The sequence below is a fragment of the Triticum aestivum genome, chromosome 7B (genome assembly GCF_018294505.1).
Source record: "Triticum aestivum cultivar Chinese Spring chromosome 7B, IWGSC CS RefSeq v2.1, whole genome shotgun sequence".
In the NCBI taxonomy this organism is placed as follows: domain Eukaryota; kingdom Viridiplantae; phylum Streptophyta; class Magnoliopsida; order Poales; family Poaceae; genus Triticum; species Triticum aestivum.
The window spans coordinates 193,144,667-193,216,755 of record NC_057813.1 but is presented as its reverse complement, the minus strand read 5'-3'; the positions used below and the strand labels follow the sequence as shown (position 1 = coordinate 193,216,755).

Genomic DNA, 72,089 nt, shown 5'->3' with positions numbered 1-72,089 from the left:
GATTAAAGACCCATTGATTCTCCTAATAGTGACCTTACCATCATAAAAATCCTGGAATAATTGCAAAAAATCATCCTTAATGATGTGCCAGCACCTTCTGACAAACAATCCAGTAAAACCATCAGGGCCAGGAGCCCTATCAGTAGGCAGTGACTTAAGAACCTCATTTATTTCCTCCTCAGAAAAAAGAGCAGACAAATTTTCAAGACCATCCACTGAGTTAATTAAGGAGGGTAGATCAAACTGTTGCTGCCACTCCTTGACGGAGTCGTTGAAAGTACCCATCGGCCATATAACCTTGGGCATCCTGCTCACCATGGCACCGCCGCACTCGGCATGTTCGCCATTCACCACTTTGTGCGTCACGTTGAAGATCTTGAGCCATAGCCCGATGTGCGGCGAGATGCGGAGAAAGGCCTCGCACATGACGATAAACATCGAGATGTTGAGGAAGGAACTGGGGGATAGATCATGAAAATCAATCCTGTAGTAATACATGATGCTGCGAACAAAAGGGTGGAGGGGGAACCCGAGCCCGCGGACGAAATGGGGGAGGAAAATGACTCTCTCATGCGGCTCCGGAGTAGGGACGATCTGTCCCGCCGTTGGAAGACGGTGGCCGATTTTCTTGGCCAAATATTCGGCCGCCCGCAGTTTTTTAATATCCTTCTCCTGGACGGAGGAGGCCATCCACTTGCCTCCTGCTCTTGATCCGGACATTTTTGGAGGACCTTTTTTGTTGGGGAGGATGAATGCTTGGGCACTAGGGCTTGGGCGAAAGGAAAAGGGAGATCAGAGGTAAGAGAAGGCACGGGAAGAAGGGAGGAGCCTTTTTCCCCTTTTATCAAGGCGATGAAACTTTACGCCTCCCCGCTTGCCTAACGGAGCCCGCTCATTCCCCACTTACCGTAATTGATGGTACTGTTGAGTTACCCACGCCCGTATTGAAGGGGATCCCACATTAAGGGGACATGATCTCTGCTTTGACAGGATGTGCCAAAGAAACCGCCTCGCGATGTGTGCGAGGGCAGGTTGTAAAAACGGTCTGAATAAGTTACCGAGCCATGGCGTGATGTCACACAATGAAGAATTGTCAACAGATCAGATTCGTGGATTATTATTCTCTCTACGGCGATGTATGGAATTTATCTTGCAGAGACAGACACGGTCCTTGTGTTCAGAATTAATTTTGGAGTATCCGGAGGTGGAACCCGCCTCACAATGCCGAAGACAATCTATGCGCCGGACTCATCGTCATTGAAGCCTGGTTCAGGGGCTACTGAGGGAGTCCTGGATAAGGGGGTATCTGGACAGCCAGACTATATACTTTGGCCAGACTGTTGGACTATGAAGATACAAGACAGAAGACTTCATCACTTGTCCGAATGGGACTCTCCTTGGCGTGGAAGGCAAGCTTGGCGATTCGGATGTAGATCTCCTCCTCTGTAAACTGACTCTATGTAACCCTAACCCCCTCCGGTGTCTATATAAACCGGAGGGTTTAGTCCGTAGGACACAACAATAATCATACCATAGGCTAGCTTCTAGGGTTTAGCATCTCTGATCTCGTGGTAGATCAACTCTTGTAATACTCATATCATCAATATCAATCAAGCAGGAAGTAGGGTTTTATCTCCATCGAGAGGGCCCGAACCTAGGTAAACATTGTGTTCCCAGCCTCCGGTTACCATTAGTCTTAGACGCACAGTTCGGGACCCCCTACCCGAGATCCGCCGGTTTTGACACCGACAGTGTGTGGGGGTGGGAAACAGAATAACCGCACTACATCGAGGGGCATAGGTGTACTGACACATCTTCCTTGTATGGACTTGCCCCATTATCTATCTTAGGGGTGTGTGGGTGCGTAGGGGTGAGAAACAGAATAACCGCACTACATTGAGGGGCATAGTTGTATTGACACATCTTCCTTGTATGGACTTGCCCCATTATCTATCTTAAGGGGGGTGCATGGGGGTGGGTAACAGAATAACTGCACCGCGCCTGTCAAACGAGCACACTGCCGCGTTAGCGCGAGGCCGAGCCAGGGGGAGGGGGGTCGGGACCCCCCCTCCCACATCCCGACAAGGTCGAGCCAGGAACGAGCTGTAGCAGGCGACGACGCGGCGTGTCGCGGCGTCGCATGCGGAGGCGAGTCCGTAACATGACTTGCCCCATTACCTATCTTAGGGGGGTATGGGTGCGTGGGGGTGGGAAACAGAATAAGCGCACTACACCGAGGGGCATAGTAGTATTGACACTTCTTCCTTGTATGGACTTGCCCCCATTATCTCTCTTTGGTGGTGTGGGTGGGAAACAGAGTAACCGCACTGCACCAAGGAGCATAGTTGTACTGACACATCTTCCTTGTATGGACTTGCCCCCATTATCTATCCTAGGAGAGTGTGGGTGCGTGGGGGTGGGAAACAGAATAACCGCACTGCACCGAGGGGCATAGTTGTACTGACACATCTTCCTTGTATGGACTTGCCCCATTATCTATCTTAGGGGGTGTGGGTGCATGGGGGTGGGAAACAAAATAACTGCACTACTACTGTCAAACGAGCGCACTGCCGCGTTAGCGCGAGGCTGAGCCGGGGGGGAGGGGGTCGGGACCCCCCTCCCCCATCCCGACGAGGACGAGCCAGGAACGAGCCGTAGCAGGCGACGATGCGGCGTGCCGCGGCGTCGTATGCGGAGGCGAGTCCATAACATGACTTGCCCCATTATCTATCTTAGAGGGGTGTGGGTGCGTGGGGGTGGGAAAAATAATAACCGCACTGCACCGAGGGGCATAGTTGTACTGACACATCTTCCTTGTATGGACTTGTCCCCATTATCTATCTTAGGGGGGTGTGGGTGGGAAACAGAATAACCGCACTGCACCGAGGGGCCTAGTTGTACTGACACATCTTCCTTGTATGGACTTGCCCCCATTATCTATCTTAGGGGGGTGTGGGTGTGTGGGTGTGGGAAACAGAATAACCGCACTGCACCGAGGGGCATAGTTGTACTGACACATCTTCCTTGTCTGGACTTGCCCCATTATCTATCTTAGGGGGGTGTGGGTGCGTGGGAGTGGGAAGCAGAATAACCGCACTACACTGAGGGGCATAGTTGTACTGACACATCTTCCTTGTATGGACTTGCCCCATTATCTATCTTAGGGGGGGTGTGGGTGTGTGGGGGTGGGAAACAGAATAACCGCACTGCACCGAGGGGCATAGTTGTACTGACACATCTTCCTTGTATGGACTTGCTCCATTATCTATCTTAGGGGGGTGTGGGTGCATAAGGGTGGGAAACAGAATAGCCGCACTACACCGAGGGGCATAGTTGTACTGACACATCTTCCTTGTATGGACTTGCCGCATTATCTATCTTAGGGGGGGTGCATGGGGGTGGGAAACAGAATAACCACACTGCACCGTTCAAACGAGCGCACTGCTGTGTTAGCGCGAGGCCGAGCTAGGGGGAGGGGGTTGGGACCCCCCCATCCTGGTGAGGCCGAGCCAGGAACGAGCCGTAGCAGGCGACGATGCGGCGTGCCGCGGCGTCGCATGCGGAGGCGAGTCCGTAACATGACTTGCCCCATTATCTATCTTAGGGGGGTGTGGGTGCGTGGGGGTGGGAAACAGAATAACTGCACTGCACCGAGGGTCATAGTTGTACTAACACTTCTTCCTTGTATGGACTTGCCCACATTATCTATCTTAGGGGGTGTGGGTGGGAAACAGAATAACCGCACTACACCGAGGGGCATAGTTGTACTTACGCATCTTCCTTGTATGGACTTACCCCATTATCTATCTTAGGGGGGTGTGGGTGCGTGGGGGTGGGAAACAGAATAACGGCACCGCGCCTGTCAAGCGAGCACACTGCCGCGTTACCGCGAGGCCGAGCTGGGGGGGAAGGGGGGTCGGGACCCCCTCCCCCATCCTGGCGAGGCCGAGCCAGGAACGAGCCATAGCAGGCGACGGCGCGGCGTGCCGCGGCGTCGCATGCGGAGGCGAGTCCGTAACAAGACTTTGCCACATTATTTTATCTTTTTAGGGGGAAAACCAGCACCGGTATGAAGTATTATTTTTATTTATACTTTTTTGATAATTTTTGTTGTACTGTTGTGTGTTATTATTTGTACTTTAGTCATTTGTTTTCTTCCTCTATATTAACTTTTTATTGTATTTAATTTTTGCTATTATGTTTAGTAACTGCCCAGAGATAGTGGGCTTTGCCACGATTGTGGGCTTTGGCCGTCAGTTTTATCCCACTCACCTTGAACCTCCACTCTCCCCCGTTTCGCTCCCCTCCTCTCCACAAATTGATTCCTTCTGCATTCCCCTCCTCTCCTCTTCTCGCTTGGAAGTTTCTTCTCCTACTTCGCCGCAGGAGCGTTGGCCGGTGGGTTGAACTCCAGGGGTGAAGTTCTCTGTGCTCTGTTTGCTCTTTTTGCTCTGCCATCGACTCCCATTCCTCCCCCTTCTGTACAGATTTTTGCTGTATTTCTAAGTTATTGCTCTCCTGTTGTCTCAGGGTGGATTCGCTAGGATTCCTTTGCTCTTGAATGAACGGTTCGCGTTAGTGATACTGGATTCGGTGGTGGATTTTGTGTTTGCTTGTAAGAGTTTTGCTTTGTATGACGTGCTTCATTTTTGAAATAGGTAAGAGCCCTAATTTTTGTTCATGTGTGTTGCAGCTCTAGTTCGGCAGATTTTAGGTCTATAGATCTCAATGGGTATATCATCCAGTCCAGACAAGTTGAACACAAGTAATTTTTCCTGCAATTCTGATAATGTTTTATCAGATCTGGTGCTTAATAGGTTTTTATTTGTATAGGTGCTGTCGTATGGACTTTACAAGTTGTATGGATTTTGATTGTTGTTAATTTTTCCCCTGGAATGTGTGGTGTTTCTAGTTTTTAGGTTTCTGTGTACTGCAGACAGTTTGTAGTACTGATCAGCATGTGTAGTTTGAACTGTTGTCCTGGCATTTGAATAGATTGTATCAATCTGAGAAGAACTACTATGATGTTGAAAGCGTTGTCATTTTGAAGTTTGGTGTGCCAGTGGTGGGGTGATATTGTTTTATTGGGTGTACTTGTAGTGTTCATGTAGTTGAACTGATTGCTTGTTCATGTACTTTTTTTTACCTTTTATGTTGATTATGATGTTGTTGCAGATGTTGGAGTGCCGATGCCTCCTGATTCTGACATATCAGAACGCTTTCAAGATCTTGTGAATGTTATTTTTGAGATACCAAATCCTCTAGAAGAACTTGCGAGTGTTGCTGGTGTTTACCTTTATTTGCTTTTATTAACATCCTTGCATACATAAATTTGTTTAGTTATATCAGTATTTTCTATTGTTTACGTCTGACTATATGTTCCTTGTTTTACTTGTCTGTGCAATATTAATTGTTTTTAATTGTATATGTGTGTGCTTCTATTTTTGATTTATGCAGTTAATGATAGTCATGGTGCTGCTGAGGACATTACGGACATTCTAAAAGATATTAATGATAGTCATGGGAGCTTGCAGTTGTCAATTACTCAGTCACAAAGCGTTGATGGAACTGAGCCTGTTACTCAGGCTGAGGTTGTTCCTATGCAGCTACAGTTGGAGGACGAAAGGAAAAAGAAGAAGAAGTCTGAGTTCTAAGGAAAAAGGAGTTGGAACAGCGAAAATAGGCTGCTTGCGTGCAACGAAATGCTGAGGATGTTGCTCAAGGTGGAGATGATGAAGGTGGTGATGCGACCATTGCAACTGGTGATACTGTATCTCATGGAACTGACAGGCCTGTGAAGACAAATCTGTTGCAGACTCGCTTGACCCAAGTGTTTCCTCATGATGCAGTTAAGGAAAAGAAAGCTGTTTTGAAGAGGAAGATGGCATATCCAAATGCTGATGGCAGTCAGAGGCTTAGCCCCCGTGTGAAAGCCGCTTCACAACCCGGTAATAGCAAAGCTGATGCAGATAGTGTTGCTTCGAAGATTGGTCCAAGCACACTTGGTGGCTCTCCTATTCGTCGGAGTCCATGAGTTTTGACAAATAAGAAGCCTTCTTCGTCTCCTGTTCCAGAGCGCTCTTTGTTGAAGCAAAATAAGAAGCGTAAAGTTCCTCCAGCGAAGGTGAACAAAGGTGTGAAGAAGCGTGCTTGTGTCAAAGCTGAAGATCCTATATCTGAAGAAGATGATATCGAAGTTAACTCCGAAGATGAATATGCAGTGGTATGTGTTTGTACTGTATGTGACTTACTAGTTGTACTTGCAATGATTTAATTGTGATGTTGTTTTAAGAGCTGGGCAGGTTAGGGCTGGTCATTTTTTGCATCAATATAGGTTGTACTGATGTTGTTTTAAGAGTTGAACTTTTGCAAACTTTCTTTTTTCTTTCTGGCCTTCATATGCTTGTTTTGTTTTCTATATTCATTTAATTAAGTTGTGCCTTCTTTATTTTGATTTACAGCCTGTTAGCGTTATGGGTCCGGTGAAGCCGGTGAGAGGCAAAGCCAGAAAAGTTGCTTTGGATGAAGGTGACCTACGTCGATTGAACTTAACTGTGTGATGTTCGTTGAGAGAGATTGATGCATGTGCTAAATTTCGTGAGATTCGCCATGTGGCTAGGATCCACGCAGCTGGTTTTGGTTCTATCTTCAAGTGGAAGGTGAAGTCTAACATTTCCTGCCCTCTGATGGGAGTTCTGTATCTGAGGATAGATCCTGAGACGATGACTCTTGACATGGGTGAGGCTAATAAGAAGCTTCCATCACTAGCGATGGTATACAACAACTTTTTGGGTTCCCTCGTGGTATCGTTCTGCACGAAGGCCGTCAGAGGACAGATATGACGAAGCTCTGATGAACTTAAGAACGGAGCTTGACATTAGCAAGAACAAAGATATCAAGACAAATGATTTGAGGGATAGGCTCGCGGTGCTTGTCAAGGATCCTAGCAAAGATGACCTTGCTCTCAAAGTGTTCTTCATTATTGTGTTTATGAAGGTTGTGTTGCCTGGTGCCGCCCCGCGTGTTTCCAGAGAGGCAGCAATGTTTGAGCATCTTGTCATTGAGGACATGGATAATATGGATTATTGCCAGTTGATGGTTGATGACCTTAGAAGGGCTGTTCTCAGGTACCAAGATGGTCTTACCATGGGGAAAGCAATCACATGATGTGCTATAGGGCCTGTACTAATCTAGCTTGACTGCCTTATCCTTGGCAAGACTGCGGAACCTGACATGCGAGTCTCCCGCATATGCTTCGTGGATCCTGTCAAGCTTTCCGATCTGGCTGATGCAGATTTGATAAAAAAGGCAACGCAGATCCAAAGACTTAGGTGTTTGGGAAGCTTCTGGTGAGTTCTATTTCTGTTGTGTCTTGCAGACCCTTTTTAATTTAGGTATAGTTATTTTTGCTGTAGTGAACATGTGTACTGTAGAGTTTCCTGTTTAGTTTTTGTCATTTCTTATGCTTTGTGAGATTTAGGTACGATTTTTTAGTACTGTTGTGTTAAGTGTGGTTGAACTGAATCTCTTTGTTCCATTGACGTGTTTGTAAAAACTAACAAATTGGCACTGATAGTGAAAGATCGTTAGAGCTGTTGATTTGAATCTTTTAATATAATATTTATCTTTGCCTGCGTGTTGCATTGATTAATTTACTCTTTTTCGCCTTGTTTGTAGTGGAAAACTCACGAGGAGGTTGTATTTTTCCGAGTGTATAAACGGCCAGTCCTGGAGATGTCATCGTCTCAGGTCCCCAAGATTTCATCTATGCATGATGAGGTGAGAGATGACCGTGGTGTTGAAGATTCTGGTTTTGTTCCCCTGGCCCTAGTAAGTCTAGTACTTCACAGAGGCAGGGTTTTGGTATTGATGTAGCTGTTTCTGCTTTGGATCGCGCTGAGCATATTTGTAGTAATGTGTGTTCTGAGCTGAAAAAGGTCCCAACTACAGGTGGGTGTCTTAGCTTTATCAATGGTATCCTTCCTGAAGGTCATCAATTTAATGTTGAGGAAGTAGTGGAATATATTGAGATGGAGAGAATTTTAATTAGTGACATGCGTGATGGTGCTGCTCAACTAATTTAGAGCGGTGTTCGTCTGTTGAACATGAATCGTTTCAAAAGTATGCAAGACTCTCACTGCAAGCCATATGAAGAAAGTGCAAATGTTGTTATTACACAGATTGAGCAAGATGAGGCTGCTGCCACCGACAGCAGGGCTGGTGATGGTTCTGATACTAATGTTTCTGATCACCATACGAATGATGTTGGCTTGGAGCGTCCTATTGTTGATGTGAGTTAGTCCTTGATGTTTGCACTTTTGACTATGTTGCTCTGCTGTCAGTATTGTAGTTGAACTTACTCATCTTCATCTGATTATTAGTTTTTCTTTCATGCAGGATGAGGCTGCTGCCACTGATAGCAGAGCTGGTGATGGTACTGAGGCTAATGTTTTTGATCACCATATGAATGATGTTGGCTTGGAGCCTCCTGTTGTTGATGTGAGTCAGTCCTCGGTGTTTGGAGTTATTACTATGTTATTCTGCTGTTAGTATTATAGTTGACCTTACTCATCTTTATCTGTTTATTAATTTTTCTTTCATGCAGGATGAGGCTGCTGCCGCTGACAGCAGGGCTGGTGATGGTACTGAGGCTAATGTTTCTGATCACCATATGAATGATGTTGGCTTGGAGCCTCCTGTTGTTGATGTGAGTCAGTCCTCGATGTTTGGAATTATTACTATGTTGTTCTGCTGTCAGTATTGTAGTTGAACTTACTCATCTTCATCTGTTTATTAATTTTTCTTTCATGTAGGAGCCAATCATAATGTTGAGGCTCTTGTCGACCGTGGAATTAATGATCCATCTACTGATAAGTGCGAGGTTATTTTTATTTTATTTCATTTATATTTATTTTTGAATTTTTATGCGCACCAATGTGCCTTACATGTTCATTTTTCTATCCCACGCCGTTAGTGTGGTTTAATGCCTTGTGTTTATTGTTGCTAATAATAGCATTGTTTTTTGCTTCATTACTATGAGTCAGGATCTTGTTGTTGGCGACGAGCCTTGTTCAACCATTGGTGATGTTCCTTTGAATGTTTGTAGCAGCAAGATTGATGATGTTGCTGTGAATGCTGCTAAGGTTTGATTTTCTGTGCACCTCTTGCTAGCTTTTTTTATTGTTATTTTTTGCTCATATTATTCACTTATTCTATTTTTTTCAGATGACTGATGTTGGGCGTGAGGCTGCTACTGGTGGTGGAGATGATGCTTGTGGTTTTCCATTGAGTAGTGGGCGCGATGTTGGTACCAAAGTTGGTGATGAGGTTGTTGGTGCTGCCAGCATACTTGATGCCAAATCGTCTGGTGTTGGTATTGCTGGGAATGAAAATCTTTCTGATTGTGAAGATTTCCCGCTGGAAAATTTCCCGCCTGGAGGGCTTGATTACAGTGATGCATTGCAAGATGCCTCTATCATGGAGGAGGTACCATCCGAGGATGATGATTTACTTCTGCCGATTTCTTCTGGCCCCTTCACGCAGGAGGCGCTCGTGTCGTCCCAGGATTTTCTTTCTTCAGAGCCTGAAAGCGCAGCCATAATTCTGTCCTCGCAAGATCTTCCATCATTAAACCCTGAAACTGGAGGCATATTGGTGTCATCATAGGAACTCCCATCGTCAAACACTGATAGTGCAGGTAATGACTTGTAAATGAGGCATACTTCTCATTTATGGTATTTTGGACATGTTCACTTGTAGTGCTTGAACTTATTATTTTTATTCTTTTTCTGCAAGCAGAAGGTGCTAATGGGACCAAGGTTGACATGTTTTTCTTCGCTGTTACGAGGTTGCGCACGAACCGTGCAAAATGGTTAGTTTGGGATTTTGCTCGTATCATTTTCATCTTTTTTTCTCTCATATGACTATTGTTGTTATTGCAGTAGTTTTAATTCATGTCATATTTTGTGTTTTCCTAGTAACAAGCCAATGTTTCAAAATCACAAATGTGATGCCAATGTTGGTTCTATTGCTAAAGGGTTTGTCCCCACTGGCATGCTGAACTCAGACAGTGCTGACGTTGTTTTATATTCCTTACGTCAGAAGTACCGAAACACTGACAAGTTGATAGTTCCCAGATGGGTGACAGTCAGTATTTTGTTTTGTAGATAGGATGATAACTTACTTTGGCAATTTTCTAACTGTTGTTGTTCTTTTTGTACAATAGCCCAAGATCCGTGATGGAAATATTGATGGCAATGTGCTATAGTGGTTCACGAGATCAGGGGCTGATGGTTTTGACCAAGTAGGTGAACTTGAACTTATTGTACTCATGAAGTAGAACTGTCATGTTTTTTTCAAGTTTGGGAGGTGTGAACGAACTTGAGTAGGCTGCTTTTTATCCTTGTACTTATGAATGATTTGTGCTTCTTTTTTTAAAGCTGCACTTACTGTCGCAAGGAAATTGAACTGATATGTTTGTTGCAAGTTTGGGCGATGGATATAAACTTGAGTATCATTTATTTTTTGTAGTGGGTTGCTTACTCAATTTCCTTTTTTCAGCTTCTTTTCCCTACTTTTGATCCGCCGTCATTTGTAGCTACCATGAAGCCTAGTGAAGAATCTGGGCATTTGTGCTTGATTGTTCTGAATTTGAGGTTCCATCGTTTTGAGTGTGTTGATTCACTCTGTGATGAAACCTGGAGTGATGCAGTTAGTTTCTTATGGACTATGATAGATAACATAAAGAAGCTTTGGAGGGAGTCCAGCGTAGACAGGGCCAAACCGTTCTCACCGCCACATATTGATGGTTTGTCTTGCGAGTTTGTGCAGGTGCCGCAGCAGAGAAACACGTGAGTATCTATTTTTAATGATTTTTCTTAGTTGCTTTTGTTGCTGGGAGTATGGTGTTCCTATTTTTTCGAATTTGTGATGTACCCTTTTGTGTTTTGTTTTGTTAACAGGCATGATTGTGGCTTTTTTATGCTACAAAATTGCAAGACCTATCATTGCCGGGAGTATGGTGTGATTGAAATGTTGGATTACAACCATGAAGACATTCTTGACATTAGGAAGACTTTTCTGTATACCCGCGCAACTAGGGATGTGTTTGATGTTGACTTCTGGGGTTTGTTTGGCATTGAACCCTATACGTATGCATCACCTTTTGTAATTTTTTGCAGCTTGTACTTCTTGATTAGTATTGTCATGAATTATTTATTTGTACTTACCCTTGATGCGGTCCTTTCTTTTTTAATTTCTCAGGTGAGAGCATGACTACAGGATCTTTGGCAGCCAGTTCTCAGAGCTCGAGCTTGTACCTATTGATTTTAGCCAGGGGCGTTCTCCCTAAAAGACAAGATCTAGTGTTATGAAGGGGCGGTTGGGAGCTTTGAAAGGTTCTACGGCTGCTTGTGCAGATAGCCCTTATACACCCAAGAATCCCATTGAGGAATTGATAGACAGCGACGATGATGCGTTTGACAAGATTGCTGGCATTGGAAGAGTCACCAGGAGCGCTGCTGCCAAGGGTTTATCCCCACTTGCTGGAATAGTGGCCCGTAGAGCTGGTGCTACTAGGAAGGATCCTGCTATGGATTCTGGCAATGTTACAAGCACGAAGCGTGCACCGAGAGCTCAGATAAAGTTTTGCTCCCCTATGCAGCAGCTTCACCCTCATAATTTCTCTCACCTGGACAAGGCTCGCAAGTTGTACAATCTGTTTCTTAGTGATGAATGGCGTGAGAAGTATGCCGAGTGAGTATCTCTCATTATGCTTCTTATTCTTATCTTTTGTTGTTTCTAACTGCTAGATAAATATGACCTGAACTATTCCTTTTTATTCAACTTGAACTGCTATGAATTCCTTATCTTGCTTCCCCTGTTTTTTGTTCTTGTGCGTGCTGCAGGAATATGTTCTCAATGATACCTCAGCCTGATGAAAGCGTAACTAGCTTCACTTGGAAACGCATCTGGGAAGTTTTTTCACCTAGGCAAATGATGGCGGGTGATATAATGGACTTCCTCATTGATGATTGGAAGCAAGATCCCGAGAGAAATGCTGATTTCGCATCTGGGAAAAGGGTATTGTTGAGTCCATATTTCATCACGGTAATCAATCAGATCATTTCTTTCTGTTAAACAAGACTGCCTATTTTTTTACGAGTTTTAATAATACTTTGCTTGTTGATCCTTTCCTCCCGTATACACACACACACACACACACACACACACACACACACACACATATATATATATATATATATATTTATTTATATTTATATATATATATATATCTTTTTTGTCTATTTGCAGGTTGTGCTTGACTATACGTTTTATGGTGGTGAAGATAAAGAGTTTAATGTGGAGAGTGCAGCGAGAGATTTTAAGAGCCATGTTAAAGATAAGGAAGACTTTCTCAGTGCCAACCTTGTGAGTTCTACTAGCTGATTTTTTGTTTTATTTTGTTTTTTGGCATGCTGGTTTTTATTTTGAATATTTAATATGACTTTTTTGGTCATTTGTTTTTTAGATATTGATGCCTCTATTCAAACCTATGATTTTATCAAAGGATAGGAAAGTGAACCACTTTTCATTATATGTCATGAATCGGTACCAGAGTAGTATCGACATCCTTGACTCTTTACCTTATCCGAATAACCATCGTCCTTCAAAGAACCTATCATAAAGACTGCGAGAAGATTGTGAGTGACATTTATTTTCTGTACTGGATTAATTTTTCCGCATCTTTGTTTCTGCTTTTCTGAGACCTGAAAATGTGTGGTTTGTTTTCTTTTTTTTTACAGATTTCTAGATTGGTCCAGGTAATGAAGGCTGTGTATGGTGATGCTCAGTACAATGCGAGCAAGCAGCCCAAATGGGAGGTTTTTGTGAAGAAACCAACGTTTGTCAAGGTTCCACTTCAAGGGCCAAATGAATGTGGCCATTATACTCTGAAGTATGCGAGATCCTATGATGGTGAAAAGATCGTTGAGAACATTCGAAATAATTATGTGGGTTCTAGATGAGCTTTTTCACTTTTCGTGTTTGGCTTATTGTGTATTCTTTTTTTATGTGTCATGGTTTTTGATAACTTGTTTTATTGTTTTGCAGCCTCGTATTGTTGATTGAAATGTTGAGGATCTGTATAGAGTTGTGTTCAACCGGAATAACCATCTTCTGGTGATGGAGCTTCCCAAGGAGGTTCAGACTTTGGCTCCTGGTGCATAGAAGAAATGGTCATCATTTGCGTAGTGAATGGGATAGTTGTGTGATATATCTCTTGAAAGCATTGTAGGCTCTATTTGTAGTGTTTGATGTCTTGTCAAGTACTATCTAATAACTGGTATATTTTGTGTTGTGTTTAAGTGTTGCACAATGTTTAGCAAACTTTTTTTCATGATGATAGTGTGGTTGAATAGCTATTTCACTTGTGTATGTTTCATCAGGAATTTGTTTTGGTTAAGTTTTATTTTTTGTACTGAAGACTCATATACTAGTTGCACTGAAAACACCTTTTTTCAAGTGTATTACGAGTTGTTGCTGAGAAAGTGAGATTTATTTTATTTTTATCTGATTCCAACCTAAGTTGGACCTTTATAGTTTCTGTACCCTCGTTTTCTTGTACTTATGATATAGTTCTGTTAGTAATGAATTGTAATCTGATTCAGCGTAAGGCTTTTAAAATTTGGTGCCAAATTTTTTGTTTGAACTTCTTGAACTTTAGTAGTTGAACTTCATAGTAAAAGTTAAAGCACTGGTTTAAATTAGCTATGTTTAAGAGATAGCCCTATTAAGTTTAAAACTACTTCTTTCTCAAGGCATTAATTGGTATGATCATAGCACTTACCGAATAAACTAAGTTGTACTGAGATTTCAGTTGTGCTAGTACTTTGATTATTTATATTTTTTTTGTGTTGTTTGAAACTAGTACGTTGCTGGTCAATGTGGGCTGATGCTTTTGTTTGTATTTCTTGTGATTTTTCTCCTTGGTTGAACTGATATCTTTTTGATTTAGTTTTGGTATTGTTTTTTCTAGGCTATGTTTTTTTCTCAAGGCAATATTTGGTATCATCATAATGCTTGCCGTATAGACTAAGTTGTACTGATATTTCAATTTTACTATTACTGTTATTCTTTGTGTGTCAGTGTGTTAGGGAATGCGAACTGAAGCTTCCCATTCCTTTTTATTTTTGTAGATGAATGCACTGTGTGTTCAAGTGTACCGGTACTTTCAATCCTAGCATGCTAGTGACTAGGAAATACGTATTGATGGTTCTTTGCTTTTCCTGTTGCAGTACTTAGTAATATTCTAACTACTATTAGAATGATTCTGTTAGTGCTAAATGATGTCCTCGGCTGAAACTTAGTCTTTTTAGTGTTCTTCTGAAACTAAAAACTGATTTTTAGTGTGGTTGTACTACCGTACATGTGTAAGTTGTACTGAGGATCCAAGGCTACTATTTGCTGTTGTCCTTAGTTAGTCTGCCATTGTTTATTTTGTGAAAATATCCATGTGTGATTTGTTTGCTCCATGACTAGTGCTACATAGTAGCGCATAGTAGCCATCAAGTTTCATTCACAACCTACTTCAACATCAAATGATGGATAAACAAAATAGGAAGCTAGCAAACTTGTCAAACGATATAAGAAAACGATGTACTTGATGGACATAGGCAAACTTGTTCAAACCCTGACACACATAACATAAGGAAGCTGGTTCAACCTAACGAAAGCAAACGACAAATGTGGAACAACAAGATTAAGGACAAGCAGAAGCGCGAGCAACACGAAGGCAGACTTTCATGCCTCTTCATCCTGCAGAGTTGCAGTGGTAGTAGGGGTCAGCCTCCTGCTCTTGTGCAATATCCCAACCAGTCACGAGGTTGTCTATTATATTCCATGAGTTGTACGTGGCGTATGCATCTTTTGCTGCGTACTCGATGAGGTTGTCTGGCAGCGGGCTGGTCCCCCACTTTTTGTGGTCTTCCTCCTTGTCGAAGTTCTTCTTCATGCCTTTGTAGAATTGGTGGATCACGCTGGCTGTAACATCGACCAAGGAGTCATAGTATTTGCTTGTGGTTGGAAGTTTCCACTTGCGCTGCATGTCGATGAAGTAGTTGGGGTTGATCTCCAAACCAGACTTGTTTAGCATCTTCTTGTCACCTTCAATGCTGAAATCGACAAATGTGTACAATTTCTCCTCCTGTAGGAACTGTTTGAGGTGCTTGGGCCTGCAAGGGGGGAAACACATATTGAAGATTAGTGTTTTTTTGAAGATTTAGTTCTACTGTTTTTTTGTTTACAAGTGATAATCCATGAGGTAGATGCTTATATAGTACAAGTCATGGATGAATATAGTTCACAAACTAGTACACAAAGTCCTGTAATTAAATTCAACTACACCATGTTATTTTTCTTTTTTTGGTATCTTCAGTGCTTCACCAAATGCTTCACCAAGTTCAAGAACCTATTTACCAGAGTCGATGATATATGTGCTGCTTAGTTCAAGTTTAGTTTTCTTTTTTGTTCAATAAAAGACCTATACCAGTGCTTGATACATCTTTGATCATAAATTCTATATCAAGTTCAGAAATGAATTTGAGAAATATGTGCATCAAGATATGGACCTATATCACTTCACCAAACATCTTTTAATACATCAATTCTATAAACTATGCTAGTGCATCAAGATCAGAATCTATGCTAGTACATCAAGTTCAGAAATGAATTTGGTGAAACATTTTTCAGATGCTAATCTAGTGCATGAGTTTCAGATGCTAATCTGGTGAAACAATCAACTTCACAATTTTAGAAATGCATGAAACTTGATAAACATGTACTCCTGCATCCACTTCACGAACTATAGTAGTTCATTTAGTTTGCAAAAAAAGTTTAATGAAATTTTTAGGGAGTAGTACTAGTACAAGAGATGAATGAACAGTAGTATGGGTTACCATTTTGTGGCTGCTGCGATGTGGTACACCAAGCAGAGTTCCTCGACGCACAACTGCAGGACTGCTGCCATCTGGGGAGGTTCATCTTTGCTGGTGTACTCCACATCAACTCCGATGAAGCTCGGATACAAGCCGCCGCCCTTCATCCTGAGCCTGCTCATCATCTCATCGGCCTTGTCTGGTTCGCTGGTGCAGACGATCTCCAGTGTCTCCTTGCCGTGGAGCTCAACCCCTTTGAGAATTTTGGTGTACGCGCGCTTCTCGCCGGGGACGTGAACGTCCTCGAGGTTGCTGCTCTTGTCAAACGTCTCACCATGATGACGCTTGGCGGATGGTTCCTCCGCCATCGACCTCCTCCGGTGACTGTGGGCTTGGGAGAGAGAAGTTTGTGGTTTGTCTGCAGTGGAGATGGAAGCGGCGATAGTGGTTCTTGAAATGAGGCAGAGATGGAAGACAATGGGTTATTTCCAGGGCGTGGACGGGGATGTGTGTGAGGCGATTCGTCGGGGACGTGGGTGTAGTGGTCGTGGGTGTCGCGGTTTGCACTCCCTTGTGGCAACCGCCCACTGGCTGGCACGGGTTGTGGCCTGGAAGAACAAACCGTCCAAGTCAAGGGTCTCTATTGTCGCACTGATCCATCTTGTCAAGCTATACTTATCAGCTGCTTATCCCACTTGCACATGTCATGAGTGGTAATGATGGAATTTTGCACTATTTAAGTAACCTATGCTTTTTTATTATGTTTATCCGTGTGGAGGTCATGTCTTGTTTTTCTACTGAAGTCTTATACACTAGTTGATCTCAAAACAATTTTCATTGCCGTGGGAGTTGTTGCTAAAAACTGGGACTTATTTTATTTTCATCTGTTCGAACCTAAGTTAGGCCTTTTATAGTTTTAGAATTATGTTTTTAGTGCACTTATGGTTTAGTGTTGTGTGAAATGAATTTTAGTTTCATACAGCGTACGGTTTTGCAATTTGGTGTCACAGTGGTGTGAGTGGCCTGACTGTTCCTGCTTTTTTAGAACTGATGTCATATGTATGTTTGTACTGAGGGGTGGGGGGTTGAGATTATTTACGACAAAATCGTTCGTTGAGGTGTTGACACATTTTACATAAATAAGGAGTTTAGCAGAGCAAAAATGACAAAGAAAATGTATTTGAACTTCTTGCATTTTAGTAGTTCAACTTGTCAGATTTTACATAAACAAGGAGTTTAGCAGAGCAGAAATGACAAAGAAAATGTATTTGAACTTCTTGCATTTTAGTAGTTGAACTTGTCAGATTTTACATAAATAAGGAGTTCAGCAGAGGAGAAATGACAAAGAAAATGTAATTGAACTTCTTGCATTTTAGTAGTTGAACTTCAAAGTAATATTTTAATTCGGTGGTTTAAATTATGTACATTTAACAAATAGGCTATTAAGTTCTCTGCTTTTTAGAGTTTCGTTGTTTTTGTATCATATTGTTTCGTTTTTTTATCATCCGTGGTGCAGGGCTAAAATTATTTTTATTTCTATTTTTCGTATTTTAAAGTTATTGTCTACGAACTAGTAGTTGAACTTTTATATTTTCAGTTTTCAAACATTTTTTTTAGTTTATATTTCTTTGCACCGCGCTCTATTTTGTTTAACTGGCCTTATTAGTGTGGTGTTTGTAGATGATGGAGGCTATTGGGCCGTTTTAAGGCCCAACTAGCGCGCGCGTGCGTTTTGGGTACTACTGGATGTGCGTGTGCTCTGGGTTTAGTCCCACCTCACTAAGGGAGGAAGCTCTCGACCTATTTATAAGCACGGCCGAGTCCTACTGGTCGAACTCCTCTGAATACTTACCTAGACGCTTTACACGGCACTCACTCTCTCTCATGACCTGTTTGCCCTGGTTGGCTGGCCCTGCATTGTGCGGATTACTAGGGATTCGCCGACGGTTCCGTCGTGGGCTCGAGTTCAAGTATCTAGCAGCGTCAGGGCCTACCTGTCCTTGGGCGGTCAAACTTTTTTTTGGTTTGAACCTAGTACTTGACTCCACCAGTAACTTGGTCTGATCCATTTTTGTTCTAGTTCTGTGGAAGTGTTATTCTTCATTTGAAGTTTTTTGCCTTGTTTTTGTGTTTGTTTTTGTGATTATTCTCAAGTGTCTTCTGGTATCATTTTCAGCACTATGGTACTTCCGTGTAGACTAAGTTGTAATGTTAGTCCATTCATAGTAGCACTTACGTTCTTAGTCTGACATTTTTTTGGGGGATTACGAACTGATGCTTCTTTGTACTTTTTATTGTAGTAAGTATGTACTGTCCGATCAAGTGTACTAGTACTGTCAACCTAAGTCCCCAATCCGCAAGTGACCAACATAAGTGTGTGCTGATGCTTCTTAACTTTTTTTGTTTGTAGTACTTGTTAATTTTCTAGTAACTACATATGTATGAGATCAGTACATTAAGTACTTAGAATTTCTGCTTCAACTTTTTGAAGTGTTGTTAGTTAACTCAATTTGTACTGATTGTTTTCAACGTTATGTTTTCTTACAGTACTATACATTGAACAACGTTGTGTGATTAGTTGCTTCATAACTAGTACTTTAGAGCAGCCACAAAGTTCCATTTGAGAAGCTACTTTGAATTTTGAAATGATGGATTAACAAAATACGAAGCTACCAAACTTATATAATGAGATAAGCAAGACAATGTACATCATGACATAAGTAAACTTGTTCGACAATGACAAGCACGTCATAGTCATACTGGTTCAACCTAACAAGAGCAAACTACGAATTTGAAACAACAAGATAAAAGGCAAGCACAAGCGGAAGCAAAGCGAAGGCATGCTTTGATGTATCTTCATCCCTAAAAGGGGCAGAAGGGGCGATCGTAGTAGTGGTCAGCCTCCCACACTTTTGCAACTTCCCTACCATCTGTGATGTTGTCGATTATCTGCCATGACTTGAACATGACGTACGCATCTTTTGCTGCGTACTCGATGAGCTTGTCTGGCAGCGGGCTAGTCACCCACAGTTTGTGGTCTTCCTGTGTGTCGATGTTCTTGTTCATGTCTTTGTAGAACGGGTGGATGATGCTGGCTGCAACATCAGTCAAGGAGTCATACTCTTTTCCGCTGTATGGAACTCTCCAGAAGCGCTGAATGCCAACATACTTGTTGGGGTTGATCGTTGGAAGGCCAGACATCTTCATCTTCTCTTTGTCGCTTTCAATGCTGAAACCGGCAAATGTGAACAACTTCTCATGCTTCAGCATCTCATTGAGGCACTTGGGCCTGCAAGGGGAGAGACATTTTGAAGATTAGCATTACTTTGATGTTTGAATTCTTCATTTTTGTTTACATTCTACAAGCGATGAATGCATGAAGTGGATGCTTATATAGCATAATTAATGGATGAATGTACTTCAGAAATTAGTAAACAAAGTTATGAAATTTAATTCAAGTATGTCATGCTGTTTTTCTTTTTGGATTATACATAGTTTGAGCCAATGTTTTATGTGCTGCTTTAGTTCTAGTTTATTTACTTTTGTTGAATAGGACAACACATACCATTGCTTCAGAAGTTCTTAGTTTTTTGCTTATGAAAATGACATTAGACCAAATTCAGATACTACTTCACTACATCAAGTTCAGAAACATCTTTTTAATACATTGAGTACAGAAACTACACTATCGGATCAAGATCAGATACTACACTAGTTCAAAAATACATTTATGGTGTATCTACTTGAGAAAATGCAGTAGTGCATCCACTTTCACAAACCACACCAGTACATCTAGTTGGGAAACAAGCTTGAATTTAAATGAGTACTAATTAAATAGATGAACCAAACAGGGGCAAATGAGTAGGATGGGTCACAATTTCATGGCCGCTGCGATGTGGTACACCAGGCAGAGTTCATCCACGCACAACTGCAGGATTGCTGCCATCTGGGGAGGTTCATCTTTCCTGGTGTAGTGCACACCAAGACCGACGATCTTACAAATACAGCCGCCAGCTTTCCTCCAGAGCTTGGAGATCATCTCGTTGACCTTATCTGGTTCGCTGGTGTAGACGATCTCCAGTGTCTCCTTGCCGTGGAGCTCAACCCCTTTGAACATTTTGGTGTACGCGCGCTTCTCGCTGGGGACGTGAACGTCATCGAGGTTGCAGCTCTTGTCGGAGGTCTCACCATGATGACGCTTGGCGGTCGGTTCCTCCGCCATTGCCCTCTTCCGGCGACTATGGGCTTGGAAGAGAGAAGTTTTTGTGTTGTCTGTGGTGGAGACGGAAGCGTCGATGGTGGTGGAATGAGGCAGAGATGGAAGACAATGGTTTATTTATAGTGCGTGGATGGGGATGTGTGGGAGGCGGTCCATCGAGGACATGGGTGTAGTGGTCGTGGGTGTCGCTGTTTGCAGTCCCTTGTGGCAACCGCCCAGTGTCTGGCGTGGGCGGTGTCCTGGAAGAACCAACCGTCCAAGCCAATTTCTCTGCCAGGGTATTAATCTAATCGCACTGAGTAGTCTTGTCAATCTGTACTTATCAGTTCCTTTATCCCATTGCGCTCGTCTCAGGGTCAGTGATGATGGCATTTTACTGTCGCATTGATCCGTCTTGTCAAGATGTACTTATCAGTTGTTTATCCCACTTGCACGTGTCAGGGTTGGCGATGATGGAGTTCTGTACTTCTCTACTGCGTTACTTGTACTGGTGATTGAAGTGTAGTTGAACTTACCAAATACCAGTCGGACTGTGTCTGTCGTGTTAATCTTTTTTAAAACATTTTTGTTTTTTAAAAGGATTGTTTATATGAACATAATCTTTGAAAGTATTTTTAAAGATAAATTAGTTTTTCATCAGTACAGGTGTATTATATTTGCGTTTGCTTGAGGTAAATATTATTTTGTACTGATGGACTTTCTCAACTAGGACTGGCAGAACTAGACATTTGCTTGTTTTTTGAAACCATGTTTTCTGAGGATAGTGGGGAGTTACTGGCCGACAGTAATGTTGGAATTACATAAATCCCAGATAAGTTTTTTCAAATATATTTGTCACTGCATTCAAAAGGATTATCAAATCGTTTACATAACTATAGTACTAATTGAGAAATCAACGACAAAGCTAAATAAGTTTTGGTAACGAAAGTGTTTCTGAAATGTTTCCTCATTCTGTACTGTAGCAGCATAACCTCTATGGATTCTTCAGTCTTGAGCTCCTCCTGACTGGCCCAGAATGCTGTGCCTTGCCGGCGCCCTTTCCTGGTTGAGCCTTGGCAGCTTCATCATCAGTTTCAGTTTCCTCGCCCCCAATACTGTCATCTCTGTTGTCTTTGTCTGATTGGTCATCATTATCGTCAAACTCTTCTTCTTCATCCTCTTCATTTGATTTTTTGGAACTCTGGAGCTTGCCCTGTTTCTGTTCAGCGCCATCGGCCTTCTTGCCCACTTTGCATGTGCGGGCATTATGTCCATCAGTCCCCCCACACTTTCTGCAAGTGTTGCTGCTACGTGTGTCGTCTCCATTGATAGAGACCTTGGCAGCTCCAATCTGCTTCTACAGCTTTTGCTTATTGGCAATGGCACCTGTGCGGTGTGGGCATGTGTGGTAATTATGATTGGTCACCCAGTTGTAGAATCTGCATGCCCTTACCCTGAGAGGTTTCCCGTCCGGGCCGTATTCCACGCGTTTGATGGGGCGTAGTGGCTTTTTGGATGGTGCTTTTGCTGCTTTCGCTGTCTGCGCCTTACTTGTCCTCCCCTTTGTGCATGAGTATATGGGTGGTTTAATTACCCTTTCCTGCTGTTGCTGCTAGTAGGATCTCCCGTTGTCATGACGTTCGCCTAGAGCACCGTCAAGTTCATGATCTTGCACATGAGCATGTTGCTGCTCCTGAGTGTGCTCATGGGGAAGCTCTGATTGCTGTTGCTCCTCCTCCTCGTTGTCGTATGGGTCAACATCTCCCATATGGTTCATCTCGGATAAGATTGTAGCGATATCCTGCTCAAGTTTTTCTGCTTCGTTGTCCACGACACCTCCGTTTTCAGAAGAATGCAGCGTCGAGTTCTTCTTCAAGTCTTTCCATGACTACCCGTGACCTCGCCATTTGGTCTTGGCTTCTCAAGCTTTTCCTGTGCACTCTCAAAACCTGCTGCAGCAGAGCGCTTTCAATGCAGTATTGGGATGCCTTGTTTGATGCTGCTGCCCTCAAGTCTTTTCTGTTGAAGGTTGGCTGGATGTTTGGGCGTTTGGTGTATCTCCTGAGGATGTATTTCTATGGAACAGTCTTAGCCTTAATTGTTTGCATCATGCACAGGACATGCACGCAGAAAATACCTGTTTTTTTGGAAGAGGTGCATGTTTTTTGTCATTTCACTCGAACAAAAACTTTTGCAAAAATAAGTAGTACAGTGTCTAACAATTTTTTAGTACTCACCTGTTTGGTCCCAGAGCTTGCACTCGTAGTCGTATATTTCTCCTACGGGGTCTGCAACCACCTGGAACGCGTGCTGAGACAACGCAGACGATGTTTGTGGTTTGTTGTAGCGTACAAGGTACTTTGTGGGCTCTTCCGTGTCCGTCACCGTGAAGAGGTTGCTCAACTTTAGCCTTTTTCTGATCTCGCTGTACACAGCTCGTGAGTAAACTTTTGCCATTTGAGTGTCGAACCCATAGAGGGTTAGCGTGTTTGTTTTATTCTGCGCAAGTAAGAGTGTTGAACAAATTATTAGTTTTCTTCAGCAAAAACTTGTCTAACTAAGAAAGAATTACTTTAGTAAGCACATTATTTTTGTCTTATGATAGGTGATAGAGCTATACCCGGTTACCCATTGTCTCCTTGTTTTCTGCGTGCCTCCTGTTTTTGATGCAGGTGTTTACCTGGCTGACAAACCGGTGAAGGTTTTGTCTCTCACATATGTAGTTCTTCTTCAGCACATAGTTCATGTTCTCACTCCGTTGTGTCGATGTCATTCTGGCACAGAAAGTTTCTTTGGAGTAAGCTGATATCCATTTCTCACGCTCGTTCCACATTGCCACCATCGTGGCATCATCATGGAGGTTGTACCTATCCATGAGATCTTTCCAGGCAGTCTCAAACTCAGTTGGCATGAGGGGCCAGTTGAGGATTGCTGTGAATTCATCCTTAAAGGTTGTGTGGAGGTCATACAAGTATGTGAGGTGTTCCCTGTACTTCTTCATAATTTGCCAGCGGCATAGCTTATATGTTAAGTTCTTGAAAACATCTGGGATTGCCAAAGCCATTGCCGGGCACTGGTCTGGTAAGGAGAAAACAGATTCAGAGTGGTCAGTTGATGGTTGTGCATATATACAAATAGAACTGACACAACATTTTTACTGTGTTATTTTCCTTTTTTAGGTGTGGTTTAGGTTTAGGTTTTTTTTGCGGTTGTACCTATGAGGATGCATGTAGGAGCCTTCCCTCTCATCCATTTTAAAAATGTTTTGAAAAGCCATTTGAATGAATCTGCATCCTCATCTCTTATCAAGGCGAAAGCAAAGATTGTAGTCTGAAAGTGGTTGTTGGTACCCAGAAACACTCCAAGTGGCATATGGTATTTGTTGGTCTTATACGTGGTGTCAAACGTCACGCAGTCGCCATAGTCTTGGTATGCCCCTCGGCAGCTCGTGTTCGCCCAGAATATGTTCTTCACTCTGTCGGACTCATCAAGTTGTATGTCGTAGAAGAATTCCCTGTTTATTGCTTTCATCTCCCTAAATAAGTTAACAGTCTTCAGGACATCGCCCACATCATCCATTCTTGAATTCTTTGCTTTGTTGCATATTAAAAGTGAATAGTCATTTGCAAAAATGCATGTTGAACTGGCATCAGGTAATGCGTTGCGTAATATATTTGTACTGACAGTTGAAAAAGGACAGAGAGGTTTTTTGGGAGGAGAACAATTTTGTACTTACATGTTAATTAGGTCTTTGGCATTCATTTCGAGGAAGTAGCTACCTGGGTCATCGCCGCCCAGTATGCTCATGATTTGCGCATGTTCAATGCCTTTGAACTGCAGGTACTTGACGTACTCTAATATAGTCTTGTCAAAGTTTTTGTGGGAGTGCAAAAAGACAAGCATTTCTGTGGTGAGCTGCAGCCTGTGGTTGTGTTCCCAAATTATCTGTTTTACGACTAGTGTTCCATCCTTTTCCTTCTTCATCCTAATTTTAGCCCCGCAGTTAGTCCTGGTTGTGGTCTTGTTCCGCTGTCTATTTGCTTCTGAAACCTTTGATTCATAGACTCCATAGCACGTGCAATAAAGGTAGACTCTGTTCACAACCTTGGGGCCTTCCCTGATAGCAAAACCTGCGTGCTTTGAATAGACGTTGTAGAAGTTCTTTGCTTCTTCAAAAGTTTCAAAGTGCATTCCTAGCCCTGGCAGAACGTAAGCTTCGATGTTAGGTGGCTGCACGCAACAGTGAGCAAAACAGAAACACATTGATGAAAATGTTAGATGGTGTTATCATAGTACTAGGGGGTGGACTATGCTTGTATGTTTTTTTAATGCATACTTACATGTGTATAGCTTTGCGTTGCATCCGATGTTTGCTGTTCACCCTCGTGTATGGGCACGGGAGGTGTCACCCTAGGCACATGCAACAAGGCATCTCTCGGAGGGACCAATGTTGATGAAGCTCCCCGTCTCTCATTGTACGGTTGTCTTGCCTCGGATTTGTTGTGAGGTTGCTCCTGTCTATATGGATCGTATCTTGTACTCTGCACCCTGCTAGAGTGGTGAACATTCTTGTCTCTTTCGCCTGATCTTCCCGTCGCAACCGCTTTTGCAGCACGGATGATTGATGTTGATGGAGCAACTAGTGGAAGCCTAGTGTCACGCCCAATATGCGACCCTATCCTAAAGGAACTCGAAGGTCCCACCAAGGATAGAAGCGCATATTGGAGACGGTTTTGCAACATGGATATCATTACATCAACATTACATAATAGATGGGGATACATACAAGAGGCATACAATGCCACACGAATACAACAATACATCATCCATAAGATCAACATCCGACTACATATGAAACACAAACAGAAGCTCAAACGACATCCACCCCGCTAGCCCAGGCTGCCGACCTGGAACCTATCCCCTGATCAAAGAAGAAGCAGAAGAAGAACTCCAAAACAAGTAAACATCGCTCTCGCGTCATGATCATCGCATAACCTGTACCTGCAACTGTTGTTGTAGTAATCTGTGAGCCACGAGGACTCAGCAATCCCATTACCATGGGTATCTAGACTAGCAAAGCTTAATGGGTAAGGAAGGGGTAAAGTGGTGAGGTTGCAGCAGCGACTAAGCATATGTGGTGGCTAGCATACGCAAATGAGAGCGAGAAGAGAAGCAAACGGAACGGTCGTCAACTAGTAATGATCAAGAAGTGATCCTGAGCTCCTACTTACGTCAACCATAACCCAAAACCGTGTTCGCTTCCCGGACTCCACCGAAAAGAGACCATCACGGCTACACACGCGGTTGATGCGTTTTAATTAAGTCAAGTGTCAAGTTATCTGCAACCGGACATTAACAAATTCCCATCTGCCACATAACCGCGGGCACGGCTATCGAAAGTTTATACCCTGCAGGGGTGTCCCAACTTAGCCCATCACAAGCTCTCACGGTCAACGAAGGATATTCCTTCTCCCATGAAGACCCGATCAGTCTCGGAATCCCGGTTTACAAGACATTTCGACAATGGTAAAACAAGACCAGCAAGACCGCCCGATGTGTCAACAATCCCGATAGGAGTCGCACGTATCTCGTTCTCAGGACACACCGGATAAGCTAAGCGTACAGGTAGCGACATAACCCAAGTTGCCAAGGGATGGTCCCGCGCGGTGCTTTAGTTTGGACCAACACTTAGACAAGCATTGGCCCCGGGGGGGGGGGGGGGGGCTAAAATAAAGATGACCCTCGGGTTAATTACTCCAAAGGGAAAGGTATAGGTGGTAGGCAAATGGTAAAACCAATGTTGGGCCTTGCTGGAGGAGTTTTATTCAAGGCGAACTGTCAAGGGGATCCCATAAATCACCCAACCGCGTTAGGTACACAAAATCCGGGAACATAATACCGATATGACGGAAACTAGGGCGGGAAGAGTGGAACAAAACACCAGGCATAAGGCCGAGCCTTCCACCCTTTACCAAGTATATAGATGCATTAATTAAATAAGAGATATTGTGATATCCCAACATAATCCTGTCCACCATGGAGCAATCTTCAACTTCACCTGCAACTAGCAACGCTATAAGAGGGGCTGAGGAAAGCGGTAACATAGCCAAGCAATGGTTTGCTAGGAAGGGTGAAAAAGGTTAGAGGCTGACATGGCAAATTGGGAGGCTTGAAGAACAAGTGATAGGAAGCGCATCATAGCGATAGAACGAAGCAACTAGCATAGCAATGATAGTAGTGAGCTCCAGGGTAGCGGTCATCTTGCCTGAAATCCCGCAAGGAAGAAGAACAAGTCCATGAAGAAGATGAAGCCACGAAGACGAACCAAGCATAGACGAAAGAATCCTCACGATCGCAACGAAACGGGAACTATCGAGAAGAAGCACACAACATGGTAAACACACCACACATATACATGACATGATGCTCAACCAAGTATGATGCAAGACAAGGCTACATGAAGCTACTCATGTCAAGAGATGATGCATACAAGAGCAACACATCAAAGCAAGTTTAAATGAGGTCGGAAACAACATATAACAATTCTGTTAAGTCCTCATATGCAAATTTTGAAATTGGTCCAGAACTGAATAAGCTTTATGTTCAAGTTGTTAAATAGCAAGTTAAGATGCACCAAGATGATCTACACGAGATTCTAGTCAAGTTACATATAAAGTTCATTTAATTCGGAGCTACGACCTAGAAGATATCAGCAAAACAAGTTAAACATGGCATTGACGCAAAATACATACAAACATCAAGCAAACTCCTCAAAACAAGGATGCAATATGATAACGTGAAGCTACATGCAATTCTAAGCAAGTTTCATATAGAGCACACTCAAAACGGAGCAACGGTTCAACACATACACATGAAACAAGATATAACAACAATCTGCCCAAAACAGCAACTAGGTATCTAGCAAGCATCAAAACAATATGCTACAACATCTCAACGTGAAAAAAGGCATGGGCCTGAAGTACAGGTAAAGCATGACAAAACATGAACAATGAGCTATCTCTAGAAAACACCATAACATGCTCAAAAGGACATGGCAAGATTGCAAATTATAACAGTTTTAGACTTAGCCGAAATAACATCAGGTTGCAATGTTTAGAGCTATCAAACATCATGTTACAGCAAGCTATCATGGCAAACAAAGGAATGGCATGTTAATACTAAAGACAAATAACAAAACTCCCTTACTGAACTAATTCCAAAGATCAAAAGAAAACATGGTAGCATCCATGCGAACATGAAAAATGATATGAGAGATTCAGACATGGCAGGAACAACAATATGTAGGCATGTTGGTGAGCTTTTACAACTCATCACAGAGAAATACATGGCATGACAATGTGAACAACAGTAACAAGACATGCTTATGAAGCTAAGCATGGCAAGAACAAGTTCATAGGGTGCATGGATCACTAGCAAAGCTCATGGCAAACTGAACTTAATGTTAATAGGCTGACAGCAACATAATTTAGCAATTTGAGAGCAAGATTACAACAAGCTAAAGCAGGATATAAATGCAACCAGGGGCATGGATGGATATAGCATAATATGTATAACAAAACATTCTTAGTGAACATCTCCAGATTATGTATATAATGACTTGTAGCAGCAGGTTTACATAGCATCATGATATAGCAGATTCAGCCTAGCAAAACAGTAACAAGTACCCTACTTAACAAGCTTGATGCACTCAATACAAGACTCACCAAAATACATGGATTGCACCACTGTAAAGATGGCATGATGTAGCTCAAAACTCATGTAGACATCAAGCTCATAGAATGCACACATTGAACATATAAACCCGGAAGAACTGCTAGGCAGGACCAAGGCCTCCACGTCGCCTTTAAATCTCTTGTGCCACCGCCTGTAAATAATGTGCCCCACGGAGGGCATTTTAATCTTTTCACCTTTGAAAATAAATCATAGCCGCTGCCGTGGAGAAACCCTCGCCGCCGCCTCCCGTCCCACTCGTCGCCCTCCTCTCTCTCTCTCTCTCTCTCTCTCTCTCTCTCTCGCTAACCCCTCTCTCTCCCCATCGCCCCTACCCACGCCGGCCGGTTCTGGCAAGCAGCGGGCCAACGAGTAGCGACCAACGAGAGCGTGACGGGAAAACCGCATCTCTCCCACTCCTCCATGCACTCCTCCTCTCCTCCCTCACAAGTTGATGTGGTCTTCGTTAGAGGCAACGGGGATGGATCCGCAGGCCGGGCAACTGGAGGTGGAGGCCGCGGCGGGGCGACCCCTGGTCCGCGGACCGAGCGGAGGATGGGGTGTGGAGATGGGGCACGGGTAGGGCCAACCACCACGCGCAGGTACTTCCCCTTCGCTCCTTCTTCCCATGATCTATCTCTCCCCCACCCTATTTCTGTGCTGGATGAACCCACGCTCCTCCCTCTAATTCATCTCTTCCTAATTTTTAGGTTTGCGTTGGGGGCGAGATCCCCGTTGCTGTCGACGCGGGCGGGTCCATGGGACTGCGATGCGTGGCGGCAGCGGCTCAAGGAGGAGTACCGCGCCCTCATGGCCTACACCTTGGTGAACAAGGCCAAGGACAACCACTGGTTCTGCATCTTCGCCGCCAACCCATAGGGCACCCACTGGGAGGGCACCTGCTGGTACATCCACAACATCCGCCCCTATGAGTCCCCCCTCCAGTTCGACATCCCCATCGCTCACCCCAAGTCGCACACGAGATCGAGCTCCCCACGCTCGATGTCAAGTCCCACAAGGTTTGCATCCTGTTTTCTTTTTCGTACTGTCTACGTGGGTGGATTCCTGATTGTAGATTGTGATTCTTGTTGTGCATGGGATATGGATGCAGATGTACCACGAAGGGAAGATCTGCCTCACCGTGCACTTCAGGCGCACGCACACTAGCGATGGTACATGATTGGCTTCCTGGTGGAATCAGGTGCGCGTGGTCCATGGTGGTCTGTTGTGGGTGTTGGCGGGCGGCTGCAGCAGGTCGATTTATTTGACTACTAAAAATGAGCTTCAGAATATCTGTAGAACTTATCCACTTCCAGCCAAATATCAATTATGCTAAATCCACCATGTACCATGATCATTTGAACAGTCTTGCATAAGTTTGTGTTAGCTCTGTATGCTAATTTGAGGAGATTGTTAACTTAAAGGTCACGAACATTTATAAAATGATGATTCTATCGATTTTTTGGGATTTTGCGAGTCCTATGGAATTAAGAGGTCATCTATCGGCCTATCCCTATTTTTAATTTCAAATAGTTATTTTTTGGTGCACTTCTATTTCATAAATGAATTAGCAGCCAATTATTCTTGATGTTTCAAGCAGAACTAGATTTGGTAAACAACTATCTGTGAAACATATATGGAGGCGGGGGTCTGCTTCGGTTTCTTGCTACGTGCCTATTCGCTTAAGAAAATACTTTACTGGAGAGCAGATTCCAAATGGAGCTGCATTTTCATGCGCTGGGGGGCAGAAGTAGAATAAATAGTCAATCTTGATCTTATGGAGTGATGATTTACATTCTTTGTGTGATGAGACAAACACAACCTAGGTGTTATTTAGTTTGCTGCTGTAGGTTAGAGGAACAAAATGTGGGTCATTGAGTTCACTGCTTAAGCTTGCTGTTCTCATTCATAGACGAAGAGTTAATGTGTCCAGGTTTTGGTGCATTGATCAGCGAAATTGGGGAAGCTATTGGTCCTTTTAAACTGCACAAATGCATTATGCATTTAGATCGATTGGCATGTTTACGATCATATATGGCAGCTTTTTATTTTACATATAAAACTCCTTTTATATACAAGCTTATTTGATCGCTGGAAATATAAATGATGTTTGCTCATCTCTCTATCATGACAGTCCTTGTTAAGATGCAACAATGCCTGGTGCGTGTGTAGGTTGCATTGTTTCTCTATAGGGGCGCATATCAGGATGAGCTTCCCCGGTCCTTCTTTCTCCTCCGCTCATGATCTCTTTCTCTCCCTCCCCTACCCATCTATGCAAGATTTGTGTAGCCTAAATGCCTCTATATGATGTATGTATTCTTAGATGTACTTTGTTCTATTGTGAATCTTGTGGTCATAGACCTTTCTAAATCCGACACTTTCAATCGGGCCACAGAGAGGAAGCGAGGTGGAGATGAGATGGGGACAGACGATCCTGCAGCGATATTGTTTCTTTGTTCTCCTGCTCAAGGTTTGCTCTTTCATATGTACTATCATGGTGGTTCAGTTTTTCATTTCTACATTGGGATTACACAAAACTATTGATGTTTTAGTTATGTAATTTGTGTACCACTATGCTGTAAAGAGCCAATGTCGGAACCAAATGTGTGTACAGTCCTTGTGCCTGCGATCATGAAACGATATAAAGTCAATACTCTGCTTACCATATAGTGATAGATGCCAAACATTTTGAATTGTAAATTCAGGTCGCGTTTATTCAACTATTTATTTTGGGGATTTGATTGATCTGTTGATATTTCACCCTTCAATCTTGTTTAATTAATAGAGCCTCATACATGTAAGTTGGTGCTTGATCTGTTGATATTGATTTTGATTTCAGGATGTCATAATATCGGAAGTTGTGTTTGAGCTTCGCTGCTGACCATAGATTTCTTTGTCAACCAGTCAACACTGCAAGCTCCAGGTCAATACCTCAATTAGAATTCTTTGTCATGAATGCTAATAACTTTAATCTTTGTGTTCTTGGATAAGAATTATACTATATTTCTGTATTTCCATTAAAAATGTTTGCATACTATCAGGTACTTGCTCATATGAGGTAACTGTAGCTTCTATTTCTTTGAATCGTACATTAATCTTTTCCATATCTTAAATAGATTTCAAGTATCATGTTACAACAAAAGCACATTGGTTATGAAATTTGCGGCATTTACGTAAAATGTTTGCGGCATTTTATGTGTTGTGAACTATGTTCATTGTCCAAGTGTCCATTTTTCCGTTCTGGAGTGTGATGGATTTGTTCTTTCTGTTCCATTGTAACTGCCTGATTTCAACCGCGTTTGTCTCTAGGTTCTTACTGCACTTGGGAGTTCGGGGTACCTTGTCTCTTCCGATCGTCTTGTCGGCTGCTTTCCCTACTGAGGTTTGTGCTTCCTGTTTGTAACTGTCTCTTCAACACTGCCTCTTGAACACTGTCCCTCATGTAAGTCCCTGGTTCCTTTATTTTGCAGGCCCTCTTGTTGCTGCCTTCACTTGCTTTGTCGTCTACTGCTCTGTTAGCTCGCCGGTTCCCTATCTTGCTGTGAAGGTACTGCTGCATTGGTAAATTCCTATAGTTGAAAAGAAATGATGTTTTGTTTTATATGTGGTTGCCACAATGGGCTGTGAATAGTGACTCTATCCATAGGTGTTCTGAGACCTTTTTGTACCTTGTTATTTCTTACCTTTGATTTCCCCTGCAGTCTGACAAATATATTCCATTCTAGGGAGGGGGAATACTACGATTCCACACTGTTTCCGAGGCAAAATCCAGAGCAATTTTGTGTCGAGGTTCACACCTTTCTCTTTGTGATTATCTATATGGGATTCCATATATAATAAGATTTCCCCTTGATACGAAGTAACTCTTCAGGAAGTTTCAGATTTATACGATGAATTATGTGCTCTTTAGTAGGGTTAAAGTTTCCACAAGGCTTACCTACCAAAGGTAGTTAATTTTTTTCCCTTTAACATTAGCCATGAATATTTTTTGCCATTAAATATGGTCTCATTCTTGCTTCTTGATTAAAGAATTTCTGAGTTGCTTGATATGTGACTTAGAGGATGTGAAGTTGCATGTTTGATTCCTTTGTCTAGGTTGTGAACTGAAATCTATCTACTTCCATGTTTTCTGGGTATTGTTGTCCATGGATGCATTATCTTTCTTTATGTGCCATTACTATTGTTTCTTGTTCCTGCACACTTGAGTTTCTTTTATTTCTTCAGCTCCTTGCTTGTTTTTCCCATTCGTCCCCAACTACCATGTTGTTATGAAACTATACTTGGGAGTTAGTTATTGCCCGCTTGCAATCTTTTCTTTGGTCTACCACTCTAACCCAGTATTGTAGATCTTTTCCACGATTATGCAAAAAATTGTATCAATGTAGTTATTAAGTATGTAGTTGTGGTTATATTGTTTTTCTACAATGCCATTTTGCAGTACCGTATAACTTCTTCTCCATGGTTATGCAAAAAATATTATCAGCATGCCTGTTAAGTATATAACTATGCTTAATTATTTTTCTACAATTTGGTGGGTGCTTGGTTCCACTTCCTATGTGACATCTGAAACCTAAAGATTTGGATCATATATATATATGGTTGAAATGTTGAGAAACATTAAGGTTGTATTCGATCAATGTGTTTTACTTACTAGGTGACCAACCAATTAGCTAAAATTTGCTTAGTTTCGTACCATGCTCTGATACTGGCCTGACGTATGTGCGTGTGTGGTTCTTACGCAGCTCGCGGCGAGGATTGCTGTGTCCAACCTGCTGCCAAGTGGCTAGCCGCCAAGTGGAAATACTCTGTGTGGCGCTCGTAAATAGAGAGCATTCTGGTACAAAGGCACGGGAAAGAATAGGGATACTTCTGTCATTTTCTTTGGTCTCTGGAAAATAAATGGTGATATGGGCTGATACATTGCTAAATTACATGATACAAACTCACTTCTCTTTTTTGATTTTTGGTTTACTTCGTTGTGCTACAATGGCTCTCCTAGGAATGTTCTTCCATGCTTTGATGTGCACATTCCAGGAAGTGCATGCATCCAGAAACCAAATAGGATTTTTTGTGTGTTATTGTCTCATAAATCTTGTGCTCGTCCAATAAGAATAAGGTTTGGTGGTATTGCTTTTGTCTGTCACCCGCTAGATTTCAGACTTCAAGCTACCTGCAGTTATTTCAGGTTATACGTGCAAATCCTTGGTTTGCCATGATTGGTAACTGACCATGAATACGTTGCAATCTGATATGTCTAATTCTTGATTTATGTGGTACCATGGTCTAAAAATTTGTCCTAAAGATACATGATGTTTTTGTACAAAGTTGACAGTTATTTTGGAACGGAGGGAGTATTAGATTATTTTGTTCCTTTTTAATTTGGTTCTAAAGATATACTCCCTCCGTTCCAAATTACTCGTTGTGGTTTTAGTTCAAATTTGAACTAAAACCACGACGAGTAATTTGGAACGGAGGGAGTAGTTTCAGAGTGATCATTTTGCATCAGCCAAGCTTGCCGTTGTTACAAATAATTGTTCTGTTGTCCTCAATTCACTTTCTCGGTTTTTTAATGCTACAAGCATTATTGTTCCAGTTTTTTTAGTTATTGATCATGCCATTTTTCTTTCTGCCTTTGTAGCTGAAAGATTAGTGAGATTGACTAAATTCTGAACATGTTCCTTGTGAGAGAAATAGCATGTTGATTTCATCTTTAAATAATCATAGCTGAGGGACGAGGTTCGTAACTGAGGGCCGTGTACAGAGTTGGAGGAAGAAGTTGCGAGGCTTGGAACTCTCCTTGTGAATGGCTCAGGGACAGGAGTGAGGACAATGCCTCTTTAGTTGTAATTGTGATACTCTTAATGTGCAAGTAAACACTCCTGTGATACTCCTTATGCTAAAATGTTGGTTGTTAGCATAGAGGTGGTGACATTATTTGGTTCTCTGGTATTGATTTCATGATTTGTGGTTAATACATGATGTAATACAATCCACATTGCATTATGTTTCCAGTTACATCTCCTACTTACTCACTACTAACATTCTTTCTAATTTGCTTCTTGCGCCATTGGCGCAACCGGGTCATCTAGTAAAATGAAATGAAAAAGACAAATCATCAAGTTATGTTAACAAACAGCAGTTAACATCATATCGCACTCTTGCAATGATGATTTAGGCATCAAGATGAACTCAAAAAAGCATTGGCACAATGGAACAAAATGAAGAGCATCTCATGATGAACATTTTGATATATTACACGCAAAAAACGGAGCAGCACACATGAAGATAAGATGCAATGAGCATGGCAAGAAAAGGTTGCAGATCCGGGGACTTGGTGGAATTTTACCCTCCGAAAACGAGACGAGGAGGACCCGGGACGAGGAGATCCGGACGGGGCGAGGGCGTTTGGACCCGGGGATGGGTGGATCTCATCCATCTTCCCAGACCTCGCCGGAGTTGAACGTGGAGGTGGCCGGAGATGGTCGGAGAGGGCGCGGGGAGGCCGGAGGAGACCGAGGACGACGGATCAGGGGTGGCCCCGGCCGGATCCGGCACCGGAGATGGCCGCCGGCGAGCTAGCGGCGGAGGGCGGCTGGCGAGGCGGCGCGTCGGCGACGGGCGCGAGGGGCAGCGCGAGGGCGCGGAGGGGGCTCGGGCGACGGGAGGAGGCAGCGAGGCGGCGTCGGACGTCGGCGGGGAGGCGCCGGCGGCGGAGATCGGGCGGCGGGGCTCGGGCACCCGCGGGAGGCAGTGACGCGGTGACTCGGCGGCAGGGTCGGGTGCGGATTGCGGCCAGGCGCCGGCAGGACGGCAGCGCGGGGCGCGGGCACGGCCCCGGGCTGGCGCGGGCTGGCGGCGCGGATGGACGGGCCTACGCGGGCCCGCTACGGGCTCAGCGGGCCACGGCGGCGGAGAAGCCCGGGAGGCGACGTGGCGTGTTGTGGGTGGCTGAGGGAGGCGGCGGACTATCCGTCGGCAGGGGCGGACACGTCCGGCGGCGGAAGGAGGAAGAAGGCTAGGGTTAGGGGTGTTTTCAACCGAGAATTCGGGGGAGAGTGACATATATATATAGGTAGAGGGAGCTAGGAGAGTCCAAATGAGGTGTGATTTTCGCACACAAGATCGTGATCCAACGACCGAGAGCATGGAGGGGGTTTGGTTGGTTATTGGGTCACTTTGGAGGGGTGTTGGGCTGCACACAAAAGAGGCTTTTACGGTTACCCGGTTAACCGTTGGAGTATCAAATGGACTCCAAATGGCACGAAACTTGACAGGCGGTCTACTGGTGGTGTACCAAGGCCGCTTGGCAAATCTTGGTCCATTCCGTGAATGTTTAACACCCGCTTGCAACAAGAGACAAAAGGGGGGCGCCGGAGGACATAGGAGTGTCGGATTGCAAAACGGACAATGGGGAAAAAGCTGAGATGCATGAGACAAACACGTATGCAATGCAATGCACATGATGACATGGCAAGATGCAACACGCAAGAAAACGACATGGCAACAACGGCGAATGACTGGAAGACACCTGGCGCATCGAATCCGGGGCGTTACAACTCTCCTCTACTAACAAGAGATCTCGTCCCGAGATCTTAGGAACGAGACAGAAGAGAAAGAGGAAGAGGTGAAGTAAGAACGCAAGAGAGAAGATGAACAAAGTCGAGAGCACTCGGGTGGAAAAGAAGAACGGCGAATATGACGAGAATCAAAAGCTCAAGAAAAAGATAGATTCTAAAACCACTCCGGTTAGAATAACATAGGAAAGGGATGAACAAAAGAAGTTTGGCATCACTCCAACTGAAGATGGAAGGAATAGAACATGAACTTCACCCAATGAGATGACACTTGACGAGATGAACAATGTAATGCCTCCAGAAGAATTGAAAGAATTGAATGAAAAGAACTTGGAAGGAAGGATTGAATCGATTTGTTGAGGAAAACAACAACAAAAGAATAAGCTTGTTGTGGACTTATCAAAACAACTCAAAACTTGAGGTGAAATTATACCACAACCAAATGTTTGAATAGCTGAGAAGAATGAAGAAATGCAAAACTCCACTTTAGAAGAATACGGAGAATTAATTGCACTTCGAGAAGTGAGAAGAAAAGATACTTGAACTCCACCAACAAGATCTTGATGAACTCTTGAAGAATGAATTAAATCATGAAGAACCACCATGAAGAACTCCGGTGACAAAAGGATGATGAGATAGAAATGAAGGATGAAAGAATAAGATGAGCCTTGCGATGATTTAGATGGGGGTTTCGACGAAATGGCCGAGGAAATTTGAACTACGGAAAAGAAAAGATGAAAACACTTGGAACTAGAATTTATTCATCAAGAACAAACTCCGAAGGAAGGGATTACTTGACGACGATGAAATAAGAATAAGAATTACGTTATGCTTATCCTCATCAAATTTTAATTGATGACAACCGGATTTTGCATTCAAATTATTCTTGTTGAAAAGGGTTAAGGGGAATATAGCACAAAACTTGAGAAAGTCTTCATGAACCACCGGTAGGATTGGAAAGAACGAATGAATTAATATGATAATCAAAGAAAAGAATCTTGAACGAACCGCCGTAAAAATTCAAAAATGACTGATTAAAGAGTATCAATCACCGGGAAGAATTAGAAGAACCAATATGCTAGAGGGGATTTAGATGCAAAAGAACAAAGAGATCATGAGCTGATTAAAGAACACTTGAACAAAGCACCGGGATAAATATAGAACAATAGCTGGAATGATGGCCTCTAGTGAAACGAAACAGAAATCAACTCCAGAATACTCCGGATGGGTAAGAAAAGAATATATGACAATTGGAATAATTCGAGAGGATAACATGAAGCTAAAACCACGAATATTCGAGAGAATGGACAAGATTTAGAAGGAACTCTTCTTCGGTCTTCAAATGACGACGAGAAACACCACCAAAATTTGTTAAGGCACTCCGGGGAAACAAAAAAGCGAAGAGGTTGAGGCAACAATGAAAATGATTTGAAATTGATCTTGGAAAAGATTTGACTGATGAAATCCATTCTTACGTCACCCTTTGAAAAGAATTTGAGAAAAACTCCTGGAGAATTAGAAGAGTCAGGTAAGATCCTGGGAAAAGACCTGTGGGTTAGGACCCATTAAAAGAAAACACCATTGGAAAAGTATTGTCGAAGAGGTAGATGGTGCACCGGAACAACTGAAATATTTGAATGAGGTGACAACCTCGAATTAATTCAAACACAGACGAATCTCCTGAGATGTCTTGAGCACACCAAAAGGATAAACTGGCGAGAGGTGAGTGAGCAAAGAAAGCACTTGAGTCGAGGACAGGAATATGATCAACATCAAAAAAACTTGAATTGAAACCACCGGAAAAGAAAATGAGACGAACAACGATTAACCTGATGAGAATTCACCGGTTTAAATAATTGAGGGAAGACTGAAGAGGTTCCGCACGAATGAAATTGATGCTCGAAAGAGACTCAGGCTCTGGGAAGAAGAGGGTGGGAGGGTGGGAAAACAAAGGCAACTTGGAAGGGGAAACCGACGAATATCTTGAAGAGAAAACACCGGTTGAAATCATTGAGGAAAGAAAACAAAGACTTCGCACGAGTAGGATGGATACTTGATTACGGACTCCGACTCTGAGATGAAAAGGGGTGGGCGGGTGGGAAAAAGAAAACAACTGAGGATTGAACTCAAAGATGAAGAGGCTCGAGTCAACTTGACGAGAAATGCACCGGATGAAAAGAGCTGAGAACCAACGAACGGAAAACCAACTGCGTGATCATAAAGAAAGTTTGAAAGGGAAGAGGAGTAATTCAAAACTCCTACGTCAAGACTTCTCACCAGAGCGACGAAGGGGCTGAGGAGTAAAAAGAATTCCTACTCTCCGATATAACTAGACTCCGAAAATAGTTTTCTTCTAGACTCGACAACGGCCAAACTACACGATCAATCAAGGGGGCTCCTATGGTCGGTCGAGGCTCTGATACCAACTTGTCACACCCAATATGCGACCCTATCCTAAAGGAACTCGAAGGTCCCACCAAGGATAGAAGCGCATATTGGAGACGCTTTTGCAACATGGATATCATTACATCAACATTACATAATAGATGGGGATACATACAAGAGGCATACAATGCCACACGAATACAACAATACATCATCCATAAGATCAACATCCGACTACATATGAAACACAAACAGAAGCTCAAACGACATCCACCCCGCTAGCCCAGGCTGCCGACCTGGAACCTATCCCCTGATCAAAGAAGAAGCAGAAGAAGAACTCCAAAACAAGTAAACATCGCTCTCGCATCATGATCATCGCATAACCTGTACCTGCAACTGTTGTTGTAGTAATCTGTGAGCCACGAGGACTCAGCAATCCCATTACCATGGGTATCTAGACTAGCAAAGCTTAATGGGTAAGGAAGGGCTAAAGTGGTGAGGTTGCAGCAGCGACTAAGCATATGTGGTGGCTAGCATACGCAAATGAGAGCGAGAAGAGAAGCAAACGGAACGGTCGTCAACTAGTAATGATCAAGAAGTGATCCTGAGCTCCTACTTACGTCAACCATAACCCAAAACCGTGTTCGCTTCCCGGACTCCACCGAAAAGAGACCATCACGGCTACACACGCGGTTGATGCGTTTTAATTAAGTCAAGTGTCAAGTTATCTGCAACCGGACATTAACAAATTCCCATCTACCACATAACCGCGGGCACGGCTATCGAAAGTTTATACCCTGCAGGGGTGTCCCAACTTAGCCCATCACAAGCTCTCACGGTCAACGAAGGATATTCCTTCTCCCAGGAAGACCCAATCAGTCGCGGAATCCCGGTTTACAAGACATTTCGACAATGGTAAAACAAGACCAGCAAGACCGCCCGATGTGTTGACAATCCCGATAGGAGTCGCACGTATCTCATTCTCAGGACACACCGGATAAGCTAAGCGTACAGGTAGCGACATAACCCAAGTTGCCAAGGGATGGTCCCGCGCGGTGCTCTAGTTTGGACCAACACTTAGACAAGCATTGGCCCCGGAGGGGGGGGGATAAAATAAAGATGACCCTCGGGTTAATTACTCCAAAGGGAAAGGTATAGGTGGTAGGCAAATGGTAAAACCAATGTTGGGCCTTGCTGGAGGAGTTTTATTCAAGGCGAACTGTCAAGGGGATCCCATAAAAATCACCCAACCGCGTTAGGTACGCAAAATCTGGGAACATAATACCGATATGACGGAAACTAGGGCGGGAAGAGTGGAACAAAACACTAGGCATAAGGCCGAGCCTTCCACCCTTTACCAAGTATATAGATGCATTAATTAAATAAGAGATATTGTGATATCCCAACATAATCCTGTCCACCATGGAGCAATCTTCAACTTCACCTGCAACTAGCAACACTATAAGAGGGGTTGAGGAAAGCGGTAACATAGCCAAGCAATGGTTTGCTAGGAAGGGTGAAAAAGGTTAGAGGCTGACATGGCAAATTGGGAGGCTTGAAGAACAAGTGATAGGAAGCGCATCATAGCGATAGAACGAAGCAACTAGCATAGCAATAATAGTAGTGAGCTCCATGGTAGCGGTCATCTTGCCTGAAATCCCGCAAGGAAGAAGAACAAGTCCATGAATAAGATGAAGCCACGAAGACGAACCAAGCGTAGACGAACGAATCCTCACGATCGCAACGAAACGGGAACTATCGAGAAGAAGCACACAACATGGTAAACACACCACACATATACATGACATGATGCTCAACCAAGTATGATGCAAGACAAGGCTACATGAAGCTACTCATGGCAAGAGATGATGCATACAAGAGTAACACATCAAAGCATGTTTAAATGAGGCCGGAAACAACATATAACAATTCCGTTAAGTCCTCATATGCAAATTTAGAAATTGGTCCAGAACTGGATAAGCTTTATGTTCAAGTTGTTAAACAGCAAGTTAAGATGCCCCAAGATGATCTACACGAGATTCTAGTCAAGTTACATATAAAGTTCATTTAATTCGGAGCTACGGCCTAGAAGATATGAGCAAAACAAGTTAAACATGGCATTGATGCAAAATACATACAAACATCAATAAAACACCTCAAAACAAGGATGCAACATGATAATGTGAAGCTACATGCAATTCTAAGCAAGTTTCATATAGAGCACACTCAAAACGGAGCAACGGTTCAACACATACACATGAAACAAGATATAACAACAATCTGCCCAAAACAGCAACTAGGCATCTAGCAAGCATCAAAACAATATGCTAAAGCATCTCAACGTGAAAACAAAAGGCATGGGCCTGAAGTACTGGTAAAGCATGACAAAACATGAACACTGAGCTATCTCCAAAAAATAGTATAACATGCTCAAAAGGACATGGCCAGATTTCAAATTATAACAGTTTCAGACTTAGCCGAAATAACATCAGGTTGCTGTTTAGAGCTATCAAACATCATGTTACAGCAAGCTACAATGGCAAACAAAGGAATGGCATGTTAATACTAAAGACAAATAACAAAACTCTCTTACTGAACTAATTCCAAAGATCAAAAGAAAACATGGTAGCATCCATGCGAACATGAAAAATGATATGAGAGATTCAGACATGGCAGGAACAACAATATGTAGGCATGTTGGTGAGCTTTTACAACTCATCACAGAGAAATACATGGCATGACAAGGTGACCAACAGTAATAAGACATGCTTATGAAGCTAAGCATGGCAAGAACAAGTTCATAGGGTGCATGGACCACTAGCAAAGCTCATGGCAAAACTGAACTTAATGTTAACAGGCTGACAGCAACATAATTTAGCAATTTGAGAGCAAGATTACAATAAGCTACAGCAGGATATAAATGCAACCCGGGGCATGGATGGATATAGCATAACATATATAACAAAAACTCCTTAGTGAACATCTCCAGATTTTGCATAGAATGACTTGTAGCAGCAGGTTTACATAGCATCATGATATAGCAGATTCAGCCTAGCAAAACAGTAACAGTAAGTACCCTACTTAACAAGTTTGATGCACTCAATACAAGACTCACAAAAATACATGGATTGCACCACTATAAATATGGCATGATGTAGCTTAAAACTTTGTAGACATCAAGCTCATAGGATGCACACACAAAATGCAATGAAAAAGACAAATCACCAAGTTATGTTAACAGACAGCAGTTAACATCATATCGCACTCTTGCAACGATGATTTAGGCATCAAGATGGACTCAAATAAGCATGGAAAAATGGAACAAAATGAAGAGCATCTCATGATGAACATTTTGATATATTACACGCACAAAACGGAGCAGCACACATGAAGATATTATGCAATGAGCAAGGCAAGAAAAAGTTGCAGATCTGGGGACTTGGTGGAATTTTACCCTCTGAAAACGGGACGAGGAGGACCCGGGACGAGGAGATCCGGACGGGGCGAGGGCGTTTGGACCCGGGGATGGGTGGATCTCAAACATCTTCCTGGACCTCACCGGAGTTGAACGTGCAGGTGGCCGGAGATGGCCGGAGAGGGCGCAGGGAGGCCGGAGGAGACAGAGGACGACGGATCCGGCACCGGAGATGGCCGGCGGTGAGCTAGCGGCGGTGGGAGGCCAGCGAGGTGGCGCACCAGCGACGGGCGCGAGGGGCATTGCGAGGGCACGGAGGGGGCTCGGGCGATGGGAGGAGGCGGCGGGGCGGCGCCGGGCGTCGGTGGGGAGGCGCCGGTGGCGGAGATTGGGTGGCGGGGCTCAGGCGCCCGCGGGAGGCGGCGGCGCGGCGACCCGGCGGCGGGGTCAGGCGCGGGATGCGGCCAGGCGCCGGCGGGACAGCGGCGCGGGGCGCGGGCACGACCTTGGGCTGGCGCGGGCTGGCGGCGCGGACGGACAGGCCTGCGCGGGCCCGCTACGGGCTCAGCGGGCGACGGTGGCGGGGAAGCCCGAGAGGCGGCGTGGCGTGTTGTGGGTGGCTGAGGGAGGCATCGGACATGTCCGTCGGCGGGGGCGGACACGTCCGGCGGCGGGAGGAGGAGGAAGGCTAGGGTTAGGGGTGTTTTCAACCGAGAATTCAGGGGAGAGTGACATATATATAGGTAGAGGGAGCTAGGAGAGTCCAAATGAGGTGCGGTTTTCGCACACACGATCGTGATCCAACGACCGAGAGCATGGAGGGGGTTTGGATGGGTTATTGGGCCACTTTGGAGGGGTGTTGGGCTGCACACAAAAGAGGCTTTTACGGTTACCCGGTTAACCGTTGGAGTATCAAACGGACTCCAAATGGCACGAAACTTGACATGCGGTCTATCGGTGGTGTACCAAGGCTGCTTGGCAAATCTCGGTCCATTCCGAGAATGTTTAACACCCGCTCGCAACAAGAGACAAAAGGGGGACGCCAGAGGACATAGGAGTGTCGGATTGCAAAATGGACAACGGGGAAAAAGCTCGGATGCATGAGACAAACACGTATGCAATGCAATGCACATGATGACATGGCAAAATGCAAAACGCAAGAAAATGACATGGCAACAACGGTGAATGACTGGAAGACACCTGGCGCATCGAATCCGGGGCGTTACACCTGGGTGTCCTTGCCTTTGTGCATGTGCTAGGGAATGAAAATATTTGTTTCTGGGGCATCGCAGATGTTGTTGCACTTCAGCACTAGCAAAGCTTGAATACCCAGCAATCGATGTTTGCTGCAGAGAAGAACTAGATTGTGGTTCTGATGATTCTGGTGTAGCTTGAAATCTGCCTGTATTGTTGAAGTATCCAGGTGGTATTTCTGGTGTTACCCAACCAGGCGATGCCTTGTATCTGCCTGGCTCATCAAACCCTCCCTGTGTGCGCCGCCTTGCTTGTTTCTGCAATGACATTCAGCAGTTTTGGGATTAATCTCTTCTGCAGTTGAACTGATGTATGGATATGTTAAGAACTGATGTACTGATGTAAAGGCTTTTTTGTTTTTTTCCTCTATAACTGATGCATGACCATGTGGTGCACTGCTTGGAAACTGAACATTGAACTTTCAAACAACATGGATTTATATAAACATGAATGGATATCTTCTCTTCTTTTTTTCATCTAGAACTTATGCATCTACATTACAAGTACTGCTAGTTTATCTATCATTGAACTTACTGTGTAATATTTTTTTTCAGTAACAGTTTTTTCACTTGTTCGAACTAACGCAACTACATGACTTGTACTCTTAGAAATAACAACATACAACTTTTAGTGGTAGCTGAACCTTAGTACTATCTACTTGGACTGATGCATAAGTTTAAGTTTTTTTCACTTGAACTAAAGCTACCATATTAGAGGTACTAACATTAATCTCGACATCCTAATTGTGCATCAATGCATCTACATTACAAGTACTACTAGTTTATGTATCATTGAACTTACTGTGTAACAATTTTATATTTTTTCAGTAATAGTTTTTTTACTCGTTTGAACTGACGCAACTACATGACTTGTACTCTTAGAAATAACAACATTCAACTTTCAGTGGTAGCTGAACCTTAGTGCTATCTACTTGGACTGATGCATAAGTTTAAGTTTTTTTTACTTAAACTGAAGCTACCATATTAGAGGTAGTGACATTAATCTCGACATCCTAATTGTGCATCAAGTGGCAGGGGTGTAAATGAACAGATGCAAGAATTTGCAATGTACTGATGCAGCACAGATGCATCACACAATTTTGTACTCATGAACCTAATAGTGTAACATGTAGGCAGAGCATAGCAGCACAGATGAACTGATGAACTGATGAATTGACACAAACATGGTACCTATCTTCATTCAAACCCATATCTCGAAAACTTGGTGTTGCTAGTAATTTGTGTGGGAAGGAGACATCACTTGCATCTTGTTGCATCTAACTTCTTCTTCGTCTCGTTGGCGGCGTATTGGCAAGAACTTGGAAGGCGGAGCCATTGTTGTTGGGGAGACGACCATGCTTGTGGTGGAGCTCTGTCAATGAGGTCCGTCGAGGGGTGGAGGCAAGAGGCGTGGATCACGTCCCAGGCGAATCTCCGGCACCCGGCGGCGGGGAGGCGCGCGGGGAAGCTCCTGCACCAGGCGGCGGGGAGGCGCGCGGGGAGGCTCCTGCACCAGGCGGCGGGGAGGCACGCGGGGAGGCTCCTGCACCAGACGGAGGAAGGCACGCGGGGAGGCTCCAGCTCCCGGCAGCAGGGAGGCGCGCGGGGAGGCTCCGGCGCCCGGCGGCGGGGAGGTGCGCGGGGAGGCTCCGGTGCCAGACGAGGCGACCGATGGTGGCGGTGGTCGGGCCGGCGGCATGGCTAGATGGTGGCGCATCGGGGGAGTGGTGGTTGTGGATCGGGGGCTGGTGGTGCAAACTCACCGTCAGCAGGTCACGGCGCCACGGGCTCCCTCGCTCCAGCTGCATCCGTCGCTCGCTCGCCCGCGACAGCTGCTTTCGGCGGTAGGAAGCGGGTCGGCTTGGGGCTGGGTCGGTCATGGACACCTCGCGCCTTATAGGGGGCGAGGGTAACAGAATATTATTCTGTTACTATTAACAAAATAGTCCAACCCTATATATATAGGATTAGCTTGTTAAACACATCTCTATGATATTGCTCGAATCATAAAATACATGTAGCTTCGCTAAGGTTGGCAAGTATGTAAAGTATTAGAATGGCTCGTTAGCAATTCGGAGTGGCTGATCGGATTTGAAAAATGTTGGCCTTCTAATCCATATTAGGAAAAGTAATCATGCGAACAAAAGATATAACTTTTCAAATAAAAATTGGAATTAAAATTAATGTTCATCGTTGGAATCCTTGCGCTTGCTCTTGAAAACTAGATCCCGCATGCGTATATTTGATGAACTTTTTTATGTGCAATTTATTTCCTATTAGTCAGTCGATGTCCAACTTCCCCATACTCGTCGATGTCTAGTGTTCATAGCTAGCACCCTGCCCAACTACCTTACTAGTGGGACATGTAACTTCGCGTGTTGCACCAACCACTTACTTAGTAGCCGATGTGCAATTTCCCCTCACCCGTGGATGTGCAGTTTTCACTACCGGCACCCTCTCCTCACTACTCTACCTGTGAGATTTTCATGGTTGGCACCCCCGCCATTGACTCTGCCATTGAGATATGCAACTTTGTCTACTGCTTCCGCCAATTTCCTACCAGTCAATGTGCAACCTTGGTTGTAGGCCCAACTAACTGTCTAGCAGTCGATGTGCAATTTTTCCCTACTCCCATGGATGTTCAGTATTCACCGTTGGCACAATGTACCAACTACCCTGCCAATGAGATGTGCAACTGCGCATGTTTCCCCGACCAACTGCCTAGCAGTCAATGTGCAACTTTGTGTGTTGTCCCGACAAGTTGACTAGTAGCCAATGTGCAACTTTACCCTACCCTGTGGATGTGAATTTTTCATCATCCAACTATCCTATCAGTGAGATGTGCAATTTCGTCTGCTGTCTGGCTAACTACTTAGAAGCCGATGTGCAACTTTGTGTGATGTCTCAACTAGCTGTCAAGAAGTCGATGCGCAATTTTGTGCGCTTCCCAGTAAACTGCATAGAAGTCAATGTGCAACTTTCTCCTACCCTACGGATCTGCAGTATTCCACTAACCCTACTGGATGTGCAGTTTTTCCTAACCCCGGTGCATGGGCAGGGCTAAGTTGCACATCAACTGATAAGCAGTTGCACTAAAAAATTCACAAAAATATACCCATGCGGGTTCTACTTTCGAAGAGCACATCACAAGGATTCCAATGTGGATAAGGGATCTTAATTCACATTTGTGTGCTCGGCTCAAAGTTATACTATTTTGTTTTTTTCTAAAAACAAGATTGAATGCACACCATGATTGCATGCAGCAACGTTGCCCATACAAAAATGGTAGGAAAAGCTTTGCATGCAACTTGGTCCGACCAACTCATAGGTTGTGGTCCTCAAAAGAGCATTGATACGTCCATTTTGGATCATGTTTTCTTACTATTATTTTTATTATTTTGAAGTTATATTCCACTTTGTGATGAAATCTAACGCCTTGTCTCTCTTAAAATGCAAGCTACACCAAAAGAGGGAGATTGCCGAAAGCTGAAATTCTGACCTGAAAAGGATACAATAGAGATAGCTATTCTCTAGAGCTCATAATAACATGAAAGTTTATGAAGAATTATTTTGGAATATATAAAAATACTGGAAGAAAGAAGTACTCGAGAGGACCCTCGGTGGGGCCACAAGCTAGGGGGGCGCCCTAATCTTGGGCGCGCCCTGGTGGCTTATGGGATCTGTCGAGGCCCACTACTACCCATCTTTTGCTATATGAAGTCGTTTTCGCCAGAAAATTAAATAAGGAGAGACTTTCGGGATGAGCTACCGCCATCTCGTGGCGGAACCTGGACAGGAGCACTTTTGCTCTCTCATGGAGCGATTGTGTTGGGGAAATGATACTTCCTTTTTAAGATCTAGAAATTTAATAGAAAGTACCCACATCTATTTCCCCAGAGGTGACCCTAGGTTATGGACCCATGAAAGAAAGTTTTCCTCAAAGCTAGGGTCTCTAGCAATCTTTTGGTAAAGAAATAATTCCAGCCTTGGCCGCATCGAAATCAACAACTTTGAGTTGAACACTGATAATAAAAAGAGGTACGGGTATGAGGTCTTAATGCTTACGAACATGTATTTGTGTCGGGACCAGATATGATTTTAATTTGTGCATTGGAAGTCACCCATTGAGATGTGCTTGTTATGAACTGAATTGGGGGATGTGTCCCAATAATATCTTACCAACACGAGTCTTGCATCATGTCGGGGAAACAACACCTATGGGATCATGGGGATCCCGTCTACGGTTGGCGGGGAGAGAGCTGCGTGAAGAGCAGGTCTAATGATCAGCACGAGGGATTTTTACCCAGGTTCGGGCCACACTGGTGCGTATAACCCTAATTCTGCTTGTGTGTATATTCCGTGTTCTTGAGCTCTTGGACTAGCTGCGGTGCCTGCCCCATCCAAAAAGTCTGAATTTTCTCTCATACGCCTCAGGCCTCCTTTTATATGTCAAAGGGGTTTCCACAACGGCACACAGGAGATGGAAAGTATCTACAGTGTTCAAACTTATCGCTCGGCACCGTAGGACAAATGCATTTAATGCGCTGCCTACGTGTCCTCTTACTTTATTGGGGACGGTAACAAAAACCGTCCCATCTGTCACCGCCTCTCCTTGCCTTGACATGCGTCTAGCTAACGAGGCATACAACGCTAGGCTAGCTGGCTGCTGCCATGTTGGCGCAGTGATAGAGCCTCCATGAAGATCTGCATGCCGCCACGCAGGCATCTGCCTAGCTAGCAAGATGGTCGTCGCGCTGGAACGGTGCTGAGGTGGTGAAACCTTGTCGGGCACGGGCCTGGCTGTGGCCACACAATCGTCCCCTGCAAGGCTTGCCGGGGGCCTCGCGGTCGTCTCCGGCAAGGGTCTCGCTGGGTGTCTTCGTCTTCTGGTCCCACATGGACCTGCATGCTATTAGCCTTCACAAAGATCTGCATGCTACTATGCATGCATCCCCCAAGTCTTGGCCTTGACGCTATCGATGGTGTCAAAGCTCTCAGCCGCAAGGGTGATGGCCTTGCTGGTGCTTCGCAGGTTGCCACGGCAAGGCTCTTGCCAGGGCCACATAGGCTGCCCCGGCAAGGATGTTGCCGGGGGAGGCCTAGTATGCCTTCTGATCTTTGTTCTTTGGCTTGATTGTTGTCTTGGTAGCCTTGTATTTTGTCTCCTGCTTCCCTGCCAAGCCGTGCCGCGGGCATGGCTACGACTTCCCGTGTACAAGTAAGGGGTACAGAAGAACCCATACTTCTGTACACCGATAGGAGCCCCCAGGCCTAGGCCACACATAAGCACAAAGCATAGTTGGCCAGGCCCAAAGCAGTGTGCGGGCACGCGTGGCAGAGACTTAACTTCCATGATCTTCTCATCAGTTGCGCTTCCCCGCGGTTTGCGTTGAGTGCGTGACATGGGAGTCGTGCGTGGGACGGCCGCAACACGCTTGTGTCACCTTGCAGTGGATAGTAAAGAGGCGGCCCACGCCTCCCTCATAAAAAGAGGAATTCGCATGGGCGCTACTCATTTACTAAGTGGACTTGGGTCGTGGCCTGCATGGCGCCGCACCCCGCGACCACGGGGTGGAAAACGGTCACCCCACTTGTCTTTATGCCTTTGGCTCGCCTGCCACGTGTCCTCCATGTTGGAAATATGCCCTAGAGGCAATAATAAATTGATTATTATTATATTTCCTTGTTCATGATAATCGTTTATTATCCATGCTAGAATTGTATTGATAGGAAACTCAGATACATGTGTGGATACATAGACAACACCATGTCCCTAGTAAGCCTCTAGTTGACTAGCTCGTTGATCAATAGATGGTTACGGTTTCCTGACCATGGACATTGGATGTCGCTGATAACGGGATCACATCATTAGGAGAATGATGTGATGGACAAGACCCAATCCTAAGCCTAGCACAAGATCATGTAGTTCGTATGCTAAAGCTTTTTAATGTCAAGTATCATTTCCTTAGACCATGAGATTGTGCAACTCCCGGATACCGTAGGAGTGCTTTGGGTGTGCCAAACGTCACAACGTAACTGGGTGGCTATAAAGGTACACTACGGGTATCTCTGAAAGTGTCTGTTGGGTTGGCACGAATCGAGATTGGGATTTTGTCACTCCGTGTAAACGGAGAGGTATCTCTGGGCCCACTCGGTAGGACATCATCATAATGTGCACAATGTGACCAAGGGGTTGATCACGGGATGATGTGTTACGGAACGAGTAAAGAGACTTGCCGGTAACGAGATTGAACAAGGTATCGGTATACCGACGATCGAATCTCGGGCAAGTACCATACCGCTAGACAAAGGGAATTGTATACGGGATTGATTGAGTCCTTGACATCGTGGTTCATCCGATGAGATCATCGTGGAACATGTGGGAGCCAACATGGGTATCCAGATCCCGCTGTTGGTTATTGACCGGAGAACATCTCGGTCATGACTACATGTCTCCCGAACCCGTAGGGTCTACACACTTAAGGTTCGATGACGCTAGGGTTATAAAGGAAGCTTGTATGTGGTTACCGAATGTTGTTCGGAGTCCCGGATGAGATCCCGGACGTCACGAGGAGTTCCGGAATGGTCCGGAGGTAAAGATTTATATATAGGAAGTCCTGTTTCGGCCATCGGGACAAGTTTCGGGGTCATCGGTATTGTACCGGGACCACCGGAAGGGTCCCGGGGGCCCACCGGGTGGGGCCACCTGCCCCGGGGGGCCACATGGGCTGTAGGGGGTGCGCCTTGGCCTACATGGGCCAAGGGCACCAGCCCCTAGAGGCCCATGCGCCAAGATATAGGAAAAAGGGGAGAGTCCTAAAGGGGGAAGGCACCTCCGAGGTGCCTTGGGGAGGATGGACTCCTCCCCCCTCTTAGCCGCACCCCTTCCTTGGAGGAAGGGGCAAGGCTGCGCCTCCCCCCTCTCCCCTGCCCCTATATATAGTGGAGGGGAGGGAGGGCATCCATACCTGAGCCCTTGGCGCCTCCCTCCCTCCCGTGACACCTCCTCCTCTCCCGTAGGTGCTTGGCGAAGCCCTGCAGGATTGCCACGCTCCTCCATCACCACCACGCCGTTGTGCTGCTGCTGGATGGAGTCTTCCTCAACCTCTCCCTCTCTCCTTGCTGGATCAAGGCGTGGGAGACATCGTCGAGCTGTACGTGTGTTGAACGCGGAGGTGCCGTCCGTTCGGCACTAGGATCATCGGTGATCTGAATCACGACGAGTACGACTCCATCAACCCCGTTCACTTGAACGCTTCCGCTTAGCGATCTACAAGGGTATGTAGATGCACTCTCCTTTCTACTCGTTGCTGGTCTCTCCATAGATAGATCTTGGTGATACGTAGGAAAATTTTTGAATTTCTGCTACGTTCCCCAACAGTGGCATCATGAGCTAGGTCTATTGCGTAGATTCTTTGCACGAGTAGAACACAAAGTAGTTGTGGGCGTCGATATTGTTCAATATGCTTGCCGTTACTAGTCTTATCTTGATTCGGCGGCATCGTGGGATGAAGCGGCCCGGACCAACCTTACACGTACGCTTACGTGAGACCGGTTCCACCGACAAACATGCACTAGTTGCATAAGGTGGCTGGCGGGTGTCTGTCTCTCCCACTTTAGTCGGATCGGATTCGATGAAAAGGGTCCTTATGAAGGGTAAATAGCAATTGGCATATCACGTTGTGGTTCATGCGTAGGTAAGAAACGTTCTTGCTAGAAACCCATAGCAGCCACGTAAAACATGCAAACAACAATTAGAGGACGTCTAACTTGTTTTTGCAGGGTATGCTATGTGATGTGATATGGCCAAAAAGGATGTGATGAATGATATATGTGATGTATGAGATTGATCATGTTCTTGTAATAGGAATCACGACTTGCATGTCGATGAGTATGACAACCGGCAGGAGCCATAGGAGTTGTCTTTATTTATTTGTGACCTGCGTGTCAACTTAAACGTCATGTAATTACTTTACTTTATTGCTAACCGTTAGCCATAGTAGTAGAAGTAATAGTTGGCGAGGCAACTTCATGAAGACACGATGATGGAGATCATGATGATGGAGATCATGGTGTCATGCCGGTGACGATGATGATCATGGAGCCCCGAAGATGGAGATCAAAAGGAGCAAAGTGATGATGGCCATATCATGTCACTATTTGATTGCATGTGATGTTTATCATGTTTATACATCTTATTTGCTTAGAACGACGGTAGTAAATAAGATGATCCCTTACAACAATTTCAAGAAGTGTTCTCCCCTAACTGTGCACCGTTGCGACAGTTCGCTGTTTCAAAACATCACGTGATGATCGGGTGTTTTATTCAGACGTTCAAATACAACGGGTGTTGACGAGCCTAGCATGTACAGACATGGCCTCGGAACACACGCGAAACACTTAGGGTTAACTTGACGAGCCTAGCATGTACAGACATGGCCTCGGAACACGGAGACCGAAAGGTCGAACATGAGTCGTATAGAAGATACGATCAACATGAAGATGTTCACCGATGATGACTAGTCCGTCTCACGTGATGATCGGACACGGCCTAGTTTGACTCGGATCATGTAATCACTTAGATGACTAGAGGGATGTCTATCTGAGTGGGAGTTCATAAGATGAACTTAATTATCCTGAACATAGTCAAAAGGTTTTTGCAAATTATGTCGTAGCTCACGCTATAGTTCTACTGTTTAGATATGTTCCTAGAGAAAAATTAGTTGAAAGTTGATAGTAGCAATTATGCGGACTAGGTCCGTAAACTGAGGATTGTCCTCATTGCTTCATAGAAGGCTTATGTCCTTAATGCACCGCTCAGTGTGCTGAACCTCGAACGTTGTCTGTGGTTGTTGCGAACATCTGACATACACGTTTTGATAACTACGTGATAGTTCAGTTAAACGGTTTAGAGTTGAGGCACCAAAGACGTTTTTGAAACATCGCGAAACATATGAGATGTTTTGAGGGCTGAAATTGGGATTTCAGGCTCGTGCCCATGTCAAGAGGTATAAGACCTCCGATGACTTTCTTAACCTGCAAACTAAGGAGAAAAGCTCAATTGTTGAGCTTGTGCTCAGATTGTCTGAGTACAACAATCATTTGAATCGAGTGGGAGTTGATCTTCCAGATAAGACAGTGATGGTTCTCCAAAGTCATTGCCACCAAGCTGTTAGAGCTTCGTGATGAACTATAACATATCAGGGATAGATATGATGATCCTTGAGGTATTCGCGATGTTTGACACCGCGAAAGTAGAAATCAAGAAGGAGCATCAATTGTTGATGGTTGGTGAAACCACTAGTTTCAAGAAGGGCAAGGGCAAGAAGGGATACTTCATGAAACGGCAAATCAGCTGCTGCTCTAGTGAAGAAACCCAAGGTAAAACCCAAACCCGAGACTAAGTGCTTCTGTAATAAGGGGAACAACCACTAGAGCAGAATTACCCTAGATACTTGGTAGATAAGAAGGCTGGCAAGGTCGATAGAAGTATATTGGATATACATTGTGTTAATGTGTACTTTGCTAGTACTCCTAGTAGCACCAGGGTATTAGATACCGGTTCGGTTGCTAAGTGTTAGTAACTCGAAACAAAAGGCTACGGAATAAACGGAGACTAGCTAAAGGTGAGCTGACGATATGTGTTGGAAGTTTTTCCAAGCTTGATATGATCAAGCATCGCACGCTCCCTCTACCAAAGAGATTGGTGTTAAACCTAAATAATTGTTATTTGGTGTTTGCGTTGAGCATAGACATGATTGGATTACGTCTATCGCAATACGGTTATTCATTTAAGGAGAATAATGGTTACTCTGTTTATTTGAATAATACCTTCAATGGTCTTACACCTAAAATGAATGGTTTATTAAATCTCGATCGTAGTGATACACATGTTCATGCCAAAAGATAGTAATGATAGTACCACCTACTTGTGGCACTGCCACGTAAGTCATATCGGTATAAAACGCATGAAGAAGCTCCATATTGATGGATCTTTGGGCTCACTCGTTTTTGAAAAGTTTGAGACATGCGAACCATGTCTATTGGTGTATATGCATGAAGAAACTCCATGCAAATGGACCGTTTTGACTCACTTGATTTTGAATCACTTGGGACATGCAAATCATACCACATGGGCAAGATGACTGAAAAGCCTCGTTTTCAGTAAGATGGAACAAGATAGCAACTTGTTGGAAGTAACACATTTTGATGTGTGCAGTCCAATGAGTGCTGAGGCATGCAGTGAATATCGTTATGTTCTTACTTCACAGATGATTCGAGTAGATGTTGAGTATATTTACTTGATGAATCACGAGTCTGAATTATTGAAAGGTTCAAGTAATTTCAGTGTGAAGTTGAAAGATCGTCGTGACAAGAGGATAAAAGATCTATGATATGATCATAGAGATGAATATCTGAATCACGAGTTTGGCACAGAATTAAGACATTGTGGAAATTGTTTCACAACTAATACAGCCTGGAACACCATAGTGTGATGGTGTGTCCGAACATCATAACTGCACCCTATTGGATATGATGCATACCATGATGTCTCTTATCGAATTACCACTATCGTTCATGGGTTAGGCATTAGAGACAACCACATTCACTTTAAATAGGGCACCACGTAATTCCGTTGAGATGACACCGTATGAATTATGGTTTAGAGAAACCTAAGTTGTCATTTCTTAGAAGTTTGGGGCTGCGACGCTTATGTGAAAAAGTTTCAGGTTGATAAGCTCGAACCCAAAGCGGATAAAATGCATCTTCATAGGACACCCAAAACAGTTGGGTATACCTCCTGTCTCAGATTCGAAAGCAATAAGGGATTGTTTCTAGAATCGGGTCCTTTCTCGAGGAAAAGTTTCTCTCGAAAGAATTGAGTGGGAGGATGGTGGAGACTTGATGAGGTTATTGAACCGTCACTTCAACAAGTGTGTAGCAGGGCACAGGAAGTTGTTCCTGTGGCACCTACACCAATTGAAGTGGAAGCTTATGATAGTGATCATGAAGTTTCGGATCAAGTCACTACCGAACCTCGTAGGGTGACAAGGATACGTACTACTTCAGAGTGGTACAGTAATCCTGTCTTGGAAGTCATGTTGCTAGACAACAATGAACCTACGAGCTATGGAGAAGCGATGGTGGGCCCGGATTCCGATAAATGGCTCAAGGCCATAAAACCCGAGAGAGGATCCATGTATGAAAACAAAGTGTAGACTTTGGAAGAACTACTTGATGGTCGTAAGGCTGTTAGGTACATATGGATTTTGAAAGGAAGACAGACAATGATGGTAAGTGTCACCATTGAGAAAGCTCGACTTGTCGTTAAGATGTTTTTCGACAAGTTCAAGGAGTTGACTACGATGAGACTTTCTCACTCGTAGCGATGCTAAGAGTCTGTTGGAATTATATTAGCAATTACTGCATTATTTATGAAATCTTGCAGATAGGATGTCAAAACATTGTTTCCTCGACGATTCTTGAGGAAAGGTTGTATGTGATACAACCGGAAGGTTTTGTCTATCCTGAAATATGCTAATAAGTATGCAAAGCTCCAGCAATCCTTCTGAGGACTGGAGTGAGCATCTCGGAGTTGGAATGTATGCTTTGATGATGATCAAAGATTTTGGGTGTATACAAAGTTTATGAGAAACTTGTATTTCCAAAGAAGTGAGTGGGAGCACTATAGAATTTCTGATGAGTATATGTTGTTGACATATTAATGATCAGAAATGACGTAGAATTTCTGGAAAGCATATAGGGTTATTTGGAAAGTGTTTTCAATGGAAAACCTGGATTAAGCTACTTGAACATTGAGCATCAAGATCTATAAGGATAGATCAAAACGCTTAATAGTACTTTCAAATGAGCACATGCCTTGACGTGATCTTGAAGGTGTTCAAGATGGATCAGTCAAAGAAGGAGTTCTTGCCTGAGTTGTAAGGTATGAAGTTAAGACTTAAAGCTCGACCATGGCAGAATAGAGAGAAAGGAACGAAGGTCGTCCCCTATGCTTAAGACATAGGCTCTACAGTATGCTATGCTGTGTACCGCACCTGAAGTGTGCTTTACCATGAGTCAGTCAAGGGGTACAAGAGTGATCCAAGAATGGATCACAGGACAGCGGTCAAAGTTATCCTTAGTAACTAGTGGACTAAGGAATTTTCTCAATTATGGAGGTGGTAAAAGAGTTCGTCGTAAAGGGTTACGTCGATGCAAGCTTAACACCTATCCGGATAGCTCTGAGTAGAGATACCGGATACGTATAATGGAGCAACAATTTAGAATAGCTCCAAGTAGAACAGTTATTTGGAATAGCTCCAAATAGAACGTGGTAGCTGCATCTAGGAGATGACATAGAGATTTGTAAAGCACACACGGATCTGAAAGGTTCAGACCCGTTGACTATAACCTCTCTCACAAGCATAACATGATCAAACCCAGAACTCATCGAGTGTTAATCACATGGTAAATGTGAACTAGATTATTGACTCTAGTAAACTCTTTGGGTGTTAGTCACATGGGGATGTGACCTTGAGTGTTAATCACATATCGATGTGAACTAGATTATTGACTCTAGTGCAAGTGGGAGACTGTTGGAAATATGCCCTAGAGGCAATAATAAATTGATTATTATTATATTTCCTTGTTCATGATAATCGTTTATTATCCATGCTAGAATTGTATTGATAGGAAACTCAGATACATGTGTGGATACATAGACAACACCATGTCCCTAGTAAGCCTCTAGTTGACTAGCTCGTTAATCAATAGATGGTTACGGTTTCCTGACCATGGACATTGGATGTCGTTGATAACGGGATCACATCATTAGGAGAATGATGTGATGGACAAGACCCAATCCTAAGCCTAGCACAAGATCATGTAGTTCGTATGCTAAAGCTTTTCTAATGTCAAGTATCATTTCCTTAGACCATGAGATTGTGCAACTCCCGGATACCGTAGGAGTGCTTTGGGTGTGCCAAACGTCACAACGTAACTGGGTGGCTATAAAGGTACACTACGGGTATCTCTGAAAGTGTCTGTTGGGTTGGCACGAATCGAGATTGGGATTTTGTCACTCCGTGTAAACGGAGAGGTATCTCTGGGCCCACTCGGTAGGACATCATCATAATGTGCACAATGTGACCAAGGGGTTGATCACGGGATGATGTGTTACGGAACGAGTAAAGAGACTTGCCGGTAACGAGATTGAACAAGGTATCGGTATACCGACGATCGAATCTCGGGCAAGTACCATACCGCTAGACAAAGGGAATTGTATACGGGATTGATTGAGTCCTTGACATCGTGGTTCATCCGATGAGATCATCGTGGAACATGTGGGAGCCAACATGGGTATCCAGATCCCGCTGTTGGTTATTGACCGGAGAACATCTCGGTCATGACTACATGTCTCCCGAACCCGTAGGGTCTACACACTTAAGGTTCGATGACGCTAGGGTTATAAAGGAAGCTTGTATGTGGTTACCGAATGTTGTTCGGAGTCCCGGATGAGATCCCGGACGTCACGAGGAGTTCCGGAATGGTCCGGAGGTAAAGATTTATATATAGGAAGTCCTGTTTCGGCCATCGGGACAAGTTTCGGGGTCATCGGTATTGTACCGGGACCACCGGAAGGGTCCCGGGGGCCCACCGGGTGGGGCCACCTGCCCCGGGGGGCCACATGGGCTGTAGGGGGTGCGCCTTGGCCTACATGGGCCAAGGGCACCAGCCCCTAGAGGCCCATGCGCCAAGATATAGGAAAAAGGGGAGAGTCCTAAAGGGGGAAGGCACCTCCGAGGTGCCTTGGGGAGGATGGACTCCTCCCCCCTCTTAGCCGCACCCCTTCCTTGGAGGAAGGGGCAAGGCTGCGCCTCCCCCCTCTCCCCTGCCCCTATATATAGTGGAGGGGAGGGAGGGCATCCATACCTGAGCCCTTGGCGCCTCCCTCCCTCCCGTGACACCTCCTCCTCTCCCGTAGGTGCTTGGCGAAGCCCTGCAGGATTGCCACGCTCCTCCATCACCACCACGCTGTTGTGCTGCTGCTGGATGGAGTCTTCCTCAACCTCTCCCTCTCTCCTTGCTGGATCAAGGCGTGGGAGACATCGTCGAGCTGTACGTGTGTTGAACGCGGAGGTGCCGTCCGTTCGGCACTAGGATCATCGGTGATCTGAATCACGACGAGTACGACTCCATCAACCCCGTTCACTTGAACGCTTCCGCTTAGCGATGTACAAGGGTATGTAGATGCACTCTCCTTTCTACTCGTTGCTGGTCTCTCCATAGATAGATCTTGGTGATACGTAGGAAATTTTTTGAATTTCTGCTACGTTCCCCAACACTCCATGCCTTAGGAATGGCAGGCAGCGGATGCAGAGGGCATGTGCATTAACGCCGAGGCGGGAAACCAGGTGTTGTTGATTGGGGTAGCGGGTCGGTCCTGATTCCCTGCACCTTGGGAGGCTGCATTGGTCGAGCGGGGCGGTCGCTCTTGGGGTTGGGAGTCCAGGCCCTGGCCCTGCCTTTCTATAAAAAGGGAGAGGGACGGTGCCTTTCCACATTCGCCTTCTACCCCTCCTTCTGCTTAGTATCTTTCTTCCATTCGCCATGGTGAGAGGGCATGCTGGTGCATCGATGGCGGCGACGAGGGCTTCTGCTCGACAGCGCCCCCCCTCCTCCGGAGTTCACGGCGGCGGAGCCTGCCACGAGAGGGAGAGGAAGGGGACGAGGTCGAGGTCGTCGCGGTGCCCGGGGAAGAGGAGGATGGGGCGGTGCACCAGCTGCGCTTCCGCTGGCGGCCCCTCCTCCAATGGAGGGCCATGTCGGAGACCAGCCCCGCGAGTTCTTCATAGGCTGTATAAGCTCATGTGCGGCCATCTCTACCTCCCTACCCCGTTCTCCCAGGTGATGGAGCAGGACCCGCCGCATTCTTTGAGGTTGCACATGAGGGGCTCCGGGAACGGCAACATGTGGGTCGACGTTGACTTCCCCGCCCCTCACGTCATGTATCTTCGCCATGGGTGGAAAACTTTTGCACGCGCCCATAGCTTGTCGGAGGGGCATGTTCTCCAGTTGAGGTTAATGGAGAACGGTCTGTTCTCCGTCAAGGTCTTTGGGAGCTCAGGAATCCGCTTAGGGTGTTGCACGGAGAGTTCTACCAACGACAAAAGCTCCTCCTCGAGCGATAGGGACGAGGAGGACAGCGCCAGCGACAATGACGCCAGTGGGCGGGAGGACGATGACTCCAACTCCAGCTAACCATCAGTGGCAGCACATCATCTGCACCGCCTCCTCCCTCGGCAACATGCCTTGCCGGGGGTTGCGCCCTGCTGGCTCTAGCATCAGTGGCCGACGGGCTACCCCGCAAAGCTCTCCATCGACGTGTTCCCCATGCCCGTCTTTGTCTTTACTTGCCGTGCCTGGAGAGAAAAAGGGCAAGAACGGGGATCACGGGGCACTTATCATTTTTGTAACTTGTAGGAACTTGCCAAAACTTAACTTTCTAGATAATGTAATCTCTCGAGTCCATGCTTATGTTCTGTAAACTTTGTACTTGCATCAACATGTCAATGAAAAAGACGAGCTTTGCCGGGAACTCATGCATGTATATGTCCACGCAGAGGAGAAACGCCTCTTTAATGTAAATAAAATAGTCCTCCCGGCAAGCTATCTTGCCGGCGCCTTCTGTGCCTGTCGGAGAGTCACATCTGTTGGGTTATAGACAAAAGGCCTAGCCCCTGCCAATCCCTTTTTATCAAAGGCTACTGCGACCATTCTGACCGGAGCAGTGTTTGGGTCAGAGATGAGAGTACCTATGTCTAAAAAGAGTGGCGAGGTTTTCTAATGCACAATTCATAGGTTATGAACATGGATGGACAAGAGGTGAACTTTATCTGTTTGGCTTGCCGGGGACGACGTGTCAGGCAGCCTTCTCAACTTCTTGCCGGAGCCAAGTCCAGATAGGAACGGCGAAACCGAGCATCTTTACTGTGGCTGAAAAGAAGAGAGGGTAGGAGCATTGAACCTTGGCGGTCCATTAGTATCTGCTGGAATCAAAGGCAGTACAATATCCTGGACAAGCATGCATATACGTATATACATAAAATATGGAAATCAACAGGAAATCGTACATACTAAAAGTAATATGACTGCAAACAGGGTCTGTGCATGGCTCTATACATAGGGTTACATGCCTTGCCGGCAAGGCTAGTACAAAAGGGGGTTGCCGGGTTTCCAGGCAACCGCGCCTTATGGGTAAAACTTGCGATGATGTTCGATATTCTAGGAGTTGCTCACCCGAATGCCATCTTCGGTCTCCAGGTGGACTACGTGTAAGTGCATCTAGTGCCCCTTAGTGATTTTGGTGTATTGAAGACTTATAGGTTAAGGGACTAATGCGTTTGTGAGTGTACACAGGTCTATAAGTCTATGAGGAGTTTGATATTTACAGTGAAAGTCGACCCCTAAAAATGAATATCTTCGACTGAAGATTTTGGTATTCCTGAAGACTTTCATGAAGACTTTGAAAGTGAAGAAATTGGTGTGTCCATGAAGACTTGATATTCATGCGAGGAATATGAAGCTTGAAGACTTTCGTTTTCATAGTTTTGTTTTTCTCTTTCTTGAGTCATAGGAAACACCGTACTGTTAAAGGGGGTCGAGGAAATACTAAGGAAAAATTTCCATGTGATGCTCAACTCAAAATCCTACACCTACCAAACCCTTCGAGTGAAGCCTTTGGAAATCTCATACAGTTCAGTCAATTTCTTCAGTGACAGAGACGAAGTTCTTCTGGTCGCTGAGGAATTTGTTCTGACTGAGGAGTTAGGAATTCGCCAGTGCGGATTGCCTACACAGTGAGGAACATGATAGCCCTGAGGAATTTGAGAGTCAAATTTCCGACCGTTGCTGTGCTGCGCGCCAGCTGTCCCAAAATATCTTATCCACCTAACGGTCATATCATTGAAGGGCATTTATGTCTTATCATGTCGAGCTGCTCCCTAGGCTATAAATAGCCGCCCCCTACAACCACTTGCTGTTGGCTGCTTCGAGAGAAACTGACACTTGTCATTTTAGAGCAACCCATCCTCCGAGGACTTTGAGCGAAAATCATCGAGTGAGGAAAAACCCAAACCCAAACACCTACAAACCCAAAGTGATTGAGCATCACTGAAGAGATTGAGCCTGCGTGGATCCAACGCTTGTTACCTTTGATGACTGTGCTTCTTCCAGACGGTTAGGCGTCATGGTCTAGAGCATCCAAGAGGAATTGTGGATCACCGAGTGACCGAGTCTGTGAAGGTTTCGAAGTCGCCTGAAGACTTACCACGAGTGATTGGACGAGGTCTGTGTGACCTTAGTTCAAGGAGAATACGATGAGGACTTGGTGTCCTGAGCTGCGTGCTCAGCGACTGGGTGTCCGGGACTGTGTGTCCTCGAGTTTGAATACTCAGCCGCTCCAACCAAACGTACAACTGAGACAACAGTTGGAACTGGTCTACCAAATCATTGTCTTCACCAACCTTACAGGTTCTATTCCCTCAACTCTTTCATTTCCTCATTACTGTGTTAAGTGATTGTTCATATCTGTGTTTGATGACTTTGACTGAAGACTTTCTCAATTTCCTCGGTTCAATTTCTTCAGTTTGTTTGTCTTCATCTTGTGTTATCCTGATTACGCTTTCTGTATTCTGCTTGTCTTCATTTCATCAAGATGACTATGTATGTATTATGTTATGCTTACTTCTGAGTACTTATTCCGCCGCAAGTAGTTCTTCGCTAAGGAATTTCCTCACCAGCAAATTACTAAGTGAAGAATTCATAAAAATCGCCTATTCACCCCCCCTCTAGTCTATATAATGCACTTTCAATTGGTATCAGAGCAAGGTACTCCCTTGTTCTATGTGATTTTGGTTTAACCACCTGGAGTTCTAGTTATGTCGACCGCAGGTATGATCAAGGTCTCCGCTGGGTGTCCTACCTTTGATGGCATGGACTACCCCTACTGGAAGAATAAGATGCGAATGCATCTTGAAGCAATTGACAACGATCTCTGGTACGTTGTGGAAAATGGTGTTCCCTCAGTCACACCTTCCCTGAATGCTGCTGATGTGAAGAGATTCAAGCAACTCGACTCTCAAGCGAAGAATATCATATGTGGTCATCTGAGTAAAGGGCAGTATGGTAGAGTGAGTGCTTTGGAAACTGCTAAGCTTATCTGGGATAGGCTCTCCAAAGTAAATGAAGGAGTCTCAACTCAACGTGACTCTAGTGTTAACGTTCTTCGCAATCTCTTCAACCGCTTCAAAAGACTCGACAATGAAAATGTTCAGCAAACCTTCGATCGCCTCACTGATATCTCAAATGAGCTTCAAGCGCTCGGTGCCACTGACATCACCGACCATGAGGTGGTGAAGAAATTGCTGAGATCACTCGATTCTTCATTTGACACTCTGGCACTGATGATTCAAGAGCGTGCTGATTACAAGTCACTTGATCCCGCTGATATCCTCGAGAGGCTAAATACTCATGAGTTCCAGCTTGCTGAAAAGAGAGATCTCTATGGTTCAAGCTATGGCAAACCACGTGCCCTGAAGGCCAAGGCTATGTCTGAATCTGAATGTGAAGATTCTGGTAGTAGCCTTGGTGATCCTGAAGAATTGAGCCAGGAGCTAGCACTGCTCGTGAAGAAGTTCCAGAAGTTCTCAAGACGTGGTCGTTTTGGAAAATCCTCAAGGAGTAGTGATTCCTCATCAAGTGACTATAAGAGAAGGCTATGCCACAAATGCAAGAAACCTGGTCACTATATTCAAGATTGTCCTCAGTGGGAAAAGGAATTAAAGAAGAAGAAATACAAGTATTACAGTTCTAATGATGCTAAGGAGAAGAAGAAATCTTCAAAATCTTCATCATCAAAATCCTCGAAGTCTTCATCTCACAAGAAGAGCAGCTCCAAGAAGGCTCGGGCATTCATTGGCAAGGAAATGGACTCTAAAGCTGAATCTGAGGAACATGAGGAAGAAGAGGCATTTGAGGAGTCCGAGTCTGGTGTGGCAAGTCTGGCTCTCGCTACTGCATTCGTCAGCAAGTCCATCTTCAACTCTCAAGAAATTGACCTCACCAACAAGGCTGACGAAGATAATGATGACTATGCTCCCACCTATTGCTTCATGGCAAAGGGTGCCAAGGTAACAAAATACCCCTCTTCTGAATCTAGTGAGGATGAATCTGATGAAAATCTTAAGCCTAGCTACTCTAAACTTGCTAAGATTATTGTGAAACAACAACAGGTCATTGAGAAACTTCAAAACATGCTAGACAAAAGTGATGATATGTTGGGTGATGAAATGGACCGCACTAAAGACTTAACTGAAAATCTTCAGAGACTTCAGTCTAAGTTTGACAACCTTCAAAGTCATCATAAAACTCTCTTATCTGATCACGAGAAGCTTTCTTATGAATTTCTTCAAAGAAAGCAAGATCTTGAGAAGCTAAGAGTGAGTTATGAAGATCTTCAGAAGGAGCGCGATTCATTACTTGCTCAACAAATCAGCGCTACTCAGGAAGAATTTATTCCTCCATGTTTAAAGTGCATTGAACGTGAATCTGCTAATTCTTCACTTGAATGTTCAAATGCTTCAACTGTTACAAATTCTTCACCTGCCTCTGCTATCACTAATTCCTCATCTGAGGACATTGCTAGTACTACTGACGATGCAGGGCTGAAGGAATTGTACATGACAGGCATGTACAAAAGCCTCAAAGGGCATCAGATTCTTTGTGATGTGCTCAAAAAGCAGATCCTCAACAGAAACCCTAGGAAAGAGGGTATTGCCTTTGAGAGGAAACTCAATGCTGATGGAACATATTGGAAGCCTGAGCAGTACCCCAAAACCTCATGGGTTGCTGCAAAGGGACCTCCAGTTGATCCATCTAACTTATCTGGCTTTACATGTGAATCTCCTCATTCTTCTGATGAGTCATTTGACTCCAACTATAAACTGTTCAAAAATCAGAATGGTGAAGTATTTGCTAGATATGTTGGGACTAACTGCAGGAACGGTTCCCCTATGAAGAAAATCTGGGTCCCCAAAAGTTATGTTGAAAGTCTTCAGGTGAATGTCCTCATGACACCACCTGTGAAGAACAGGAACCCCAGATCCAATTCTTCATATGGACCTAATTCTTCACATGGATCAAATTCCTCAAATGGATCAAAGTCCTCATATGATCATCATCGTGCTAACCCTTCTGTTTCGCAGGGTAGAGCTAAGGGCTATGAATATGCGCATTATTCTTCAAATCATTATGTTCATAAGTCCTCGAAGAATTTCTCTGCTTATTCATATGCTTACCCTAACCCCTCTTATGTGAAACAAAGTGGACTAGCTTCTATGCCACCTTTCTCATATGGCGCTCGCAGAGTGATGAATTCTTTGCCACCCCTTCAGATGTGGGTGGTGAAGAAAAAGAACTAATTTCTTCTGCAGGGTCAGGTCTCCAGACGTGCTTTAACGTCTGAAGAATTTGCTGGGGGCCTGACAAAATTCCTGAAAGGACGCAGGCGAATCATGATGAAATGAACTTTCATTTCACACGTCCTCACACTGCTTATCTGTGCTATTGCTTAATGAAATTGAACTGATGAATTTGACGTCATATTCTTCACTGATGAAGTATATGAGTTCGTAAGATGCACTAATTCATCTGCAGGATGATCAGCCCAAAGCAAACGAGTGGGTCCTCGATAGTGGATGTACAAATCACATGACTGGTGACAAGAATCTATTGATGGATGCTCCTTTATCACCGTCACATCTGAAGCATATCATCTTCGCTGACAAAGGCAAAAGTTAGGTATTGGGTCTAGGTAAGGTTGCGATCTCAAAGGATCGACACATGGACAAAGTCATGCTTGTCGAGTCCTTAGGATATAACCTCATGTCTGTCTCAATGCTTTGTGATCTCGATATGGTTGTTGTCTTTGGAAGATATCGTTGTGTTGTGATCATGGAAGCTGACCATTCCAAAGTCTTCGAAGGCTTTAGGAGAGGAGATCTGTATATTGTTGATTTCTCTACAGGACCACAACCAGCCGTGTGCTTACTGGCAAAAGCTTCAGAAGGCTGGCTATGGCATCGACGACTTGGTCACGCTGGCATGAGGAATCTGAACACGCTTGCGAAGAAGGAGCACGTCATTGGCATTGAGAATGTCAAATTCCTCAAGGATCACTTATGCGGAGCTTGTGAAGCTGGAAAGATGACAAAGGCCAAGCATCCAGCGAAGACTATCATGACCACTACTCGTCCATTCGAATTGCTTCACATGGATCTCTTTGGTCCTAATCATTATTCTGCTGTTTCAAATGATGCATCTCTATATGGCTTTGTTATTGTTGATGACTATTCTCGTTACACATGGGTACACATTGTCACTTACAAACATGAAGTGCAGGAAATCTTCAAACGATTTTCCTCGAGGGCTTCAACCAACTTTGGTGTGAAGATCAAGCACATCAGAACTGACAATGGGACTGAGTTCAAGAATTCCGGTCTTGATGGCTATCTTGATGAACTTGGTATTACTCATGAGTTATCTGCTCCTTATACTCCTCAGCAGAATGGCGTCGTGGAGCGCAAGAACAGAACCCTCGCTGAAATGGCTCGCACTATGCTTGATGAATACAAGACGCCTCGTCGTTTCTGGATTGAGGCAATTGATACTGCGTGCCACGTCATCAATCGGGTATATCTTCACAAATTCTTCAAGCAGACTGCCTATGAACTCCTCACTGACAAGAAACCCAATGTGAGTTATTTCAAAGTCTTCGGTGCTAAATGTTGGATTAGAGATCCTCATCACAATGCTAAATTTGCACCGAAAGCACATGAAGGTTTTATGCTTGGTTACGGAAAGGACTCGCACACCTACAGAGTCTTCAACAACGCTCTTCACAAGGTTGTTGAAACTGTAGATGTGCGGTTTGATGAAACTAATGGCTCGCAAAGAGAGCACCTACCTTCTGTGATAGATGAACCAACACCTGAGGATTCTATCAAGTTCAAGGCTACTGAGGATGTCATTCCTACCGAAGAATCTACTGAAGAATTCATTCCAGAACGCGAAGAACGTCGAGCTAATGCACCTGAAGACAATGCTGAAGAAAATGGTGCTGAAGAAAATGATGATCAAGTTCCTCGACGACAACCAGCTCATCCTCGCGTTGCAAAAGAAGTGCAAGTGGATAAGATCATCGATGACATTTGAGCACCAGGTCCTCTCACACGCTCAAAAGCTTCACATTTATCTAACTTTTGTGGGCACTATGCTTTTGTCTCTATCACAAATCCCACTAAGGTAGATGAAGCATTTCTGGAGCCTGAGTGGATTCAGGCCATGCAAGAAGAATTACATCAGTTCGAGCTCAACAATGTCTGGGAACTGGTCAAACGTCCAGATCCTCGCAAGCATAATATCATTGGCACAAAGTGGATCTACCGCAACAAGCAAGATGAAAAGGGACTTGTGGTGAGGAATAAGGCACGACTTGTAGCTCAAGGCTACACACAGGTTGAAGGAATTGATTTCGATGAAACTTTTGCACCTGTTGCTAGACTTGAGGCTATTCGCATATTACTTGCTTATGCTAACCATCATAATATCACTTTATATCAAATGGATGTGAAAAGTGCATTCCTCAATGGTAAGCTTGAGGAAGAAGTATATGTTGCTCAACCCCCAGGTTTTGAAGATCCAAAGAATCCTGACAAAGTCTTCAGACTCAACAAGGCCCTCTATGGCCTCAAGCAGGCCCCTCGGGCGTGGTATGATACTTTGAAGGAATTCTTCATGAAGAATGGCTTCACACCCGGTTCACTCGACCCTACTCTCTTTACTAAATCTTATGATGGTGAACTGTTTGTGTGCCAAATATACGTTGATGATATTATCTTTGGCTGTACTGACCAACGTTATAGTGATGAATTTGCCTATATGATGAGTGAAGAATATCAAATGTCTATGATGGGAGAGTTGAAATTCTTCTTAGGTCTTCAAATTCGTCAACAGCACAATGGCATATTCATATCTCAGGAGAAATACCTCAAGGATGTTCTGAGGAAATTCGGCATGCAAGATTGCAAAGGCGTCAAAATTCCTATGCCCACAAATGGCCATCTATGCACTGATGAAAATGGTATTGACTTCGATCACAAGGTATACCGCTCCATGATTGGTTCTTTATTGTACCTATGTGCATCTAGGCCAGATATAATGCTTAGTGTTTGCATGTGTGCCCGATTTCAAGCTGCACCGAAGGAATCACACCATAAGGCTGTGAAGCATATTCTTCGATATCTAGCTCACACACCAACACTAGGATTATGGTACCCCAAGGGCTCTACTTTTGATCTCATTGGATATTCTGACTCTGACTATGCTGGTGATCGTGTGGACCGCAAGTCAACATCTGGTACTTGTCATTTCCTCGGACGATCTTTGGTCTGTTGGTCCTCGAAGAAACAGAACTGCGTATCACTGTCTACTGCAGAAGCTGAGTACATTGCTGCTGGTTCTTGCTGTGCTCAACTGCTATGGATGAAGCAAACCCTCAAGGACTATGGCGTCAACGTGAAGAATGTGCCTCTCCTCTGTGACAATGAGAGTGCCATCAAGATTGCTCACAACCCAGTTCAGCACTCGAAGACAAAGCACATTCAGATTCATCATCATTTTCTTCGTGATCATGTGTTGAAGGGCGACATCTCCATCGAGCACGTGAAGACTGAAGAACAGCTAGCGATATCTTCACAAAGCCCTTGGATGAGAAGAGATTTAGCAAGTTGCAGTGTGAGCTAAATATCCTAGAATCTTCGAATGTTCTTTGAAAAAGGACACTCATCCTAACACTTATGCAAAATTGATGACTTAGATGTGCAACACATGAAGAAACGTTTTTCTTCAATCAATGAAGAATAACACTCTAAGTGTGAAGAAATTAATGAAGAATTTGATTCTCAGAACCCTACGACAATTGTACGCGGTGTCTGAAATCATCATTCTTATACGGTGGGTCACACCACCACCAAAGTTGAAAATATTCATTTTTGAAATTCCTCAGTTTTGAAATTCTTCAGTTTTTCAAATTCTTCAACTTTGCAAAATCTTCACTGTTTCCGTCATTTTTCTTCATTGTCTCTATATATATATGAGTTTATGTCCTCTACAGCATTCACTTATGGCTATTTCTTCAAGTTGCTTTTTCTGCTAAGTGAATGTGATCGGACCCTTCCCACTCTATGCTATACTCAACCCAATCTATTCACAAATTCTTCATGTGCGTTCTATTTGAAACTCGTTCAAAATCTTCATTGTGTCCTTGTCAGCTGAAGAATTTGCAAACGGAACTATGAACTAATCTTATCCAGAATTTTCGGTTTTTGCCACTCAAACCGTTCCGCATCCCACGATAGATTTATCTATTCACCCACGATCAAACATGATCTCCACTTCTCAATACGTGGGTGACACATGTCAAGCGGATGAGAAGGGTCAGGGGCATGTTCGTCCTAAATCTTCGGGCAAACAGTTTTTCACTGCGACTATAAATACCCCCTCTCCCCTTCCTCACTTCCTTTACTCCACTCGACCGCTCTCGCTCTCGCTTGAGCTTCTCAAACACTAGCGCCGCCGCTACTCCATCGTCGCCGGTGAGGAAGAGCTTCACTGCCTCGACCTCGTCGTCGTCGTACTCGCGCCGGCCGCGGAAATCTTCACTCCGCCGCCGCCGTAGATGTCTTCCTCCGCCGAGTTAGGGCGTGGAAGATCTGAACTGACGAGCTTCAAATCTACACTTCTCAGTTCGTTGTGTTCTTCATCCAGGGTAATTAAAAGTTATTTTTACTGCCCCCTTTTGATTCAAATTTTCTCTACAAAATCTTCAAAGTTGTTTTATTCTTCAAATCCTCACACACAAAACACCTCACTAGTCATCTGTTCTTGATTCGTTTCTCTAAGCATCGTTTTTCTTCATGATTCCTCAATTGTGTGGATCCTCGATCTATACAACTATGGAACCTAAGACAAAGAACGCTTAGTGAAATTCTTCAAGGCACATCTGGTCAAATTCCTCAAACTTGTTCTTTTTGAAAAACCTTCTGAGAATGCATATGACCTCTCCAAATTCCTCGCAACTATACTCTGTTCACATGTACTCATGTCCGCTGCTGAATCACTAGGTTCTCATCAACTTAACTCATTTGCAGCGTTCCTCGAAGAAAAGTTGCATACTTCTTCAGAGAATTCGATTGTTCAAATTCCTCATCTGAAGAATATGGCAGACGGTAAGAAGCCACAGAAAGGAGGAAAGAAGCCTGAGGTCATGACTGCTTTTGAAATACCTGATGACATCTATGCTGATTATTGCACACCTGATGAGGCTAAGTTCGGAAAGGAAAATAAAAATCAGCGCAAGGTGCGCATATAGAGGATTGAAGGAGATGGGCAAGAGAATGGAGGGAGTACAGGTATGTTACTCCAAAGTATATGAAGAAATTCGCACTAAATCCTCCATGCCCAAGAGCTCCACTGGCACCTGGCCAAGAAGCTGACCCCACCAGCATCAAGCGTGGTGAGGATTTTCCTGAAGAATGGGCCAAACGCCAAGACAAGTTTTCGAGACAAGCAAAAGAAGCAGTGAGGAAATTCAATGAAGACTCTGCTGCTGCTGCTGCCACTGAGGCCTCTGTCAGGCCTAGAAAATCAATGGCAAAGAAGCCCGCTCACAAGCCAAGTGCTTCACCAACTATGCCCTCACAGCCAAGTTCCTCAGCAATGCCCTCACGGCCAGAATCTTCAAAGCCCTCACGGCCAGATTCTTTAATGCCCTCACGGCCAGTTCCTCATGCTGCTCCTGCTCCTCCAAAGTCCTCAGCTGCTCCGGCAAAGCCCTCAACACATGTACATCTGGCCACGTGCCAAAGGACTACAGGCATCTCCATTGCCTCTGGTGCCTCACTGAGTTCCTCAGCTGCACCAAAATCTTCGTCGGGCCCCACTCTGCTGAAGACAAAGGCAACGGCTGGTCGAGGTCCTCGGCCAAGTCCGAAGAAGAAACAGGTTGCCTTCCAAGTGCCATCTGACGATGATGCTAATGATGATGAACTTGCAGAAATCATCAGAGACAAACAAGAAAGGGCCGCTAGAGCCAAAGTCACAAATGTGCCACTACTTTTGGATCCAAGGGCGATCCTAGATTACATTGATCTCTGGCACAAGGACCCAAACACTCCTATGCCTGATTTTCATTTGACTCCTGGCCAAAGTCACATGCTGACCCATTTCATCACTGAAGAGAAATGGAAATTTGAGAAGGCTAGGCAAATCAAGAAGGCTCAGTTCAGAAAGAGAAGTTCCTGAAGGAAAAACGTTGTCAAAATGACAACTGATGAACTCCTCAAGATCCAGTCTGAAATCAAAGCCCTCAGCGATGATTTCAATGCTTATTATGCTGATTGGCAAGGAGCCAAAGTCAGGTTTGTGAAACTCACTGAGAAGTTCACCAATGTTGCAGCCCCATCGCAACAAGAAATTCCTCAAGCTGAAGCTTCTGCTCAGCAAACTGAAGAACATGCCAGCACCACTGATGACTTTCAGGCTGCTGATGAAAATGCTAGTTCCAGGGCTGATGACTCCATTCCAGCCGCTGAAGAAATTGCCAGGGCATCCACTAGTGGTGCGCCTGAAGAAACTGAAGAAGTCAGGGCAACTGCATCAGTTGCGCCTGAAGAAAATCAACCAGATTCCTCAGCTCCTCCTGCGCCTACACCAACTCCTATCCTTCCATCTGCATCAGATGTGAGGAAGACCAAGGCTGCAGAGCGAGCTGCAGTGAAGAAAAGGAAAGCATCAGCTGCTTCAGATTCTTCAGCTCCGAAGAAAATGAAGCCTATGACCAGCTCATTAGAAAATCCAATTGATGTTGTTCCAATTTCCACCATGCCATCAAAGGACCTTGTTCCTTTTGGTGAAGAATATGTGATCCCCAGCGGATCTGATGAAGAAAATCACTCTGCTGCTTCGTCAGAGCAGATTGATGAAGAAATTGAAGTGGATGCGATCCCTTCAACGCCTGTTGCTTCCTCGCCAATGCCTCAGTTCACAGCTGAAGAGGCTGGCGTTGAAGAAATTGAAGATGAAGATGTGGACATTGGCTGCACAACGCCCGTGATGAATGATGACTTTTGGGAAAGTCAGCACCCCAATTCTCCACTCTTCACCCCAATACAACAAATACCTCAGTCCCCTGCACCAACCGTTCAAATGGGCTCTGAAGAAACTCATCCCACCTCATTTGTGCATGAAGAAATTCCAGCCGCTAGTGCTGAAGAAACTGTTGTTGCTGATCCTCTGAACATGCAGACTGCCACTAAAGAGGAACCAGAAATTCCTCAGCCTGAAGAACCTGAGATTGCGATTCCTGAGGTAGTGATGCAACTCACTGACACTCTACTACCAAAACCAAAGGATCCATTCTCAAAGAAGCAAAAGTTCAAGGCTGAAGATGTCTTCAGCGAGCATGTGTTCTTCATAGATTACAACCCCTATGATTCTGCTCGCATAAGGAAGAGGCGTTTCTAGATGGCCAGCCAGGCAAATTTGTACTCCTCAGTGTTGTTCAACAAAGACAAAGTCTTCGATCATGAACACATTCCTCACGTGGACATGGAATCTCTGCCGGGCTTCGAGCCAGTCCTCAGTGTTCTTCACGATGCTGGATTGCTGAATTTCTGCACTGACATCTGTGATTGGAATGAGGAACTCATTCTTCAATTCTATGCGACGCTGCACATCACAGGAAATTCTGAAGATGTGAATTCATGTGTGCTGGACTGGATGTCTGAAAATACTCACTACAAGGCACCAGCTACTGAATTGCTTCGTGTCTTACCACTTAGTCCTCCCCTTGACAGTGCTCGTTGCGTCTACAGTGAACCTGAGCTTTCAAATCATTACATGCAAGTGATGATGAAGCCTTTGAAGCCAAGGCAGGCCCCTCGAACCAAATTCCTCGTCAAGGAATTACTGTATATGCCTCGGACTGTCTATCGCATTCTGACGAAGACAATGAGTCCTATCAAAGGCCACGACTCAAATGATGAAGAGGTCGTTGGCATCATGAAGAATATGCTTTTCAATATCATTCATGGTGTTCCCGTCAACTTCCATGATTTCTTCATGAGGACTCTGGCGAATATTGCTATGTCACCATTTGAGCTGAAGCCTTATGCACCATGGATTATGAGGTTTATCAGCACAAGGTCTTCACTCAATTACAAGGCTGATACTCTGAACCACGGCAGCTACTTGCCTCCAATTGAAGTCCTCAAACGGACATTTTCCTCAGCTGATGACAAAGGCAAGGAAACTGCTGTGATAGATGAAGGCATTCGTCCATTGGATGGTCAATTTTGCAAGGCTGCATCCTACTCCACCAATGATGACTCTGCCACACATGACTCTGCCGCCAAGCAAAATCCTCAAGCCACAGCACCCAGGGTGATAACTGATTGTGAATTACTCCTCAGTCTTCATCAGAAAGTTGATCGCAATCATAAATGGGTCAAGCGTCAGTTTGGTTCAATTCTTCACAACATGACATCAACACACAATGCAGTGAAGAAAAACCACTACTACCTCTATGAAACCTTCAACCGTACCTGGGCTGTTCTATCTCATGTCTACGGCGCAGAAGATCTGAAGAAAATGGGTCTCAAGGGAGAATTTGACAGGTCTGCAGCTCCACCGAAGAAATTCAAGAAGGTCAAGGTTCCTTCCTTGGTAGCCAGCTCCTATTCTTCATCGCGCGACACTGATGAAAATGAAGACTTGGACGACACTACGGCAGGCCCTACTATGACAACCGACCCCGACAACGCTGATGCTCCTTCATCAACTTGATATTCTTCAAGGGCGTTAGTCCTCAGTTTCGAACCTTTTGGTCATTCGATGACAAAGGGGGAGAAATTTGAGTTAGTCTTCAAGCGGGTCTATTATATGGGCGTTTTTTTTGCTAAGTTACAACTCTCGTTCTTCTGAAACTTTATTGGATCGAGTTGTAATCTTAAACCCGATGGTGCTCTGATACTTTTGATGCACTGTGCTCTGATACTCTTGATGCGTTATTCTGCATGCTTGTTCCTCATTAATATTATTGCACGCATGTTGAATTTCATCAGGCACCATATTTCATCATGCATTTCAAATTCTTCATATTATATGTCAAATGCGTGTATGAATTACAAGATATAGGGGGAGATCTCCATGATTCAACTCTTCAAGTGTGCATTGCTTCAAAAGCAAATTCCTCACTATGCACATCTTCAGGGGGAGTTCTTCTATATCTTGCAATCAAATTCCTCAATATCAGTACTTACACTTCATATGTTTATCCCCGTTGAAAACTTAACCTATATTGTCATCAATCACCAAAAAGGGGGAGATTGTAAGTGCATCTAGTGCCCCTTAGTGATTTTGGTGTATTGAAGACTTATAGGTTAAGGGACTAATGCGTTTGTGAGTGTACACAGGTCTATA

At 44.4% G+C, this 72,089-nt stretch overlaps 1 long non-coding RNA gene and 1 pseudogene across 1 annotated transcript; both read left to right on the top strand.

The window, feature by feature from the left end:
• The first annotated feature begins 28,342 nt into the window (after window positions 1-28,342).
• Window positions 28,343-29,041, top strand: LOC123157824 (ubiquitin-fold modifier-conjugating enzyme 1-like; annotated as a pseudogene).
• A 1,619-nt stretch (window positions 29,042-30,660) lies between these two features.
• LOC123162828 (uncharacterized) lies at window positions 30,661-31,752 on the top strand. The gene is made up of 5 exons (XR_006481484.1): window positions 30,661-30,784; window positions 31,171-31,243; window positions 31,332-31,408; window positions 31,587-31,650; window positions 31,733-31,752. It is a non-coding gene; the product is annotated as an uncharacterized lncRNA (long non-coding RNA).
• The last annotated feature ends 40,337 nt before the right edge of the window (window positions 31,753-72,089 follow it).